Raw genomic sequence first — 72,089 nt, 5'->3', positions numbered from 1 at the left:
CGGTATGCGGAGACACTAAAATCGTCATAGTAGATCAAAGAAGAAACTTCTAAGTTGATGTAATAGCCAGTAAGAAGCAGTAAAATTCAAGTTTTAGCTATCGATTATTGACTTATTATCCGGCTTTGGTGCCTTGGACATGAGATAGGACCTTAAGATTTTGAATGAAAGAAGGACTAGCAGACGCGTTGCACGGGAGAATGTGAAAAGTGTTCATATGTAGTAAAAACCTAAGAAATCCGTCCGTTTTCCTCATTTATTATCGAATAGACTTAAAGCCAGATCGTCACATTGACCGCTATTCTCTCTCAAACAGTTACATTTATCGTCTGCAAAGTTATGTCGCGTGCTACGGTATGCGTAGACGCTATATGCACCATAGTAGAACACAGCAGAAGCTTCCAAGTTTATGTAAAAGCAAGTAATATGCAGTAGAATTCAAGTTTTAGTTATCGATTATTGACTTTTTAGCCGGCTTTGGTGCCTTGGACATGAGCTAGGACCTTAAGATTTTGCATGAAAGGAGGACTAGCAGATGCGTTGCACGGAAGAATGAGAAAATTGTTCATATGTAGAAAAACCTGTGAAACCCGTCCGTTTCCGTCATTTGTTATCGAATCGACATAAAGGGATCGTCACATTGGCCGCTATTCTCTCTGAAACGGTTACATTAATCGTCTGCAAAGCTATGTCACGTGCTGCGGTATGCATAGACACTAAAAGCACCATAGGAGAACACAGAAGAAGCTCTAAGTTGATATAATAGCCAGTAAGAAGCAGTACAATTCAAGTTTTAGTTATCGATTATTGACTTTTTATCTTTATTTGGTGACTTGGACATGAGCTAGGACCTTCAGATTTCACATGAAAGGAGGATTAGCAGGTGCGTTGCACGGGAGAATGTAAAAAGTGTTCATATGTAGAAAAAACCTCAGAAACCCGTCCGTTCTCGTCATTTGTTCTCGAATCGAGTAAAAGCCAGATCGCCTCATTGGCCGCTATTCTCTCTGAAACGGTTACATTCGTCGTCTGCAAATCTATGTCGCGTGCTGCGGTATGCGGAGACACTAAAAGCACCATAGTAGAACACAGAAGAAGCTTCTAAGTTAATGTAATAGCCTTTAAAAAGCAGTACCATTCAAGTTTTAGCTATCGACTATTGACTTTTTACCCTTCTTAGCTGCCTTGGACATGAGCTAGGACCTAAAGATTTTGCATGAAAGGAGGACTAGCAGCCGCGTTGCACGGGAAAATGTGAAAAGTGTTCATTTCTAGTAAAAACCTGAGAAATCCGCCAACTTTCGTCATTCGTTATCGAATAGACTTAAAGCCAGATCGTCACTTTGGACGCTCTTCTCTCTGGAACGGTTACATTTATCGTCTGAAAAGCTATGTCGCGTGCTGCGGTATGCGGAGACACTAAAAGCACCATAGTAGTTGATGTAATAGCCTGTAAGAAGCAGTACAATTCAAGTTTTAGTTATCGATTATTGACTTTTTAGCCTTCCTTGTTGCCTTGGACATGAGCTAGGACCTTAAGATTTTGCGTGAAAAGAGTACTAGCAGCCGCGTTGCACGGGAGAATGTGAAGAGTGTTCATATGTAGTAAAAACCTGAGATATCCGTCCGTTTTCGTCATTCGTTATCGAATGGACTTAAAGCCAGATCGTCACATTGACCGCTATTCTCTCTGAAACGGTTACATTTATCGTCTGCAAAACTATGTCGCGTGCTGCGGTATGCGGAGACACAAAAAGCACCATAGTGTAACACAGAAGAAACTTCTAAGTTGATGTAAAAGCCAGTAAGAAGCAGTACAATTGAAGTTTTAGTTATCGATTATTGACTTTGTAGCCTTCCTTGGTTCCTTGGACATGAGCTAGGACCTTAAGATTTTGCATGAATGGCGGACTAGCAGCCGCGTTGCACGGGAGAATGTGAACTGTGTTCATATGTAGTAAAAACAGAAGAAATCCGTCCTTTTTCGTCTTTCGTTATCGAATCGACTCAAAGCCAGATCGTCACATTGGCCGCTCTTCTCGCTTAAACGGTTACATTTATCGTCTGCAAAATTATGTCACGTGCTGCGGTATGCGAAGACACTAAAAGCACCATAGTAGAACACAGAACAAGCTTCTAAGTTGATGTAATAGCCAGTAAGAAGCAGTACAATTCAAGTTTTACCTATCGATTATTGACTTCTTACCCTTCCTTGGTGCCTTGGACATGAGCTAGGACCTTAAGATTTTGCATGAAAAGAGGACTAGCAGCCGCGGTGCTCGGGAGAATGTGAACTGTGTTTATATACAGTAAAAACCTGAGAAATCCGTCCGTTTTCGTCATTTGTTATAGAATCGACTAAAAGCCAGATCGTTACATTGGCCGCTCTTCTCTCTGCAACGGTTACATTAATCGTCTGCAAACCTATGTCGCGTGCTGCGGTATGCGGAGACACTAAAAGCACCATAGTAGAACACAGATAAACCTTCTAAATTGATGTAATAGCCAGTAAGAAGCAGTACAATTCAAGTTTTAGTTATCGATTATTGACTTTTGAGCCGGCTTTGGTGCCTTGGACATGAGCTAGGACCTTAAGATTGTGCATGAATGGAGGCCTAGCAGACGCATTGCTTGGGAGAATGTGAAAAGTGTTCATTTGTAGTAAAAACCTAAGAAATCCGTCCGTTTTCCTCATTTGTTATCGAATCGACATAAAGCCAGATCGTCAAATGGGCCGCTATTGTCTCTCAAACGGTTACATTTATCGTCTGCGAAGCTATGTCGAGTGCTACGGTATGAGGAGACACTATATGCACCATACTAGAACACAGCAGAAGCTTACAAGTGTATGTAATAGCCAGTAAGAAGCAGTAGAATTCAAGTTTTAGTTATCGATTATTGACTTTTGAGCCGGCTTTGGTGCCTTGGACATGAGCTAGGACCATAAGATTTTGCATGGAAGGAGGACTAGCAGCCGCTTTGCCCGGAAGAATGTGAAAGGTGTTCATATGTAGTAAAAACCTGAGAAATCCGTCCGTTTTCGTCATTTGTTATCAAATCGACTTAAAGCCAGATTGTCACATTGGCCGCTATTCTCTCTGAAACGGTTACATGTATCGTATGCAAAGCTATGTCGCGTGCTGCGGTATGCGGAGACACTAAAAGCACCATAGTAGAACACAGAAGAAACTTCTAAGTTGATGTAAAAGCCAGTAAGAACCAGTACAATTCAAGTTTTAGTTATCGATTATTGACTTTTTTGCCTTCCTTGGTTCCTTGGACATGAGCTAGGACCTCAAGATTTTACATGAATGGCGGTCTAGCAGCCGTGTTGCACGGGAGAATGTGAACTGTGTTCATATGTAGTAAAAACAGGATAAATCCGTCCGTTTTCGTCATTCGTTATCGAATCGACTCAAAGCCAGATCGTCACATTGGCCGCACTTGTCTCTGGAACGGTTACATTTATCGTCTGCAAAGGTATGGCGCGTACTGCGGAATGCCGAGACTCTGAAAGCACCATAGTAGAACACAGAAGAAGCTTCTAAGTTGATGTAAAAGCCAGCAAGAAGCAGTACAATTCAAGTTTCAGTTATTGATTATTGACTTTTTAGCCTTATTTGGTTCCTTGGATATGAGCTAGGACCTTAAGATTTAGCATGAATGGCGGACTAGGAGCCGAATTGCACGGGAGAATGTGAACTGTGTTCATATGTAGTAAAAACCTGAGAAATCCGTCCATTTTCGTCATTTGTTATCGAATCGACTTAAAGCCAGATCGTCACATTGGCCGCTCTTCTCTCTGGAACGGTTACATTTATCGTCTGCAAAGCTATGTCGCGTTCTGCGGTATGCGAAGACACTAAAAGCACCATAGTAGAACACAGAAGAAGCTTCTAAGTTGATGTAATAGCCAGTAAGAAGCAGTACTATTCAAGTTTTAGCTATCGATTATTAACTTTTTACCCTTCTTTGGTGCCTTGGACATGAGCTAGGACCTTAAGATTTTGCATGAAAAGCGGACTAGCAGCCGCGGTGCACGGGAGGATGTGAAAAGTGTTCATATATACTAAAAACCTGAGAAATCCGTGCGTTTTCGTCACTTGTTATAGAATCGACTTAAAGCCAGATCGTCACTTTGGCCGCTATTCTCTCTGAAACGGTTAAATTTATCGTCTGAAAAGCTATGTCGCGTGCTGCGGTATGCGGAGACACTAAAAGCACCATGGTAGAACACAGAAGAAGCTTCTAAGTTGATGTAATAGCCTGTAAGAAGCAGTACAATTCACATTTTAGCTATCGATTATTGATTTTTTACCATTCTTTGGTGCTTTGGACATGAGCTAGGACCTTAAGATTTTGCACGAAAGGAGGACTAGCAGCTGCGTTGCACGGGAGAATGTGAAAAGTGTTCATATGTAGTAAAAACCTGAGAAACCCGTCCTTTCTCGTCATTTGTTATCGAATCGACTTAAAGAGGTCGTCACATTGGCCGCTATTCTCTCTGAAACGGTTACATTTATCGTCTGCAAAGGTATGTCGCGTGCGGCGGAATGCGGAGATACTAAAAACACCATAGCTGAACACAGAAGATGCTTCTAAGTTGATGTAATAGCCAGTAAGAAGCAGCTGAACTCAAGTTTTAGTTATCGATTATTGACTTTTTTGCTGGCTTTGGTGCCTTGGACATGAGCTAGGACCTTAAGGTTTTGCATGAAAGGAGGACTAGCAGACGCTTTGCTTGGGAGAATGTGAAAAGTGTTCATATGTAGTAAAGACCTGAGAAATCCGTCCGTTTTCGTCTTTTGTCATCGAATCGACTTAAAGACAGATTGTCACATTGGCCGCTATTCTCTCTCAAACGTTTACTTTTATCGTCTGCAAAGCTATTTTGCGTGCTGCGGCATGCGGAAACACAAAAAGCACCATAGTATAACACAGAGGAAACTTCTACGTTGATGTAAAAGCCAGTAAGAAGCAGTACAATTCAAGTTATAGTTATCGATTATTGACTTTTTAGCTATCCTTGGTTCCTTGGAAATGAGCTACGACCTTAAGATTTTGCATGAATGGCGGATTAGCAGCCGCGTTGCACGGGAGAATGTGAACTGTGTTCATCTGTAGTAAAAACAGGAGAAATATGTCCGTTGTCGTCATTCGTTATCGAATCGACTCAAAGCCAGATCGTCACATTGGCCGCTCTTCTCTCTGGAACGGTTACATTTATCGTCTGCAAAGCTATGTCGCGTTCTGCGGTTTGCGAAGACACTAAAAGCACAATAGTAGAACACAGAAAAAGCTTCTAAGTTGATGTAATAGCCAGTAAGATGCAGTACAATTCAAGTTTTAATTATCGATTATTGACTTTTTACCCTTCTTTGGTGCCTTGGGCATGAGGTAAGACCTTAAGATTTTGCATGAGAAGAGGACTAGCAGCCGCGTTGCACGAGAGAATGTAAAAAGTGTTCATATGTAGTAAAAACCTCAAAAATCCGTATATTTTCCTCCTTTGTTACCGAATCGACTTAAAGCCAGATATTCACATTGCCCGCTCTTCTCTCTGAAACGGTTACATTTATCGTCTGCAAAGCTATGTCGCGTGCTGCGGTATGCGGTGACACTAAAAGCACCATAGTAGAACACAGAAGAAACTTCTAAATTGATGTAATAGCTAGTAAGAACCAGTACAATTCAAGTTTTAGCTATGGATTATTGACTTTTTACCATTCTTTGGTGCCTTGGACATGAGGTAGGACCTTAAGAGTTTGCATGAAAGGAGGACTAGCAGCCGCGTTGCACGCGAGAAAGTGAAAAGTGTTCATATGTAGTAAAAACCGGAGACATCTGTCCGTTTTCGTCATTTGTTATCGAATCGACTTAAAGCCAGATCGTCACATACGCCGCTATTTTCTCTGAAACAGTTACATTTATCGCCTGCAAAGTTATGCCGCGTGCTGCGAAATGCGGAGACACTAAAAGCACCATAGTAGAACACAGAAGAAACTCCTAAGTTGATGTAAAAGCCAGTAAGAAGCAGTACATCAAAATTTACTTATCGATTATTAACTTTTTAGCCTTCCTTGGTGCCTTGGACATAAGCTAGGACCTTAAGATTTTGCGTGAAAGGCGTACTAGTAGCCGCGTCGCACTGGAGAATGTGAAAAGTGTTCATATGTAGTAAAAACATGAGATATCCGCCCATTTTTGCCATTCGTTATCGAATAGACTTAAAGCCAGATCGTCACATTGGACGCTCTTCTCTCTGGAACGGTTACATTTATCTTCTGAAAAGCTATGTCGCGTGCTGCGGTATGCGGAGACACTAAAAGCACCATAGTAGTTGATGTAATAGCCAGTAAGGAGCAGTACAATTCAAGTTTTAGTTATCGATTATTGACTTTTTAGCCTTCCTTGGTGCCTTGGACATGAGCTAGGACCTTAAGATTTTGCGTGAAAGGCGTACTAGCAGCCGCGTCGCACGGGAGAATGTGAAAAGTGTTCATATGTAGTAAAAACCTGAGAAATCCGTCCGTTTTCTTCATTTGTTATCGAATCGACTTAAAGCCCGATCGTCACAAAGGCCGCTATTTTCTCTGAAACGGATACATTTATCGTCTGCAAAGCTATGTCGCGTGGTGCGGTATGCGGTGACACTAGAAGCACCATAGTAGAACACAGATGAAGCTTCTAAGTTGATGTAAAAGCCAGCAAGAAGCAGTACAATTCAAGTTTTAGTTATCGATTATTGACTTTTTAGCCTTATTTGGTTCCTTGGACATGAGCTAGGACCTTAAGATTTAGCATGAATGGCGGACTAGCAGCCGCGTTGCACGGGAGAATGTGAACTGTGTTCATATGTGGTAAAAACCTGAGAAATCCGTCCGTTTTCGTCATTTGTTATCGAATCGACTTAAAGCCAGATCGACACATTGGCCACTATTCTCTCTGAAACGGTTACATTTATCGTCTGCAAAGGTATGTCGCGTGCGGCGGCATGCGGAGACACTAAAAAGACCATAGTTGAACACAGAAGAAGCTTCTAAGTTGATGTAATAGCCAGTAAGAGGCAGTTGAACTCAAATTTTAGTTGACGATTATTGACTTTTTAACTGGCTTTGGTGCCTTGGACATGAGCTAGGACCTTAAGATTTTGCATGAATGGCGGATTAGCAGCCGCGTTGCACGGCAGAATGTGAACTGTGTTCATATGTAGAAAAAACAGGAGAAATATGTCCGTTTTCGTCATTCGTTATCGAATCGACTCAAAGCCAGATCGTCACATTATCCGCTCTTTTCTCTGGGACGGTTACATTTATCGTCTGCAAAGCTATGTCGCGTTCTGCGGTATGCGAAGACACTAAAAGCACAATAGTAGAACACAGAAAAAACTTCTAAGTTGATGTAATAGCCAGTAAGAAGCAGTACTACTCAAGTTTTAGTTATCGATTATTGACTTCTTATCCGGCTTTGGTGACTTGGACATGAGCTAGTACCTTAAGATTTTGCATGAAAGGAGAACTAGCAGACGCGTCGCTTGGGAGAATGTGAAAAGTGTTCATATGTAGTGAAAACCTGAGAAATCCGCCGGTTTTCGTCATTTGTCAACGAATCGACTTAAAGCCAGATCGTCACATTGGCCACTATTCTATGTGAAACGGTTACATTTGTCGTCTGCAAATCTATGTAGCGTGCTGCGGTATGCGGTGACACTAAAAGCACCATAGTAGATTACAGATGAAAAATTCTACGTTGATTTAATAGCCAGTAAGATGCAGTACAATTCAAGTTTTAATTATCGATTATTGACGTTTTAGCCGGCCTTTGTGCCTAGGAGAAGAGCTAGGACCTTAAGATTTTGCATGAAAGGAGGACTAGCAGCAGTGTTGCATGGGAGAATGTGAAAAGTGTTCATATGTGGTAAAAACTTGAGAAATCCATCCGTTTTTGTCATTTGCTATCGAATCGACTTATAGCCAGATCGTCACATTGGCCGCTCTTCTCTCTGAAACGGTTACATTTATCGTCTGCAAAGCTATGTCGCGTGCTGCGGTATGCGGAGACACTAAAAGCAACATAGTAGAACACAGAAGAATCTTCTAAGTTGGTGTATTAAACAGTAAGAAGCAGTACAATTCAAGTTTTACTTATCGATTATTCACCTTTTACCCTTCTTTGTTGCCTTGGGCATGAGCTAGGACCTTACGATTTTGGATGAAACGAGGACAAGCAGCCGCGTTGCACGGGAGAATGTGAAAAGAGTTTATATGTAGTAAGAACCAGAGAAATCCGTCCGTTTTCGTCATTTGTTATCGTTACGACTTAAAGCCAGATCGTCACATTGGCCGCTCTTCTGTCTGAAACGGTTACATTTATCGTCTGCAAAGCTATGTAGCGTGATGCGGTATGCGGGGACACTTAAAGCACCATTGCAGAACACAGAAGAAGCTTCTCAGTTGATGTAATAGCCAGTAAGAAGCAGTACAATTCAAGTACTAGTTATCGATTATTCACTTTTTACCCTTCTTTGGTGTCTTGTAGATGTGCTAGGACCTTAAGATTTTGCATGGAAGGACCACTAGCAGCCGCGATGCACGGAAGAATGTAAAAAGTGTTCATATGTTGTAAAAACCTGAGAAATCCGTCCGTTTTCGTCATTTGTTAGCGAATCGACTTAAGGCCAAATCGTCACATTGGCCGCTTTTCTCTCTGAAACGGTTACATTTATCGTCTGCAAAGGTATGTCGCGTGCTGCGGTATGCGGAGACACTAAAAGCACCATAGTATACCACAGATGAAGCTTCTAAGTTGATGTAATAGCCAGTAAGAAGTAGTACAATTCAAGTTTTAGTTATCGATTATTAATTTTTTACCCATCTTTGGTGCCTTGGACATGAGCTTGTAAGTAGGCTGTTTAGGTCTTCTTATTGGTAACGCCACATAGCGCTCGGTATGAAAAAATCACTGGCTGTGCCGTGTGCAGTCTGTGTTTAGTTTGCATTGTTGTCTGCCATTGTAGTGTTGGGCAGCGGCAGCTGAATGCTAACAGCGCGTAGCGTTGCGCAGTTGGAGGTGAGCCGCCAGCAGTGGTGGACGTGGGGAGAGAGATGGCGGAGTTTTGAAATTTGTAAGAATTGGTGTCATGAACTGATATATATATTATGACTATTAAAGTAAATACATTGTTTGTTCTCTATCAAAATCTTTCATTTGCTAACTGTACCTATCAGTAGTTAGTGCCTTCCGCAGTTTGATTATTTTAGTTAGCTGGCAGTAGTGGCGCTCGCTGTATTGCAGTAGTTCGAGTAACGAAGATTTTTGTGAGGTAAGTGATTTGTGAAACATATAGGTTAACGTTAGTCAGGGCCATTCTTTTGTAGGGATTATTGAAAGTCAGATTGCGTTGCGCTAAAAACTATTGTGTGTCAATTTAAGCACAGTCTTGTATAATTTTTCTAAGGGGACGTTTCATATGTCGACCCTTAGCCGAGGATACCTCACTGGAATCTTCTGATTTTTTCCTTGTAGTTTGTGTAATTAGTGTAGCTTTTGTTTATTGCTAGCGCCTAATCTTAGAGTGAATTTCCTTTGTAGTTGTAGTCTTTCATTGTTGTACAGTACAACAGTTGTGGCATGCATGTAGAGTTGCACCAAGTATTTCGCAGCTGCGCTTGCAATTAACTAGATATTATTTTCAGTGCTATGTTAATGTGTTCTGTTATTTTTGCTCTTCAAATTGTGCTTTTCTGTTTTATCGTGTGAAATATTGTGACAATAATGGCGTGTGAAAAACGTAATACTAGGCTACAAAGTAAACTGGGAAATGACAGTGAAGACGGAAGCAATGTGTTAGCGCCACCATGTAATGAATTCACAAATGTTCAAAGTAGTAATTTGGTAATAGTGCATAGGAAAATGGAGCGGGCTGCAAATAATGGTGTAGGAAGTGAAACAGTTAGTGAACAGGGAAGCATTATCGATCGATTGGTCGGCAACAGCTCGCGTCAGGAATCCGATATGACAGGACACAATCTTGCAAATACTGTACATTCAGGTTTGCGTCCTCACCGTTTTCTCAAATAAGCCGAGACACATTTTCTGCTTGTCAAACTGTGAATGTTGCCGGTGCAAATGCACTGATGAAATGCATAGATGATCAAATTCCAGACACTAATACATTATTATTGCAATTAATGCAACAAATGAAACAAAACAAGAGACAAACACAGCAACAGTTAGACACAATGGAACAAAATCTTCAAAAGTTAGACACAATGGAACATAATCTTCAAAAGTTAGACACAATGGAACAAAATCTTCAAAAGTTAGACACAATGGAACAAAATCAGAGACAAACACAGCAACAGTTGGACACAATGGAACATAATCTTCGGAAGTTAGACACCACACTTGAACAAACACGTGAAGATTTAACTACTGAGTTACATAACATTGAATCGAAATGTCAAAAAATCTGTAATGACGTAAAAACACAAATTTGTGAGCATTTTCAACCTATTTTTTCGCGGCATGAAAACTCATTACAGAATCACGAAGCAGCCATAAAAGAATTGCAAACTGTTGTTCGTTAAAATCACGACACCTTGCAAGCTAAAATGGACTCAGTTGCATCCACCGATTCGGTTATGCAACTTGCAAGAACTCAGGAAAACTTAAAGGACACAGTAGATTCGATTTCAACACAAATGGACATTCTGAAATTTGGTTCAGAAAATCACACTGAGGAAATGTGTTCACTATCGGAGAAAGTAGCCGAACTTTCGGATCAGTTCACTAATTTATCTACGAAGGTAGATGATAATTTGAATGACACAAAACCGGTAGTCTTTAATGACACAGAAGAGTGCGAACAAATTAGGAAATTCAAACAAAGTCTGAATCAAATTAGTACGCAACACCAAAGAGAAATCCGGGAAGTACAGGATCAGCTGACACAGGTAATACAACAATTACGTATTTCAGAGGACACTCGCGCTCCAACACGGAAAGAGCGACATAGAAATACGGAACAGCCACAAAATAATATCACAGGGCACTTCGGAAATTATGAAAGAAATTGGCAAGGTACACCGAATTCTGAGATGGAACCGCCGACACGACGTAACAATGACCGATATGCTACCCGCCGAGACGATGATTTTGACTATAAGCTGTTCATTACTGCACGTAAATTCAAAACATTTAAGAATTCTGGCAACGACATTCATCCACAAGCGTGGCTCCATCAATTCTCTCATTGTTTTCCTCCCAACTGGTCACTAGAGCACAGATTAGAATTTATGTATGGCTGCTTAGAGAATGAACCAGCTGTAAGAATGCGATCGGTCATTCACGATTGCCACAGTGAAGGAGAATTTTACCATGCCTTCCTCTCAGCATATTGGCCGCAAGCCACACAAGACCGAGTAAAACATGGCATCATGATGATGAAACATTTCGAACAATCTGAATTTTCCAGTCTTGTGAAATATTTTGAAGACATGTTGCACAAGAATCAGTACCTGTCAAACCCATACAGCCTGTCAGAACTCATCCGCATTTGCTTAATCAAATTGCCTGAACATTTACGGCATATTATTTTGGCAGGCCGTTGCAAAGACGACATTGAAGCTTTTCAGGGACTCTTACAAGAATTAGAAATTGACACTGACAATCGCGGAACGCGAAAACAGGAACACAACAATTACAGGTCACATCCGTCGCAATTCCGCGATGAAAGAAATAATAACTGGACACGACAAGGCTATTCTCACAATACAAATCGTGACCAAAACAGACACCACCCGTATGACAACCGTTGGCAGAGTAGTAATAATTACAGGGAAAGGTCACCTCTCCGCGGTAATGACTATCACAGAGACAATCAGAGAAACAGACAATATGGGAACCAAAATAATTACTATCAAGGGAGACAGAATAACTTTAGACGCAACGGTCCAGCGCGCAGTTACGATTCAGAGAGAAATTCTCCACCACGTGACCGACAAGAAAGAAACTATGGAATCTACCGACATGACGACAGACGATATGATCGTAACGACAGACCTGAATTGCAGCAGAACTGGCGGGAATCAAACAGAGCAGGGCCCTCTCGACAAGGTGAATTTGTAGAAGTTAGGTCTCCAAATCCCAATAACGACGCGCGCCAACAAAGACACAGTAGGCAATGACTCATACCGCTGGCAGCCTCAAAACGTAGTTATCAAACTGACGACGCAGCTGCCGTAGCTAGTAATTACGTTAAAATGGAAGAAATTAGGGACATATTACTCCAGGAACACGACGTAAAACACAACAACATTGCATATCCTGTGATTCACATTACTGTAAATGACGTAAAATTTACGGCAGTACTTGACTCAGGCAGTCCCATTTCAGTAATTAGTGAAACAGCTTTTAGCAAATGCAATAAATCGAACGATTGCCCCACACTTCCGTTACGCAAGATTAAATTACAAAGTGCAGTCATTGGAAAAAGTGTAGATGTACACCAACAAACCAACTTAGAATTCTTTTGTCAGAGCCACAGCTTCTCTATGAACTTTCTTATTGTTCCATTGTTGTCGACGGAAATTATACTGGGAGTAGACTTTTTGAATGAATACAAAGCAATCTTAAACTTTCACGATGCTGAAATAAGTTTAGAGAAAGAAGGTAAGTCAATAGCTTTGAAATTTGAAGATTGGCTCTCAAACCATGACGAGGAAATTAATCGGATTTTCCTTCTGTTAGACAACAGTTCGGAATTTTCTACGGAACTAGACACTAACAGTCGCTCTGCAAGTACTGACAGGGATGATATCGACGGCACAATTGAAACTAATGAGTTAATTCAGAATAAAATTCAAACAATTGAGAATTGTAATTACACTGATAGGCAGGACCTTTCTGAGATTTTACAAGCACATTCCACAGTTTTTACTCACAAAACAGGAACAATCAAGGGATTTCAATACCAATTTCGTGTTCATGAGCATACTAAATTTTGTGTTAGACCATACGTAATTCCAGCACATTATAGGGACCGTGTTAGAACAGAAATACAATCCATGCTTGACGACGGCATTATTGAGCCTGCAGTAAGCTCATACAACAATCCATTACATGTTGTTGAGAAGAAAAATGGATCGATCAGGCTTGTCTTAGATTCGAGACAAATCAATACTATCATTATTCCTGAAACAGACAGGCCGCAAACGTTGGAAGAACTTCTTCAAAATTTTAATGGTGTAAAAGTGTTGTCTTCCATTGATCTCAGATCCAGCTTTTATCAGATCGAACTTCATCCAGAATGTAGAAAATATACAGCTTTTCTTTGTTTTGGCGTTTGTTATCAGTTTCGGAAACTTCCTTTTGGTTTGAACATTTCCTCGGCAGCATTCATTCGCGGGCTAAATTCCATATTACCTGAGCTCTTAAAACGTCACATCACCTTATATGTGGACGATATTCTGATAGCAGAAGCCTCATGGGAACAACATAATCGCATCCTCAACAGCGTGTTACATATTTTTGCAGAATCTGGAATTACAGTTAACTTGGAAAAGTCTGAATTCGGTAGGACAAAAGTGAAGTTTTTGGGACATATTATTTCTTCTGAAGGCATCCAGCCGGTTCCTGAAAAGTTAGAAGCAATCAGAGCCATTCCAATTCCATCCACAAAAAAACAAGTCCGCAGTTTTCTAGGTCTCGTAAATTTTTACCGTCGTTTTCTGAATATGCAAATTCTAGTTACACCAAAACTTTGTTCTCTCACTGGAAAAAATACTATTTGGAACTGGGACGAACAAGCACAGTTGGAATTCAATTCTTTGAAAGAATCGCTCCTTAACGCGCCAATACTAGCTCATCCAGATCTTTCACAAGACTTTTGCCTAAGCACGGATTCTTCTAAAGTCGGTCTTGGTGCCCATTTATTTCAAGAAGACACAGAAAATGACATTACTGTTCAGAAAACCATTGCTTTTGCTAGCCGAGTGCTAACAAAATCTGAAAAAAATTATTCCGTTACTGAATTAGAAGCTTTAGCTATCGTTTGGGCATTTAACAAATTCCGTTTCTTTCTTTATGGTAAGCACGTAAAAGTATACAGTGACCACCGTGCATTACAATTTCTTATGTCTTCAAAATTAAATCATGACAGGTTAAAACGTTGGGCATTGTTTCTGCAAGAATTCCACTTCACAATAGTCTACATTCCCGGCAAGGAGAACATTGTTGCGGACGCACTGTCACGCGCACCGGCTGGGGTTGAGAAAAGTAACACAGAAAGCAACCTCGAGAGAAATTTCAGTATTCTTTACATCCAGAAAGTCGCCTTTGAAAACTTCATCACCACATCTTTAAAGGACATTGCTCATGAACAAGACAAAGATCCGATTTGGAAAGACATCAAAAGTAAATGGCATGAAAAGACACACACACAGATTCGGCTTTATTATCTGGTTAGAAACAACATACTGTTCAAACGATGCACTGTTGATGACAAGCTATGGGTACTTTGCATTCCAGACGATTTTGTTAATAAGCTCATTTGGTACATTCATTTCAGCTATGCACATTTTGGTCCACGAAAATGTTATCATATTCTTCGAACGACTTGTTATTTTAACAATATGGAAAAGAGAATTCGAAGAGTCTTGTCTATTTGTAAACTTTGTCAAAAGGCGAAACCATCTACTGTCACTCATCGTGCTCCATTGTTTCCTATCATTCCTTCTAAATTAAAAGAATTTGCTGCTGTTGATCTCTTGGGACCGCTTGTCAGAACATCTAATGGATTTTCGTACGTTCTAGTCGCTGTTGAACTTACTTCAAAATTCGTTTCTTTCACTCCGTTACGTAAAGCCACTGGACGGTCTGTATCCAACGCCTTTGTTAGAAATTTCTTACGTGAAGTTGGACACGTTAGTAAAGTAATTTCAGATAACGGACCGCAATTCAGATCTGCTGTTTGGTCACGCATGCTTCGTAACCATAAAATCAAATCTGTTTTTATTTCATTGTACTCACCACATTGTAACCCGTCTGAACGGATTATGAAAGAAATCAATAAGCTTTGCAGACTTTATTGTCACAGAAAGCATCAGCATTGGGACAGATATTTACACTTATTTCAAAACGTGCTGAATGAAATGCCTCATGACTCCACTGCTTTACCACCTGTTCTTGTACTGAAGAATAAAGAACCACCAAACAGAATCAGAGAGCTTGTACCTTTTCCGAATACACGTAAACTTCGACACAAAGACATAATTGATTTGGCTATTAAAAATATAAATTCTGCTGCAGACAAAAGGAAAAAATTACACGGTAAAGCAAATGCAAAGAAATTATATATTGGTCAGAAAGTTCTCATTAAAGCTCATCCATTGTCACATAAGAAGAAACACTTGAGTCACAAATTCTTTCTAGTTTACAATGGACCTTACAGAATCCGACGTATACCACATGATAATTGCGTTGAAGTTGAAACTCTGCGTACTAGGAAGAGTAAAGGTTTACACCACATTTCACATGTAAAACCGTTTATTGAAAGATAATCTGCTTTTTAACTTTGTCTTTGCCATAAAACATTTCACTTCACATTTCTAGTATGCTTTGTCACACTGAGAAACTGTTAACATGCAACAATGTTTGAAGTTTACTATCCAGTTTAGAACCTACGGAACATATTTAAACAGAAATTACGAATGCATTGTTATAGTGAACAGACGTCACAGTGTTATTGTGCGTGTACATTCTTGCTTGTTAGTTGCACGATTACGTAACGACCATAAGGTTCACATACTTAGAACATTTACCAGTATTGCTAATGGGATTTTAATGCAACATTTTGGTTTACTTGAAAATACATTCTGGATTTAAAGTACTTTCTGTGAGATACCAGATGATACAGTGGTTAGTTTATGTGACAGCTACACGATTTTATCACGACGCTACTGATGAGTGACAATTTACAACGTTGCTTTTGCAGTTTATCTGTTTTATATCTACACAGTTTTTCTGAATTTTTCTGGAAAGTAAAACATGTTTTAGTAGTAACGTTTGTGGTATAGCTACAATGAGACAGCCTTTTCTGTAGCACAACAATACGTACAGTACAGTACTTACTTCATCACGGCAATAAGTGTAATAACTATGATATCTATACGCATAGCATTTCAATTTCGTTTATCATGAGGTAAGTACATTGACTTCTGCAGAACTTAGCCTTCGGAGGACAACAACTACGACACTTCCACAGAGATTGTCTTACAGCAAGACGCACATTTAGCGCTACAGGACACGCATTAAACTATTTATTTTTCAACATATTTTAATTACAAAGAAAGTTTTCCGTAATACATTTCATTCCATTGCTGTAATCTGTAACACTTGAGGATATAATTACATTATCCTCAGGGGGGTACACGCATGCTTTGTGTACCATGTGTTTGGCAAGCACAAGGAGCCCTAGCTAATATGGTATTTGCTTATACAACTTTACACATCGGTACCATATTTCTCTAACACATAAATTACACAGCTATCTGATCATTTAACTGAGAGAGACAAACATTTACTTTACTACATCAGCGACAGATGTTTACGTAATTACACCATTGGATAACTTCACACTTACGAAGTTGTATTTTGTCTGTACTTTGTGAACTGTTCATATTTTTTCGGAACCATTGTGATACTATGAGAGCTTTGAATGACATATTTGGTATGGGATCACGATTTTTAAAGTACGTTTGAGGCAGATGACACTTTTGACATGAGCAGAGAATTTTTTTTTTAGGTTTTGAAATTATTGGAGGAAGTTACGGAGATTTTGAGAGTTGACTGAGGTGTTATGATGTTATTATTACGATTACTATGTGTATTATGCTCTTGCGGTATGTTTATGATCAATAAGCCGATGCTATATGAGTCATTTGATTATGCTATGTATCTGTTATGATGAAATATTGAAGAAGTGTCGACGAATAAGGTAAGAAATAATGAGAAGAGGTTAGGGACTCTGGTTTGTGAAAAAAGTTGTTGGAAACCAAGAATCGTACTTTAAGAGTTATGAGATGTATGTAAATGCGTGAACGTATTACAATGCCGACGAAAATTTTTTGGACACTGTTATATCAATAGTATTTTGTTTCTACAGATGTGTAACGCAAATTCTTGACCTGTGAATTTTTTTATATGAGCCTGCCACTGTAGCGGAAACTGGTGTCGTAAATATTTCGATAAGACAGTTAAGTGACCAACTGCATGTAATGCGTCATGGGCACCCAGCTGCGCGACAACCACCTGACAAAAAGAAAGCCATTAGTGTGTGACTTTCAGAGACACAGGTAAAAAAAAAGAGGCCATTATCCTCGCTATTGACATTCATTCCTTTGTAGAAAGCATCGCAAATACGCCACGCCCAAACCTGAAAACATATGATTACACTGTGAAGCTCTTAATTTATGATATTTACTGAAATGAAATGATGAGAAATATTTTATATCTATTGTCTTTATAGCTGAGAGATTGCTCATTTTCTTTAATATCCAGTTTCTATCTGCACTGCAGCATTGGCTAAAACAAAATTTAATAGATGTACTAATATCACTATTTTCTGTCTACAGACCCAGTAAAGAATCATTTTATGATACTTTCTTAGAAAAGAGAACACAAATAGACATTTCCCTTCACAGGAATTGCAAAAATAATCTTTTTACGATTTGGTAACTTATCTGCTAGCGTATGTTTTCGTGATGCATCACTCTAATGTTAAGATGTGACATAGGTATTAAACATTTATACTGTAATATTTTTTCTGCTTCAGCTTTGTCATGTTTAGGTATAAGTTATAGCATTTGCTGCGGCTGCTTGCCATTCATAGTGCTACTGAATGTCACTTTGTATTACTAGGTTAAGCTAATTTTATTACTGATTTATTTTTCTTGTTTGCCTTATATTAGTTGTAATATTGCTGCCTTTTTTTGCCAATTTCCATTTTTTTATCATTGCTGTTTGTGTTAATTGTTTTGTGCTGCTGCATTGCCTCGTCCCTTAGTTTCGTATCTGAGCTCAGTAGATTTAAGTTAGCTTAAGAGGGGGTAGACTATATAAGAAACTAACTATGATGAATTGGAAGAAAAGCATTGAGAAGCTTTAAGAAACTGGTTTGGCCAAAAAAGTAGTGTACAGTGGAGAAAAACTATTTTTGAAAGAGGATGTGAACCGAATACAGAAAGCAGGTTTAGATAGGACTTTTTGGAAAAATGATGAACTAAGGGAGATCTCTATGCAAAATACTGCAGTAAAACAAACCCTGTCCTTTCCTTTCGTATTATCCCTCTATGTGTTTATGTACCCTTGTGTATTTGTCTTTTTCCTGTCTTTATGTGTTTAGCTAATAAGATTTATGTTGTAGAATTTTTCAAATACTATGTCATTTTCTTTGTAAATATGTTCAGACATTATTTATAGTGTTTTGTTTTAATGCTCATGTGTGAAGTTGATGTTTCAAAAGTTATTCTGAACCTTATGTATGTACTTTTGTTGTAATTTTTGTAACACTGATATATTTGCTATTTCGATTCTTTTGTAAAGCCTGTACTACTGCAAATGTTATCTGTATTGTTATGTTCTTTAAAGATGTATTTTGTACCTTTGTTATTGCATTCTTATGTTATAAAATTGTAATTGACACCAGTTCATCAAATTAAGTAACTTGTAAATTACATTTCACGTCACACGTTTCTGTTGGTCATAGTATATGGACAATATGTGAGAAGTAGGGACTGATAGTGTTTGCACGTGTGTTAATAACTCAGTAAGGGAATGGATAACAGCATTGCTGGTTCTAAGGACAATTCAAAAACAATTTTTCTGAGTGCACAAGTGGTGGTTATGGACTTGTTATATTATCCGCAAGACTCTTCAATGGTGATTGTGCGCCTGCACAGTCAAACAGATAGCTGCTGGCCATCTCTACAAGGACTACAGTGGGTCTACACCTTTGATGACTCACCAATACCATTATTTCTACAAGGACTGCAATGGGTCTGCACCTCTGGTGGCCCACCAATACCGTAATCTCTACCAGGACTACAATGGGCCTATTCTGTGACGACCTACCTACCAATATTCTTCAAAACTTGGGCTGACTCTGCTGTGGGTTTGCTATGTGGTGGCCCATTACCTGTCAGCATCTGAAGAGCCAGCACTGTCTTTCTGTTGGAAGGAAAACACTACTTCTTCAAGACTGCATGGAAATCCACTACTTCAGTGTGCACTTTCTTTTACTCCATAGACATTGATCAAAAACACTGCTATTTTACTATGATGAACGATCAGGACTGTCTTTATGGACTGTGAGCTATATCGCGTGTTGCGATACGTGTAGACGCTAAAAGAACCACAGTAGAACACAGAGGAAGCTTCGAAGTTGATGTAATAGGCAGTTAGAAGCAACACAATTCAAATTTTAGTTATCGATTATTGATTTTAGCTGGCTTTGGTGCCTTGAACATGAGCTAAGACCTTAAGATTTTGTATGAAGGGAGGTCAGGGTGCCGCGTTGCACGGAAGAATGAGAAAAGTGTTCATATGTAGTTAAAACCTGAGAAATACGGCCGATTTCGTCATTTGCTATCGATTCGACTTCATTCCACACCGCCACATTGGTCGCTCTTCTGTCTGAAACCGTTACATTTGTTGTGTGTAAAGCTATGTCGCATGCTGTGGTATGCGGAGACACTAAACGCACCATAGTAGAACTCAGAAGAGGCTTCTAAGTTGATGTAATAGCCAGTAAGATGCAGTACAATTCAAGTTTTAGTTATCGATTATTGAATTTTTACCATTCTTTGGTGCCTTGGACATGAGCCGGGACCTTAAGATTTTGCATGAAAGGAGGACTAGCAGCCGCGTTGCACGGGAGAATGTGAAAAGTGTTCATATGTATTAAAAAAATAAGAAATCCATCCGTCTTCGTCATTTGTTATCGAATCGACTTAAAGCCAGACCGTCAGATTGGCCGCTCTTCTCCCAGAAACGGTTAAATTTATCGTCTGCAAAGTTATGTCGCGTGCTGCGGTATGCGGAGACACTAAAAGCACCATAGTAGAACACAGAAGAAGCTTCTAAGTTGAAGTAATAGCCTTTAAGAAGCAGTACAATTCAAGTTTTAGTTATCGATTATTGACTTTTTAACCGGCTTTGGTGCCTTGGACATGAGCTAGTATCTTACGATTTTGCATGAATCGAGGTCTAGCAGCCACGTTGCACGGGAGAATGTGAAAGGTGTTCATATGTAGTAAAAACAAGAGATATCCGTCCGTTTTCGTAATTTAGTATCGAATCGACTTAAGGCCAGATCGTCACATTGCCTGCTCTGTTCTCTGAAAGGGTTACATTTAACGTCTGCAAAGCTATATCGCGTGCTGCGGTACGTGGAGACACAAAAAGAACCACAGTACAACACAGAAGAAGCTTCGAAATTGATGTAATCGCCAGTTAGAAGCAGTAAAATTAAAGTTTTTGTTATCGATTATTGACTTTTTAGCTGGCTTTGGTGCCTTGGACATGAGGTAAGACCTTAAGATTTTGCATGAAGGGAGGTGAGGGAGCCGCATTGTACGAAAGAATGTGAAAAGTGTTTAAATCTAGTAAAAACCTGAAAAATACGACCGTTTTCGTAATTTGCTATCGAATCGACTTCATTCCATATCGCCACATTGGCCGCTCTTCTCTCTGAAACGGTTATATCCTTCGTGTGTAAAGCTATGTCGCGTGCTGCGGTATGCGGAGACACTAAAACCACCATAGTAGAACACAGAAGAAGCTTCTAAGTTGATACAATAGCCAGTAAGAAGCAGTACAATTCAAATTTTAGTTAACGATTATTGACTTTTTAGCCGCCTTTGGTGTCTTGGACATAAGCTAGGACCTTACGATTTTCGATGAAGGGAGGTCTAGCACACACGTTGCACGGGAGAATATGAAATGTGTTCATATATAGTAAAAACCTGCGAAATCCGTCCTTTTCGCCATTTGTTATCGAATCGACTTAAAGCCAGATCGTCACATTGGCCGCTCTTCTCTCTGAAACGGTTAAATTTATCGTCTGCAAAGCCATATCGCGTGCTGCGGTACGTGGAGACACTAAAAGAACCACAGTAGAACACAGTAGAATCTTCAAAGTTGATGTAATAGCCAGTTAGAAGCAGTAAAATTCAAGTTTTAGTTATCGATTATTGACTTTTTAGCTGGCTGTGGTGTCTTGGACATGAGCTAAGACCTAAAGATTTTGCATGAAGGGAAGTCAGGGAGCCGCGTTGCACGGACGAATGTGAAAAGTGTTCACATGTAGTGAAAACCTGGAAAATCCGTCCGTTTTCGTTATTTATTATCGAATCGACTTAAAGCCAGGTCGTCACATTGGCCGCCCTTCTCTCTGAAATGGTTACATTTATCGTCTGCAAAGCTATGTCGCGTGCTGCAGTATGCGGAGACACTAAAAGCACCATAGTAGAATACAGAAGAAGCTTCTAAGTTGATGTAACAGCCACTAAGAAGCAGTACAATTCCAGTTTTAGTTATCGATTATTGACTTTTTAACCGGCTTTGATACCATGGACATGAGCTAGTACCTTAAGATTTTGCATGAAAGGAGGACTAGCAGCCACGCTGCATGAGAGAATGTGAAAATTGTTCAGATGTAGTAAAAACCTGATAAATCCGTCCGTTTTCGTCATTTGTTATCGAATCGACTTAAAGCCAGATCTTCACATTGGCGCTCTTCTTTCTGAGATGGTTACATTTATCGTCTGCAAAGCAATGTCGCGTGCTGCGGTATGCCGAGACACTAAAGGCACCATAGTACAACACAAAAGAGGCTTCTAAGTTGATGTAATAGCCAGTAGGAAGCAGTACAATTGAAGTTTTAGTTATGGATTCTTGACTTTTTACCCCTCTTTGGTGCCTTGGACATGAGCTAGGCATTAAAGATTTTTGCATTAAAGGAGGACTAGCAGCCGCGTTGCACGGGAGAATGTGAAAAGTGTTAATATGTAGTAAAAACCTGAGAAATCCGCCCGTTTTCGTCATTTGTTATAGAATCGACCTAAAACCAGAACGTCACATTGGCCGCTATTCTCTCTGAAACGGTTACATTTATCGTGTGCAAAGCTATGGCGCGTGCTGCGGTATGCAGAGACACTAAAAGCACGATAGTATAAAACAGATAAAGCTTCTAAGTTGATGTAATAGCCAGTAAGAAGCAGTACAACTGAAGTTTTAGTTATCGATTATTGACTTTTTACCCTTCTTTGGTGCCTTGGACAAGAGCTAGGCCCTTAAGATTTTTGCATTAAAGGAGGACTAGCAGCCGCGTGGCACGGGAGAATGTGAAAAGTGTTCATTTGTAGTAAAAACCTGAGAAATCCGCCCGTTTTCGTCATTTGTTATCGAATCGACTTAATGCCAGATCGTCACATTGGCCACTTTTCTCCCTGAAACGGTTAAATTTATCGTGTGCAAAGCTATAACGAGTGCTGCGGTATGTGGAGACACCTGGTAAGGATCCCACACTGCGCATGAATATTCTAACAGAGGACGAACGAGTGTAGTGTAAGCTGTCTCTTTAGTGGAGTTGTTGCATTTTCTAAGTGTCCTGCCAATGAACCGCAACCTTTGGCTCGCCTTCCCGACATTATTATCTATGTGGTCCTTCCAACTGAAGTTGTTCGTAATTTTAACACCCAGGTACTTAGTTGAATTGACAGCCTTGAGAATTATACTATTTATCGAGTAATGGAATTTCAGCGGATTTCTTTTGGAACTCATGCATATCATCTCACACTTAATACCAGATCGTCACATTGGCCGCTCTTCTCTATGAAACGGTTACACGTTTCGTCTGTAAAGCTATGTCGCGTGCTGCGGTATGCGGAGACACTAAAAGCACCGTAGTAGAACACAGAAGAAGTTTCTAAGTTGATGTAATAGGCAGTAAGGAGCAGTACAATTCAAGTTTTAGTTATCGATTATCGACTTTTTAGCCGACTTTGGTGATATGGACATGAGCTAGTACCTTATGATTTTGCCTTAAGCGAGGTCTAGCAGCCATGTTGTACGCGGGAATGTGAAATGATTTCATATCTAGTAAAAACCTTAAAAAAAGCTCGTTTTCGTCATTTGCTATCGAATCGACTTAATTACTAGATCGTCACATTGGCCGATCTTCTCTATGAAACGGTTACACTTTTCGTCTGCAAAGCTATGTCACGTGCTGCGGTATGCGGAAACACTAAAAGCACCATAGTAGAACGCAGAAGAAGCTTCTAAGTTGATGTGATAGCCAGTAAGAAGCAGTACAAATCGAGTTTTAGTCGTCGATTATTGTCTTTTTAGCCGGCTTTGATGCCTTGGGCATGAGCTGGAACCTTAAGATTTTGCCTGAAGAGAGGTCTATTATCTAAGTTGCACGGGAGAATGTGAAAAGTGTTCATATGTAGTAAAAACCTGTAAAATCCGCCCGTTTTCGTCCTTTGGTATCGAAACGACTGAAAGCCAGATCGTCACATTGCCCGCTCTTCTCTATGAAACGGTTACACTTTTCGTCTGCAAAGCTATGTCGCGTGCTGTGGTATGCGAAGACACTAAAAGCACCATAGTAAAACGCAGAAGAAGCTTGTAAGTTGACGTGATAGCCAGTAAGAAGCAATACAAATCAAGTTTAAGTTTTCTATTATTGTCTATTTAGCTGGCTATAGTGCCTTGGATACGAGCTAGGACCTTAAGATGTTGCATGAAGGGAGGTCTATCAGCCCGCGTTGCACCGTAGAATGTGAAAAGTGTTCACATGTAGTAAAAACCTGTAAAATCCGCCCGTTTTCGTAATTTGCTATCGAATCGACTTCATGCCAGATCGTCACAATGTCCGCTCCTCTCTATGAAACGGTTATATTTATCGTCAGCAAAGCTATGTCGCTTGCTGCTGTATGCGGAGACACTAAAAGCACCAAGTAGAACATAAAATAAGCTCCGAAGTTGATGTAATAGCCAGTAAGAAGCAGTACAATTCAAGTTTTAGTTATCGGTTATTGACTTTGTAGCCGGCTTTGGTGCCTTGGACAATGGCTAGGACCTTAAGAGTATGCATGAAGAGAGGTCTAGCGGCCACGTATCACGGGAGAATGTAAAAAGTGTTCATATGTAGTAAAAACCTGTAATATCCGCCCGGTTTCGTCATTTCCTGTCGAATCGACTTAATGCCAGATCGCCAAATTGGCCGCTCTTCTCTAAGAAACGGTTACACTTTCCGTCTGCAAAGCTATGTCGCGTGCTGTGGTATGCGAAGACACTAAAAGGACCATAGTAGAACGCAGAAGAAGCTTCTAAGTTGATGTGATAGATAGTAAGATGCAGTAGAAATCAAATTTAGTTTTCAATTATTGTCGTTTTAGCCGGCTTTGGTGCCTTGGACATGAGATAGGACCTTAAAATATTGCATGAAGAGAGGTCAGGCAGCCACGTTGAACGGTAGAATGTGAAAGGTGTTCGTATGTAGTAAAAACCTGTAATATCCGCCCGTTTTCGTCCTTTGCTATCGAATCGACTCTAAGCCAGATCGTCACACTGGCCGCTCTTCTCTATGAAACTGTTACACGTTTCGTCTGCAAAGCTATTTCACTTGCTGTGGTATGCGGAGACACTAAAAGCACCATAGTAGAACATAAAACAAGCTTCTAAGTTGATGTAATAGCCAGTAAGAAGAAGTAAAATTCAAGTTCGAGTTATCGATTATGGTTCTTTTTGCCGGCTTTGGTGCCTTGGACATGAGCTACTACCTTAAGATTTTGCCTGAAGTGAGATCTATCAGCCATGTTGTACGCGGGAATGTGAAATGTGTTCATATGTAGTAAAAACCTTAAAAACTGCTCCTTTTCGTCATTTGCTGTCGAATAGACTTAGTGCCAGATTGTCACATTGGCCGATCTTCTCTATGAAACGGTTACTCTTTCCGTCTGCAAAGCTATGTCACGTGCTGCGGTATGCGGAGACAATAAAAGCAACATAGTAGAACGCAGAAGAAGCTTCTAAGTTGATGTGATAGTCAGAAAGAAGCACTACAAATCAAGTTTTAGTTATCGATTATTGACTTTGTAGCCGGCTTTGGTATCTTGGACATGAGCTAGGAACTTACGATTTTGCATGAAGAGAGGTCTAGTAGCCACATTGCACGGGAGAATGTGAAAAGTGTTCATATGTAGCAGAAACCTGTAAAATCGCCAGTTTTCTTCATTTGCTATCGAATCGACTTCATGCCAGATCGTCACATTGGCGGTTCTTCTCACTGAAACGGTTACATTTTTCGTCTGCAAAGCTATGACACGTGCTGCGGTAAGCGGAGACACTAAAAGCACCAAGTAGAACATAAAATAAGCTTCGAAGTTGATGTAATAGCCAGTAAGAAGCAGTACAATTCAAGTTTTAGTTATCGGTTATTGACTTTGTAGACGGCTTTGGTGCCTTAGACAATGGCTAGGACCTTAAGAGTATGCATGAAGAGAGGTCTAGCGGCCACGTATCACGGGAGAATGTAAAAAGTGTTCATATGTAGTAAAAAACCTGTAAAACCCGCCCGGTTTCGTCATTTCCTATCGAATCGACTTAATGCCAGATCGCCACATTGGCCGCTCTTGTCTAAGAAACGGTTACACTTTCCGGCTGCAAAGCTATGTCGCGTGCCGTGGTATGCGAAGACACTAAAAGGACCATAGTAGAACGCAGAAGAAGCTTCTAAGATGATGTGATAGATAGTAAGAAGCAGTAGAAATCAAATTTAGTTTTCAATTATTGTCTTTTTAGCCGGCTTTGGTGCCTTGGACATGAGATAGGACCTTAAAATATTGCATGAAGAGAGGTCTAGCAGCCACGTTGAACGGTAGAATATGAAAGGTGTTCGTATGTAGTAAAAACCTGTAAAATCCGCCCGTTTTCGTCCTTTGCTATCGAATCGACTCTAAGCCAGATCGTCACACTGGCCGCTCTTCTCTATGAAACTGTTACACGTTTCGTCTGCAAAGCTATTTCACTTGCTGCGGTATGCGGAGACACTAAAAGCACCATAGTAGAACATAAAACAAGCTTCTAAGTTGATGTAATAGCCAGTAAGAAGAAGTAAAATTCAAGTTCGAGTTATCGATTATGGTTTTTTTTGCCGGCTTTGGTGCCTTGGACATGAGCTACTACCTTAAGATTTTGCCTGAAGTGATGTCTATCAGCCATGTTGTACGCTTGAATGTGAAATGTGTTCATATGTAGTAAAAACCTTAAAAACTGCTCCTTTTCGTCATTTGCTATCGAATCGACTTAATGCCAGATTGTCACATTGGCCGATCTTCTCTATGAAACGGTTACTCTTTCCGTCTGCAAAGCTATGTCACGTGCTGCGGTATGCGGAGACAATAAAAGCAACATAGTAGAACGCAGAAGAAGCTTCTAAGTTGATGTGATAGTCAGAAAGAAGCACTATAAATCAAGTTTTAGTTATCGATTATTGACTTTGTAGCCGGCTTTGGTATTTTGGACATGAGCTAGGAACTTACGATTTTGCATGAAAAGAGGTCCAGTAGCCACATTGCACGGGAGAATGTGAAAAGTGTTCATATGTAGTAGAAACCTGTAAAATCGCCAGTTTTCTTCATTTGCTATCGAATCGACTTAAAGCCAGATCGTCACATTGGCCGCTCTTCTCACTGAAACGGTTACATTTTTTGTCTGCAAAGCTATGACACGTGCTGCGGTATGCGGAGACACTAAAAGCACTATAGTAGAACACAAAACAAGCTTCTAACTTGATGTAATAGCCAGTAAGAAGAAGTAAAATTCAAGTTTGAGTTATCGATTATTGTCTTTTTAGCCGGCTTTGGTGCCTTGGACATGAACTAGGACCTTAAGTGTATGCATGAAGAGAGGTCTAGCAGCCACGCTTCACGGGAGAATGTAAAAAGTGTTCATATGTAGTAAAAACCTGTAAAATCCAACTCTTTTCGTCATTTATTATCGAATCGATTTAATGCCAGATCGTCACATTGGCCGCTCTTCTCTAAGAAACGGTTACATTTATCGTCTGCAAAGCTGCGTCGCGTGCTGTGGTATGCGAAGACACTAAAAGGACCATTGTAGAACGCAGAAGAAACTTCTAAGTTGATGTGATAGCCAGTAAGAAGCTATACAAATCAAGTTTTAGTTGTCGATTATTGACTTTTCAGCCGGCTTTAGTGCCTTGGACAAGAGCTAGTACCTTAAGATTTTGCCTGAAGAGAGGTCTATTACCACGTTGCGCGGGAGAATGTGAAAAGTGTTCGTATGTAGTAAAAATCTGTAAAATCCGCCTGTTTTCGTCATTTGCTGTCGAATCGACTCAATGCCAGATCGTCACATTGGCCGCTCTTCTCTAAGAAACGGATACACTTTCCGTCTGCAAAGCTATGTCGCGTGCAGCGGTATGCGAAGACACTAAAAGGACCATAGTAGAACGCAGAAGAAACTTCTAAGTTGATGTGATAGATAGTAAGAAGCAGTAGAAATCAAATTTAGTTTCCGATTATTGTCTTTTTAGCCGGCTTTGGTCCGTTGGACATGAGCTAGGACCTTAAAATATTGCATGAAGTGAGGTCTAGCAGCTACGTTGCACGGAAGGGTGTGAAAGGTGTTCGAATGTAGTAAAAACCCCTAAAATCCGCCCGTTTTCGTCCTTTGCTATCGAATCGACTCAAAGCCAGATCGTCACACTGGCCGCTCTTCTCTATGAAACTCTTACACGTTTCGTCTGTAAAGCTATGTCGCGTCCTGCTGTATGCGGATACACTAAAAGCACAATCGTAGATCACACAAGAAGTTTCTAAGTTGGTGTAATAGCCAGTAAGAAGCAGTACAATTCAAGTTTTAGTTTTCGATTATTGACATTTTTGCCACCTTTGGTCCATGGACATGAGCTCGAACCTTAAGATTTTGCATGAAGGGAGGTCTAGCAGACCGTGTTGCACGGTAGAATGTGAAAGTTGTTTGTAGGTAGTAAAAACCTGTAAAATCCAAGCGTTTTCGTCATTTTCTATCGAATCGACTTAATGCCAGATCGTCACATTGGCCGCTCTTCTCTATGAAACAGTTACACGTTTCGTCTGTAATGCTATGTCGCGTGCTGCGGAATGCGGAGACACTAAAATCACCATAGTAGAACACAAAAGAAGGTTCTAAGTTGATGTAATTGCCGGTAAGAAGCAGTACAATTCAAGTTTTAGTTATCGATTATTGACATTTTTGCCACCTTTGGTCCATGGACATGAGCTCGAACCTTAAGATTTTGCATGAAGGAGGTCTAGCAGACCGCGTTGCACGGTAGAATGAGAAAGTTGTTTGTAGGTAGTAAAAACCTGTAAAATCCGAGCGTTTTCGTCATTTGCTATCGAATCGACTTAATGCCAGATCGTCACATTGACCGCTCTTCTCTATGAAACAGTTACACGTTTCGTCTGTAATGCTATGTCGCGTGCTGCGGTATGCGAAGACACTAAAAGGACCATAGTAGAACGCAGAAGAAGCTTCTAAGTTGATGTGATAGCCAGTAAGAAGCTTTACAAATCAAGTTTTAGTTGTCGATTATTGACTTTTTAGCCGGCTTTGGTGCCTTGGACAACAGCTAGGACATTAAGGTTTTGCATGAAGTGAGGTCTAGCAGCCACGTTGCACGGAAGGGTGTGAAAGGTGTTCGAATGTTGTAAAAACCTCTAAAATCCGCCCGTTTTCGTCACTTGCTGTCGAATCGACTCAATGCCAGATCGTCACATTGGCCGCTCTTCTCTAAGAAACGGATACACTTTCCGTCTGCAAAGCTATGTCGCGTGCTGCGGTATGCGGAGACACGAAAAGCACAATCGTAGATCACACAAGAAGCTTCTAAGTTGGTGTAATAGCCAGTAAGAAGCAGTACAATTCAAGTTTTAGTCATCGATTATTGACATTTTTGCCATCTTTGGTCCATGGACATGAGCTCGAACCTTAAGATTTTGCATGAAGGGAGGTCTAGCAGCAAGCGTTGCACGGTAGAATGTGAAAGGTGTTCGTAGGTAGTAAAAACCTGTAAAATCCGAGCGTTTTCGTCATTTGCTATCGAATCGACTTAATGACATATCGTCACATTGGTCGCTCTTCTCTATGAAACGGTTACACGTTTCGTCTGTAATGCTATGTCGCGTGCTACGGTATGCGAAGACACTAAAATCACAATAGTAGAACACAGAAGAAGCTTCTAAGTTGATGTATTAGCCAGTGAGAAGCACTACAATTTTAGTTTTAGTTATCGATTATTGTCTCTTTAGCCGGCTTTGGTGCCTTCGACATGAGCTAGTACCTTAAGATTTTGCCTGAAGAGAGGTCTATTACCACGTTGCGCGTGAGAATGTGAAAAGTGTTCATATGTATTAAAAACCTGTAAAATCTGCCCGTTTTCGTTATTTGCTATCGAATCGACTTAATGCCAGATCGTCACATTGGCCGATCTTCTCTATGGAACGGTTACACTTTTCGTCTGCAAAGCTATTTCACTTGCTGTGGTATGCGGAGACACTAAAAGCACCATAGTAGAACAAAAACAAGCTTCTTAGTTGATGTAATGGCCAGTAAGAAGAAGTAAAATTCAAGTTCGAGTTATCGATTATTGTTTTTTTAGCCGGCTTTGGCGCCGTTTACATGAGCTAGTTCCTTGAGATTTTGCCTGAAGGGAGGTCTAGCAGCCACGTTGCACGGGAGAATGTGAAAGGTGTTCATATGTAGTGAAAACCTGTAAAATCTGCCCGTTTTCGTCATTTGCTATATAATCGACTTTATGCCAGATCGTCACATTGGTCGCTCCTCTCTAAGAAACGGTTACATTTTCCGTCTGCAAAGCTACGTCGCGTGCTGTGGTATGCGAAGACACTAAAAGGACCATAGTAGAACGCAGAAGAAGCTTCTAAGTTGATGTGATAGCCAGTAAGAAGCTATACAAATCAAGTTTTAGTTGTCGATTATCGACTTTTTAGCCGGCTTTGGTGCCTTGGACAAGAGCTAGGAACTTAAGATTTTGCATGAAGTGAGGTCTAGCAGCCACGTTGCACGGAAGGGTGTGAAAGGTGTTCGAATGTAGTAAAAACACCTAAAATCCGCCCGTTTTCGTCCTTTGCTATCGAATCGACTCAAAGCCAGATCGTCACACTGGCCGCTCTTCTCTATGAAACTCTCACACGTTTCGTCTGTAAAGCTATGTCGCGTCCTGCTGTATGCGGATACACTAAAAGCACAATCGTAGATCACACAAGAAGTTTCTAAGTTGGTGTAATAGCCAGTAAGAAGCAGTACAATTCAAGTTTTAGTTTTCGATTATTGACATTTTTGCCACCTTTGGTCCATGGACATGAGCTCGAACCTTAAGATTTTGCATGAAGGGAGGTCTAGCAGACCGCGTTGCACGGTAGAATGTGAAAGTTGTTTGTAGGTAGTAAAAACCTGTAACATCCAAGCGTTTTCGTCATTTGCTATCGAATCGACTTAATGCCAGATCGTCACATTGGCCGCTCTTCTCTATGAAACAGTTACACGTTTCGTCTGTAATGCTATGTCGCGTGCTGCGGTATGCGGATACACAAAATCACCATAGTAGAACACAAAAGAAGCTTCTAAGTTGATGTAATTGCCAGTAAGAAGCAGTACAATTCAAGTTTTAGTTATCGATTATTGACATTTTTGCCACCTTTGGTCCATGGACATGAGCTCGAACCTTAAGATTTTGCATGAAGGGAGGTCTAGCAGACCGCGTTGCACGGTAGAATGAGAAAGTTGTTTGTAGGTAGTAAAAACCTGTAAAATCCGAGCGTTTTCGTCATTTGCTATCGAATCGACTTAATGCCAGATCGCCACATTGGCCGCTCTTCTCTGTGAAATTGTTACACTTTTCGTCTGCAAAGCTATGTCTGCTGCTACGGTATGCGGAGACAGTAAAAGCAACATAGTAGAACACAAAAGAAGCTTCTAAGTTGATGTAATTGCCAGCGAGAAGGAGTACAATTAAAATTTTAGTTATCGATTATTGAATTTTTAGTCGGCTTTGGTGCCGTGGACATGAGCTAGTTCCTTGAGATTTTGCCTGAAGGGAGGTCTAGCAGCCACGTTGCACGGGAGAATGTGAAAAGTGTACATTTGTAGTAAAAACCTGTAAAATCCGCCCGTTTTCGTCATTTGCTGTCGAATCGACTCTAAGCCAGATCGTCACACTGGCCGCTCTTCTCTATGAAACTGTTACACGTTTCGTCTGCAAAGCTATTTCACTTGCTGCGGTATGCGGAGACACTAAAAGCACCATAGTAGAACATAAAACAAGCTTCTAAGTTGATGTAATAGCCAGTAAGAAGAAGTAAAATTCAAGTTCGAGTTATCGATTATGGTTTTTTTTGCCGGCTTTGGTGCCTTGGACATGAGCTACTACCTTAAGATTTTGCCTGAAGTGATGTCTATCAGCCATGTTGTACGCTTGAATGTGAAATGTGTTCATATGTAGTAAAAACCTTAAAAACTGCTCCTTTTCGTCATTTGCTATCGAATCGACTTAATGCCAGATTGTCACATTGGCCGATCTTCTCTATGAAACGGTTAGTCTTTCCGTCTGCAAAGCTATGTCACGTGCTGCGGTATGCGGAGACAATAAAAGCAACATAGTAGAACGCAGAAGAAGCTTCTAAGTTGATGTGATAGTCAGAAAGAAGCACTACAAATCAAGTTTTAGTTATCGATTATTGACTTTGTAGCCGGCTTTGGTATTTTGGACATGAGCTAGGAACTTACGATTTTGCATGAAAAGAGGTCCAGTAGCCACATTGCACGGGAGAATGTGAAAAGTGTTCATATGTAGCAGAAACCTGTAAAATCGGCCAGTTTTCTTCATTTGCTATCGAATCGACTTAAAGCCAGATCGTCACATTGGCCGCTCTTCTCACTGAAACGGTTACATTTTTCGTCTGCAAAGCTATGACACGTGCTGCGGTATGCGGAGACACTAAAAGTACCATAGTAGAACAAAAACAAGCTTCTTAGTTGATGTAATAGCGAGTAAGAAGAAGTAAAATTCAAGTTCGAGTTATCGATTATTGTTTTTTTAGCTGGCTTTCGCGCCGTGGACATGAGCTACTGAAGGGAGGTCTAGCAGCCACGTTGCACGGGAGAATGTGAAAAGTGTTCATATGTAGTAAAAACCTGTAAAATCTGCCCGTTTTCGTCTTTTTCTATGGAATCGACTTAATGCCAGATCGTCACATTGGCCGCTCTTCTCTGTGAAATTGTTACACTTTTTGTCTGCAAAGCTATGTCTGCTGCTACGGTATGCGGAGACAGTAAAAGCAACATAGTAGAACACAAAAGAAGCTTCTAAGTTGATGTAATTGCCAGTGAGAAGGAGTACAATTAAAATTTTAGTTATCGATTATTGAATTTTTAGTCGGCTTAGGTGCCGTGGACATGAGCTAGTTCCTTGAGATTTTGCCTGAAGGGAGGTCTAGCAGCCACGTTGCACGGGAGAATGTGAAAAGTGTACATTTGTAGTAAAAATCTGTAAAATCCGCCTGTTTTCGTCATTTGCTGTCGAATCGACTCAATGCCAGATCGTCACATTGGCCGCTCTTCTCTAAGAAACGGATACACTTTCCGTCTGCAAAGCTATGTCGCGTGCAGCGGTATGCGAAGACACTAAAAGGACCATAGTAGAACGCAGAAGAAACTTCTAAGTTGATGTGATAGATAGTAAGAAGCAGTAGAAATCAAATTTAGTTTCCGATTATTGTCTTTTTAGCCGGCTTTGGTCCGTTGGACATGAGCTAGGACCTTAAAATATTGCATGAAGTGAGGTCTAGCAGCTACGTTGCACGGAAGGGTGTGAAAGGTGTTCGAATGTAGTAAAAACCCCTAAAATCCGCCCGTTTTCGTCCTTTGCTATCGAATCGACTCAAAGCCAGATCGTCACACTGGCCGCTCTTCTCTATGAAACTCTTACACGTTTCGTCTGTAAAGCTATGTCGCGTCCTGCTGTATGCGGATACACTAAAAGCACAATCGTAGATCACACAAGAAGTTTCTAAGTTGGTGTAATAGCCAGTAAGAAGCAGTACAATTCAAGTTTTAGTTTTCGATTATTGACATTTTTGCCACCTTTGGTCCATGGACATGAGCTCGAACCTTAAGATTTTGCATGAAGGGAGGTCTAGCAGACCGTGTTGCACGGTAGAATGTGAAAGTTGTTTGTAGGTAGTAAAAACCTGTAAAATCCAAGCGTTTTCGTCATTTTCTATCGAATCGACTTAATGCCAGATCGTCACATTGGCCGCTCTTCTCTATGAAACAGTTACACGTTTCGTCTGTAATGCTATGTCGCGTGCTGCGGAATGCGGAGACACTAAAATCACCATAGTAGAACACAAAAGAAGGTTCTAAGTTGATGTAATTGCCGGTAAGAAGCAGTACAATTCAAGTTTTAGTTATCGATTATTGACATTTTTGCCACCTTTGGTCCATGGACATGAGCTCGAACCTTAAGATTTTGCATGAAGGAGGTCTAGCAGACCGCGTTGCACGGTAGAATGAGAAAGTTGTTTGTAGGTAGTAAAAACCTGTAAAATCCGAGCGTTTTCGTCATTTGCTATCGAATCGACTTAATGCCAGATCGTCACATTGACCGCTCTTCTCTATGAAACAGTTACACGTTTCGTCTGTAATGCTATGTCGCGTGCTGCGGTATGCGAAGACACTAAAAGGACCATAGTAGAACGCAGAAGAAGCTTCTAAGTTGATGTGATAGCCAGTAAGAAGCTTTACAAATCAAGTTTTAGTTGTCGATTATTGACTTTTTAGCCGGCTTTGGTGCCTTGGACTACAGCTAGGACATTAAGGTTTTGCATGAAGTGAGGTCTAGCAGCCACGTTGCACGGAAGGGTGTGAAAGGTGTTCGAATGTTGTAAAAACCTCTAAAATCCGCCCGTTTTCGTCACTTGCTGTCGAATCGACTCAATGCCAGATCGTCACATTGGCCGCTCTTCTCTAAGAAACGGATACACTTTCCGTCTGCAAAGCTATGTCGCGTGCTGCGGTATGCGGAGACACGAAAAGCACAATCGTAGATCACACAAGAAGCTTCTAAGTTGGTGTAATAGCCAGTAAGAAGCAGTATAATTCAAGTTTTAGTCATCGATTATTGACATTTTTGCCATCTTTGGTCCATGGACATGAGCTCGAACCTTAAGATTTTGCATGAAGGGAGGTCTAGCAGCAAGCGTTGCACGGTAGAATGTGAAAGTTGTTCGTAGGTAGTAAAAACCTGTAAAATCCGAGCGTTTTCGTCATTTGCTATCGAATCGACTTAATGACATATCGTCACATTGGTCGCTCTTCTCTATGAAACGGTTACACGTTTCGTCTGTAATGCTATGTCGCGTGCTACGGTATGCGAAGACACTAAAATCACAATAGTAGAACACAGAAGAAGCTTCTAAGTTGATGTATTAGCCAGTGAGAAGCACTACAATTTTAGTTTTAGTTATCGATTATTGTCTCTTTAGCCGGCTTTGGTGCCTTCGACATGAGCTAGTACCTTAAGATTTTGCCTGAAGAGAGGTCTATTACCACGTTGCGCGTGAGAATGTGAAAAGTGTTCATATGTATTAAAAACCTGTAAAATCTGCCCGTTTTCGTTATTTGCTATCGAATCGACTTAATGCCAGATCGTCACATTGGCCGATCTTCTCTATGGAACGGTTACACTTTTCGTCTGCAAAGCTATTTCACTTGCTGTGGTATGCGGAGACACTAAAAGCACCATAGTAGAACAAAAACAAGCTTCTTAGTTGATGTAATAGCCAGTAAGAAGAAGTAAAATTCAAGTTCGAGTTATCGATTATTGTTTTTTTAGCCGGCTTTGGCGCCGTTTACATGAGCTAGTTCCTTGAGATTTTGCCTGAAGGGAGGTCTAGCAGCCACGTTGCACGGGAGAATGTGAAAGGTGTTCATATGTAGTAAAAACCTGTAAAATCTGCCCGTTTTCGTCATTTGCTATGGAATCGACTTCATGCCAGATCGTCACATTGGTCGCTCCTCTCTAAGAAACGGTTACATTTTCCGTCTGCAAAGCTACGTCGCGTGCTGTGGTATGCGAGGACACTAAAAGGACCATAGTAGAACGCAGAAGAAGCTTCTAAGTTGATGTGATAGCCAGTAAGAAGCTATACAAATCAAGTTTTAGTTGTCGATTATCGACTTTTTAGCCGGCTTTGGTGCCTTGGACAAGAGCTAGGAACTTAAGATTTTGCATGAAGTGAGGTCTAGCAGCCACGTTGCACGGAAGGGTGTGAAAGGTGTTCGAATGTAGTAAAAACACCTAAAATCCGCCCGTTTTCGTCCTTTGCTATCGAATCGACTCAAAGCCAGATCGTCACACTGGCCGCTCTTCTCTATGAAACTCTCACACGTTTCGTCTGTAAAGCTATGTCGCGTCCTGCTGTATGCGGATACACTAAAAGCACAATCGTAGATCACACAAGAAGTTTCTAAGTTGGTGTAATAGCCAGTAAGAAGCAGTACAATTCAAGTTTTAGTTTTCGATTATTGACATTTTTGCCACCTTTGGTCCATGGACATGAGCTCGAACCTTAAGATTTTGCATGAAGGGAGGTCTAGCAGACCGCGTTGCACGGTAGAATGTGAAAGTTGTTTGTAGGTAGTAAAAACCTGTAACATCCAAGCGTTTTCGTCATTTGCTATCGAATCGACTTAATGCCAGATCGTCACATTGGCCGCTCTTCTCTATGAAACAGTTACACGTTTCGTCTGTAATGCTATGTCGCGTGCTGCGGTATGCGGATACACAAAATCACCATAGTAGAACACAAAAGAAGCTTCTAAGTTGATGTAATTGCCAGTAAGAAGCAGTACAATTCAAGTTTTAGTTATCGATTATTGACATTTTTGCCACCTTTGGTCCATGGACATGAGCTCGAACCTTAAGATTTTGCATGAAGGGAGGTCTAGCAGACCGTGTTGCTCGGTAGAATGTGAAAGTTGTTTGTAGGTAGTAAAAACCTGTAAAATCCAAGCGTTTTCGTCATTTTCTATCGAATCGACTTAATGCCAGATCGTCACATTGGCCGCTCTTCTCTATGAAACAGTTACACGTTTCGTCTGTAATGCTATGTCGCGTGCTGCGGAATGCGGAGACACTAAAATCACCATAGTAGAACACAAAAGAAGGTTCTAAGTTGATGTAATTGCCGGTAAGAAGCAGTACAATTCAAGTTTTAGTTATCGATTATTGACATTTTTGCCACCTTTGGTCCATGGACATGAGCTCGAACCTTAAGATTTTGCATGAAGGAGGTCTAGCAGACCGCGTTGCACGGTAGAATGAGAAAGTTGTTTGTAGGTAGTAAAAACCTGTAAAATCCGAGCGTTTTCGTCATTTGCTATCGAATCGACTTAATGCCAGATCGTCACATTGACCGCTCTTCTCTATGAAACAGTTACACGTTTCGTCTGTAATGCTATGTCGCGTGCTGCGGTATGCGAAGACACTAAAAGGACCATAGTAGAACGCAGAAGAAGCTTCTAAGTTGATGTGATAGCCAGTAAGAAGCTTTACAAATCAAGTTTTAGTTGTCGATTATTGACTTTTTAGCCGGCTTTGGTGCCTTGGACAACAGCTAGGACATTAAGGTTTTGCATGAAGTGATGTCTAGCAGCCACGTTGCACGGAAGGGTGTGAAAGGTGTTCGAATGTTGTAAAAACCTCTAAAATCCGCCCGTTTTCGTCACTTGCTGTCGAATCGACTCAATGCCAGATCGTCACATTGGCCGCTCTTCTCTAAGAAACGGATACACTTTCCGTCTGCAAAGCTATGTCGCGTGCTGCGGTATGCGGAGACACGAAAAGCACAATCGTAGATCACACAAGAAGCTTCTAAGTTGGTGTAATAGCCAGTAAGAAGCAGTATAATTCAAGTTTTAGTCATCGATTATTGACATTTTTGCCATCTTTGGTCCATGGACATGAGCTCGAACCTTAAGATTTTGCATGAAGGGAGGTCTAGCAGCAAGCGTTGCACGGTAGAATGTGAAAGTTGTTCGTAGGTAGTAAAAACCTGTAAAATCCGAGCGTTTTCGTCATTTGCTATCGAATCGACTTAATGACATATCGTCACATTAGTCGCTCTTCTCTATGAAACGGTTACACGTTTCGTCTGTAATGCTATGTCGCGTGCTACGGTATGCGAAGACACTAAAATCACAATAGTAGAACACAGAAGAAGCTTCTAAGTTGATGTATTAGCCAGTGAGAAGCACTACAATTTTAGTTTTAGTTATCGATTATTGTCTCTTTAGCCGGCTTTGGTGCCTTCGACATGAGCTAGTACCTTAAGATTTTGCCTGAAGAGAGGTCTATTACCACGTTGCGCGTGAGAATGTGAAAAGTGTTCATATGTATTAAAAACCTGTAAAATCTGCCCGTTTTCGTTATTTGCTATCGAATCGACTTAATGCCAGATCGTCACATTGGCCGATCTTCTCTATGGAACGGTTACACTTTTCGTCTGCAAAGCTATTTCACTTGCTGTGGTATGCGGAGACACTAAAAGCACCATAGTAGAACAAAAACAAGCTTCTTAGTTGATGTAATAGCCAGTAAGAAGAAGTAAAATTCAAGTTCGAGTTATCGATTATTGTTTTTTTAGCCGGCTTTGGCGCCGTTTACATGAGCTAGTTCCTTGAGATTTTGCCTGAAGGGAGGTCTAGCAGCCACGTTGCACGGGAGAATGTGAAAGGTGTTCATATGTAGTAAAAACCTGTAAAATCTGCCCGTTTTCGTCATTTGCTATGGAATCGACTTCATGCCAGATCGTCACATTGGTCGCTCCTCTCTAAGAAACGGTTACATTTTCCGTCTGCAAAGCTACGTCGCGTGCTGTGGTATGCGAAGACACTAAAAGGACCATAGTAGAACGCAGAAGAAGCTTCTAAGTTGATGTGATAGCCAGTAAGAAGCTATACAAATCAAGTTTTAGTTGATGTAATAGCCAGTAAGAAGAAGTAAAATTCAAGTTCGAGTTATCGATTATTGTTTTTTTAGCCGGCTTTGGCGCCGTTTACATGAGCTAGTTCCTTGAGATTTTGCCTGAAGGGAGGTCTAGCAGCCACGTTGCACGGGAGAATGTGAAAGGTGTTCATATGTAGTAAAAACCTGTAAAATCTGCCCGTTTTCGTCATTTGCTATGGAATCGACTTCATGTCAGATCGTCACATTGGTCGCTCCTCTCTAAGAAACGGTTACATTTTCCGTCTGCAAAGCTACGTCGCGTGCTGTGGTATGCGAAGACACTAAAAGGACCATAGTAGAACGCAGAAGAAGCTTCTAAGTTGATGTGATAGCCAGTAAGAAGCTATACAAATCAAGTTTTAGTTGTCGATTATCGACTTTTTAGCCGGCTTTGGTGCCTTGGACAAGAGCTAGGAACTTAAGATTTTGCATGAAGTGAGGTCTAGCAGCCACGTTGCACGGAAGGGTGTGAAAGGTGTTCGAATGTAGTAAAAACACCTAAAATCCGCCCGTTTTCGTCCTTTGCTATCGAATCGACTCAAAGCCAGATCGTCACACTGGCCGCTCTTCTCTATGAAACTCTCACACGTTTCGTCTGTAAAGCTATGTCGCGTCCTGCTGTATGCGGATACACGAAAAGCACAATCGTAGATCACACAAGAAGCTTCTAAGTTGGTGTATTAGCCAGTAAGAAGCACTACAATTCTAGTTTTAGTTATCGATTATTGTCTCTTTAGCCGGCTTTGGTGCCTTCGACATGAGCTAGTACCTTAAGATTTTGCCTGAAGAGAGGTCTATTACCACGTTGCGCGGGAGAATGTGAAAAGTGTTCATATGTAGTAAAAACCTGTAAAATCTACCCGTTTTCGGCATTTGCTACCGAATCGACTTAATGACAGATCATCACATTGGCCGCTCTTCTCTACGAAACGGTTACACTTTTCGTCTGCAAAGCTATGTCTGCTGCTGCGGTATGCGGAGACACTAAAAGCACCATAGTAGAACACTGAAGAAGCTCCTAAGTTGATTTAATAGCCAGTAAGAAGCAGTACAATTCAAGTTTTAGTTATCGAATATTGACCTTGTAGCCGGCTTTGGTGCTTTGGACTTGAGCTAGGACCTTAAAATTTTGCATGAAGGGAGGTCTAGCAGCCCGCGTTGCACGGTAGAATGTGAAAAATATTCATATGTTGTAAAGTCCTGTAAAATCCGCCCGATTTTAAATTTGCTATCGAATCGACTTAATGCCAGACCGTCACATCGGCTGCTCTTCTCTATGAGACGGTTACACTTTTCGTCTGCAAACCTATGTCGTGTGCTCCGGTATGCGGAGACACTAAAAGCACCATAGTAAAACACTGAAGAAGCTTTTAAGTTGATGTAATAGCAAGTAAGAAGCAGTACAAATCAAGTTTTATTTATTGATTATTGACTTTTTAGCCGGCTTTGGTGCCTTGGACATGAGCTAAGACGTTACGATTTTGCATGAAGGGAGGTCTAGCAGCCGCGTTGCAAGGGAGAATGTGCAAAGTGTTCATATGTAGTAGAAACCAGAAAAATCCGCCCGTTTTCTTCATTTGCTATGGAATCGACTTAATGCCAGATCGTCACATTGGCCGCTATCATCTATGAAACGGTTACATTTTTCTTCTGCAAAGCTATGTCGGGTGCTGCGGAATGCGGAGATACGTAAAGCAACATAATAAAACACAGAAGAAGGTTTTAAGTTGATGTAATAGCCAGTAAGAAGAAGTACAATTCAAGTTATAGTTATCGATTATTGACTTTTTAGCCGGCTTTGGTGCCTTGGACTTGAGCTAGGACCTTAAGATTTTGCACGAAGGGAGGTCTAGCAGCCACGTTGCACGGTAGAATGAGTAAAATGTCCATATGTAGTAAAAACCTGTAACATCCGCACGTTTTCTTAATTTGCTATCGAATCCACTTAATGCCAGATCGTCACATCGGCCGCTCTTCTCTATGAAACGGTTACATATGTCGTCTGCAAAGCTATGTCGCGTGCTGCGGTATGCGGAGACACTAATAGCACCATAGTAGAACAGTGAAGAAGCTTCTAAGTTCATGAAACAGACAGTATGAAGTAGTACAATTCAAGTTTTAGTTATTGATTATTGACTTTGTAGCCTTCTTTGGTGCCTAGGACATGAGCTTGGACCTTGAGGTTTTGCCTGAAGGGAGGCCTAGCAACCACGTTGCACGGGAGAATGTGAAAACTGTTCATATGTGGTAAACACCTGAAAAATCTGCCGGTTTTCGTCATTTACTATTGAATCGACTTAATGCCAGATCGACACATTGGCCGCTCTTCTCTATGCAAAGCTATGTCGCGTGCTGTGGTATGCGGAGACACTAAAAGCACCATAGTAGAACACAGAGGAAGCTTCTAAGTTGATGTAATAGCCAGTAAGAAGCAGTATAATTCAAGTTTTAGTGAATTATTATTGACTTATTAGCCGTCTTTGGTGCCTTAGACATGAGCTAGACCTTACGATTTTGCATGAAGGGAGGTCTAGCAGCCACGTTGCATGGGAGAATGTTGAAAGTGCTCATATGTAGTAAAAACCTGAGAAATCCGCCCGTTTTTGTCTTTTGCTATCGAATCGACTTAATGACAGTCCGTCACATTGGCCGCTCTTCTCTATGAAACGGTTACAATTATCGTCTGGAAAGCTATGTTGCGTGCTGCGGTATCCCTAGACACTGAAAGCACCATAGTAGAACACAGAAGAAACTTCTAAGTTGATGTAATACACAGCAAGAAGCAGTACAATTCAAGTTTTAGTTATCGATTATTGACTTTTAATCCGTTTTTTGTGCCTTGGACATGAGCTAAGACCTTACGATTTTGCATGAAAGGGGGTCTACCAGCCACGTTGCACGGGATAGTTCGAAAAGTGTTAATATGTAGTAAAAACCTGAGGATTCCGCCTGTTTTGGTCATTTGATATCGAAACGACTTAATGCCAGATCGTCTGTTTGGCCACTTTTCTCTATGAAACGGTTACACTTATCGTCTGTAAAGCTATGTTGCGTGGTGCGCTATGCCGAGACACTAAAAACACCATAGTAGAACACAGAAGAAGCTTCTAAGTTGATGTAATACACAGCAAGAAGCAGTACAATTCAAGTTTTACTTATCGATTATTGACTTTCAATCCGGCTTTTGTGCCTTGGACATGTGCTAAGACCTTACGATTTTGCATGAAAGGGGGTCTACCAGCCACGTTGCACGGGATAGATTGAAAAGTGTTAATATGTAGTAAAAATCAGTGAAATCCGCCCGTTTTTGTCATTTGCTATCGAATCGACTTAATGCCAGATCGTCACTTTTGCCGATCTTCTCTATGAAACGGTTACACTTATCGTCTGCAAAGCTATGTTGCGCACTACGGTATCCGGAGAGACTGAAAGCACCATAGTAGAACACAGACGAAGCTTCTGAGTTGATGTAATAGCCAGTAAGAAGCAGTACAATTCAAGTTTTAGTTACCCATTACTGATTTTGAAGCCGGCTTTGCTGCCTTGGACATGAGCTAAGACCTTACGATTCTGCATGAAGGGAGGCCTACCAGCCACATTGCACGGAAGAATGTGAAAAGTGTTCATATGTAGTAAAAACCTGAGAAATCCGCCCGTTGTTGTCATTTGCTATCGAATCGACTAAATGCCAGATCGTCAGTTTTGCCGATCTTGTCTATGAAACGGTTACACTTATCGTCTGCAAAGCTATGTTGCGCGCTGCGGTATCCGGAGACACTGAAAGCACCATAGTACAATACAGACGAAGCTTCTAAGCTGATGTAATAGCCAGTAAGAAGCAGTACAATTCAAGTTTTAGTTAACGATTATTGACTTTTAAGCCGACTTTGGAACTTTGGACATGAGCTAAGAACTTACGATTTTGCATGAAGGGAGGTCTAGCAGCCACGTTGCACGGGAAAATGTGAAAAGTGTTCATATTTAGTAAAAACCTGAGAAATCCGACCGTTTTCCACATTTGCTATCGAATCGACTTAATGCCAGAACGTCACTTTGGCCGATCTTCTCTATGAAACGGTTACACTTATCGTCTGCAAAGCTATGTTGCGTGCTGCGGTATCGAGTGACGCTGCAAGCGCCATAGTAGAACACAGACGAAGTTTCCAAGTTGATGTAATAGCCAGTAAGAAGCAGCACAATTCCAGTTTTAGTTTTCGATTATTGACTTTTTAGCCGGCTTTGGTGCCTTGGATATGAGCTAAGACCTTACGATTTTGCATGAAGGGAGGTCTACCAGCCACGTTGCACGGGAGAGTGTGTAAAGTGTTCATACGTAGTAAAAACCTGAGAGAACCACCCGTTTTTGTCATTTGCTATGGAATCGACTTAATGCCAGATCGTCACTTTGGACGCTCTTCTCTATGAAACATTTACACTTATCGTCTGGAAAGCTATTTTGCGTGCTGCGGTATCCGGAGACACTGAAAGCACCATAGTAGAACACACAAGAAGCTTCTAAGTTGATGTAATAGATCGTATGAAGCAGTACAATTCAAGTTTCAGTTATCGAATATTGACTTTGTAGCCGGCTTTGGTGCTTTGGACTTGAGCTAGGACCTTAAAATTTTGCATGAAGGGAGGTCTAGCAGCCCGCGTTACACGGTAGAATGTGAAAAATATTCATATGTTGTGAAGTCCTGTAGAATCCGCCCGATTTTAAATTTGCTATCGAATCGACTTAATGCCAGATCGTCACATCGGCTGCTCTTCTCTATGAGACGGTTACACTTTTCGTCTGCAAACCTATGTCGTGTGCTCCGGTATGCGGAGACACTAAAAGCACCATAGTAAAACACTGAAGAAGCTTTTAAGTTGATGTAATAGCAAGTAAGAAGCAGTACAAATCAAGTTTTATTTATTGATTATTGACTTTTTAGCCGGCTTTGGTGCCTTGGACATGAGCTAAGACGTTACGATTTTGCATGAAGGGAGGTCTAGCAGCCGCGTTGCAAGGGAGAATGTGCAAAGTGTTCATATGTAGTAGAAACCAGAAAAATCCGCCCGTTTTCTTCATTTGCTATGGAATCGACTTAATGCCAGATCGTCACATTGGCCGCTATCATCTATGAAACGGTTACATTTTTCTTCTGCAAAGCTATGTCGGGTGCTGCGGAATGCGGAGATACGTAAAGCAACATAATAAAACACAGAAGAAGGTTTTAAGTTGATGTAATAGCCAGTAAGAAGAAGTACAATTCAAGTTATAGTTATCGATTATTGACTTTTTAGCCGGCTTTGGTGCCTTGGACTTGAGCTAGGACCTTAAGATTTTGCACGAAGGGAGGTCTAGCAGCCACGTTGCACGGTAGAATGAGTAAAATGTCCATATGTAGTAAAAACCTGTAACATCCGCACGTTTTCTTAATTTGCTATCGAATCCACTTAATGCCAGATCGTCACATCGGCCGCTCTTCTCTATGAAACGGTTACATATGTCGTCTGCAAAGCTATGTCGCGTGCTGCGGTATGCGGAGACACTAATAGCACCATAGTAGAACACTGAAGAAGCTTCTAAGTTCATGAAACAGACAGTATGAAGTAGTACAATTCAAGTTTTAGTTATTGATTATTGACTTTGTAGCCTTCTTTGGTGCCTAGGACATGAGCTTGGACCATGAGATTTTGCCTGAAGCGAGGCCTAGCAACCACGTTGCACGGGAGAATGTGAAAACTGTTCATATGTGGTAAACACCTGAAAAATCTGCCGGTTTTCGTCATTTGCTATTGAATCGACTTAATGCCAGATCGACACATTGGCCGCTCTTCTCTATGCAAAGCTATGTCGCGTGCTGTGGTATGCGGAGACACTAAAAGCACCATAGTAGAACACAGAGGAACCTTCTAAGTTGATGTAATAGCCAGTAAGAAGCAGTATAATTCAAGTTTTAGTGAATTATTATTGACTTATTAGCCGTCTTTGGTGCCTTAGACATGGGCTAGACCTTACGATTTTGCAAGAAGGGAGGTCTAGCAGCCACGTTGCATGGGAGAATGTTGAAAGTGCTCATATGTAGTAAAAACCTGAGAAATCCGCCCGTTTTTGTCTTTTGCTATCGAATCGACTTAATGACAGTCCGTCACATTGGCCGCTCTTCTCTATGAAACGGTCACAATTATCGTCTGGAAAGCTATGTTGCGTGCTGCGGTATCCCTAGACACTGAAAGCACCATAGTAGAACACAGAAGAAACTTCTAAGTTGATGTAATACACAGCAAGAAGCAGTACAATTCAAGTTTTAGTTATCGATTATTGACTTTTAATCCGTTTTTTGTGCCTTGGACATGAGCTAAGACCTTACGATTTTGCATGAAAGGGGGTCTACCAGCCACGTTGCACGGGATAGATCGAAAAGTGTTAATATGTAGTAAAAACCTGAGGATTCCGCCTGTTTTGGTCATTTGATATCGAAACGACTTAATGCCAGATCGTCTGTTTGGCCACTTTTCTCTATGAAACGGTTACATTTATCGTCTGTAAAGCTATGTTGCGTGGTGCGCTATGCCGAGACACTAAAAACACCATAGTAGAACACAGACGAAGCTTCTGAGTTGATGTAATAGCCAGTAAGAAGCAGTACAATTCAAGTTTTAGTTACCCATTACTGATTTTGAAGCCGGCTTTGCTGCCTTGGACATGAGCGAAGACCTTACGATTCTGCATGAAGGGAGGCCTACCAGCCACATTGCACGGAAGAATGTGAAAAGTGTTCATATGTAGTAAAAACCTGAGAAATCCGCCCGTTGTTGTCATTTGCTATCGAATCGACTAAATGCCATATCGTCAGTTTTGCCGATCTTGTCTATGAAACGGTTACACTTATCGTCTGCAAAGCTATGTTGCGCGCTGCGGTATCCGGAGACACTGAAAGCACCATAGTAGAACACAGAAGAAGCTTCTATGTTGATGTATGGACAGTAAGAAACAGTAAAATTCAAATTTAAGTTATCGATTATTGACTTTTTAGACGGCTTTGGTGCCTTGGACTTGAGCTAAGACCTTATGATTTTGCATTAAAGGAGGTCTAGCAGCCACGTTGCACGGGAGAATGTGAAAAGTGTTCATATGTAGTAAAAACCTGCGAAATCCGCCAGTTTTTGTCATTTGCTATCGAATCGACTTAATGCCAGATCGTCACTTTGGAAGCTCTTATCTATGAAACGGTTACACTTTTCGTTCTCAAAGCTATGTTGCCTGCTGCGGTATCCGGAGAGACTGAAAGCACCATAGTACAATACAGACGAAGCTTCTAAGCTGATGTAATAGCCAGTAAGAAGCAGTACAATTCAAGTTTTAGTTAACGATTATTGACTTTTAAGCCGACTTTGGAACTTTGGACATGAGCTAAGAACTTACGATTTTGCATGAAGGGAGGTCTAGCAGCCACGTTGCACGGGAGAATGTGAAAAGTAAAAACCTGAGAAATCCGACCGTTTTCCACATTTGCTATCGAATCGACTTAATGCCAGAACGTCACTTTGGCCGATCTTCTCTATGAAACGGTTACACTTATCGTCTGCAAAGCTATGTTGCGTGCTGCGGTATCCGGAGACACTGAAAGCACCATAGTAGAACACACAAGAAGCTTCTAAGTTGATGTAATAGATCGTATGAAGCAGTACAATTCAAGTTTTATTTCTCGATTATTGACTTCTAAGACGGCTTTGCATCCTTGGACATGAACCAAGACCTTACGATTTTGCATTAAGGTAGGTCAACCAGCCACGTTGCAGGGGAGAGTGTGAAATGTGTTCATATGTGGTTAAAACCTGAGAAAACCGCCCGTTTTTGTCATTTGCAATGGAATCGACTGAATGTCAGATCGTCACTTTGGCCTCTCTTCTCTATGAAACGGTTACACTTATCGACTGGAAAGCTATGTTGCGTGCTGCAGTATGCGGAACCACTAAAATCACAATAGTAGAACACAGAAGAAGCTTCTAAGTTGATGTAATAGCCAGTAAGAAGCAGTACAATTCAAGTTTTAGCTATAGATTCTTGACTATTAAGCAGGGTTTGATGCCTTGGAAATGATCTAAGACCTAATGATTTGGATGAATTGAGGTCCACCACCCACGTTGCACGGGAGTATGTGAAAAGTGTTCATATGTATTAAAAACCTCAGATATCCGCCCGTTTTTGTCATTTACTATCGAATCGACTTAATGCCAGATCGTCACATTGGCTGCTCTTCTCTATGAAACGGTTAGACTTATCGTCGGCAAAGCTATGTTGCGTGCTGCGGTATCCGGAGACACTGAAAGCACCATAGTAGAACACAGAAGAAGCTTCTATGTTGATGTAATAACCAGTAAGAAGCAGTAGAATTCAAGTTTTACTTATCGTTTATTGACTTCTTAGGCGGCTTTGGTGCCTTGGACATGAGCTAAGACGTTACGATTTTGCATGAAGGGAGGTCTACCATCCACGTTGCACGGGAGAGTGTGAAAAGTGTTCATATGTAGTAAAAACCTGAAAAAACCGAACGTTTTTGTCATTTGCTATGTAATCGACTTAATGCCAAATCGTCACTTTGGCAGCTCTTCTCTATGAAACGGTTACACTTATTGTCTGCAAAGCTATGTTGCGTGCTGCGGTATCGGGAGACACTGAAAGCACCATAGTAGAACACAGATGAAACTTCTAAGTTGGTGGAATAGCCAGTAAGAAGAAGTACAATTCAAGTTTTACTTATCGATTACTGACTTTTTAGACGGCTTTGGTGTCTTGGACATGATCTAAGATCTTACGATTTTGCATGAAGTGACGACTACCAGCCACGTTGCATGGGAGAATGTGAAAAGTGTTACAATGCAGTAAAAACCTGAGAAATCTGCCCGTTTAGCTCATTTGCCATCAAATCGACTTAATGCCAGATCGTCACTTTGGCCGCTCTTCTGTATGAAACGGTTACACTTATCGACTGGAAAGCTATGTTGCGTGCTGCAGTATGCGGAACCACTAAAATCACAATAGTAGAACACAGAAGAAGCTTCTAAGTTGATGTAATAGCCAGTAAGAAGCAGTATAATTCAAGTTTTAGTTATCGATTATCGAGTTTCAAGCCAGCTTTTGTGTCTTGGACATGAGCTAAGACGTTACGATTTTGCAGGAAGGGCGGTCTAACAGCCACATTGCATGGGAGAGTGTGAAACGTGTTCATATGTAGTAAAAACCTGAGAAATCCGCCCGATTTTGTAATTTGCTATCGAATCCACTTAATGCCAAATCGTCACTTTGGCGGCTCTACTCTATGGAACGGTTACAGTTATCGTCTGCAAAGCTATTTTGCGTGCTGCGGTATCCGGAGACACTGAAAGCACCATAGTGGAACATTGATGAAGCTTCTATATTGATGTAATAGACAGTAAGAAGCAGTACAATTCAAGTATTAGTTATCGATTATTGACTTTTAAGCCGGCTTTGGTGCCTTGGACATGAGCTAAGACCCTACGATTTTGCATGAAGGGAAGTATAGCAGCCACGTTGCAAGGGAGAGTGTGTAAAGTGTTCATACGTAGTAAAAACATGAGAGAAACGCCGGTTTTTGTCATTTGCTATGGAATCGACTTCATGCCAGATCGTCACTTTGGCTTCTCTTCTCTATGAAACGTTTACACTTATCGTCTGGAAAGCTATATTGCGTGCTGCGGTATCCGGAGACACTGAAAGTACCATAGTAGAACACAAGCTTCTAAGTTGATGTAGTGGATAGTAAGAAGCAGTATAATTAAAGTTTTAGTTCTCGATTAGTGACGGCTTGGTGCCTTGGACATGAGCTAAGACCTTACGATTTTGCATGAAGGGAGATCTAGCACCCACGTTGCACGTGAGTGTGAAAAGTGTTCATATGTAGTAAAAACGTAAGAAATCCGCCCGTTTTTGTCATTTGCTACCGAATCGACTTAATGCCACATCGTCACTTTGTTGCTCTTCTCTATGAAACGGTTACACTTATCGTCGGCAAAGCTATTTTGCGTGCTGCGGTAACCGGAGACACTGAGAACACTATAGTAGAACACAGAAGAAGCTTCTAAGTTGATGTAATAGCCAGTAAGAAGCAGTACAATTCAAATTTTGGTTAAAGATTATTGACTTTTTGGCCGGCTTTGGTGCCTTGGACATGAGCTAAGACCTTACGATTTTGCATGAAGGCAGGTCTACCAGTCACGTTGCACGGGAGAGTGTGAAAAGTGTTCATTTGTAGTAAAAACCTGAGAATTCCGCGCTTTTTTGCCATTGGCTATCGAATCGACTTAGTGCCAGATCGTCACAATGGCAGCTTTTCTCCCTGCAACGGATACATTTATCGTCTGCAAAGCTATGTCGTGTGCTGCGGCAATGCGGATACACTAAAAGCACAATATTAAAACACAGAAGAAGCTTCTAAGTTGATGTAATCGGCCAGTAAGAAGCAGTACAAATCATGTTTTAGCTATCAATGATTGATTTATTAGCTGGCTTTGGTGCGTTGGATACGACCGAGGCCTTTAAGATTTGGCATCGAACGAAGTCTGTCAGCCACGTTGCACAGTAGAATGTGAAAACTGTTCATATGTAGTAAAAACCTGAGAAATCCGCTCGTTTTCGTCATTTTCTATCGAATCGACCTAATGCCAGATCGTCACATTGGGAGCTCTTCTCTCTGAAACGGTTACTTTTATCGTTTGCAGAGCTATGTCACATACTGCTGTTTGCGAAGACACTAAGAGCACCACAGTAAAAGACAGAAGATGCTTCTAAGTAGATGTAATCGGACAGCAAGTGCCACTACAACTAAAGTTTTAGTTATCGATTATTTACTCATTACACGGCTTTGGTACTTTGGACATGAGCTAGGACCTTAAGATTTTGCATGAAACGAGGTCTGTCGACCACGTTGCACGGGAGAATGTGAAAGGTGTTCATATGTAGTAAAAACTCGAGAAATCCGCCCGTTTTAGTCATTTGCTATCGAGTCGAATTAATGCCAGATCGTCACAATGGCCGCTTTTCTCCCTACAACGGATACATTTATCGTCTGCAAAGCTATGTCGTGTGCTTCGGTAATGCGGATACACTAAAAGCACCATATTAAAACACAGAAGAAGCTTCTAAGTTGATGTAATCGGACAGTAAGGAGCAGTACAAATCAAGCTTTAGCTATCAATTATTGATTTATTAGCTGGCTTTGGTGCGTTGGATATGACCGAGGCCCTTAAGATTTGGCATCGAACGAGGTCTGGCAGCCACATTACACGAGAGAATCTGAAAGGTGTTCATATGTAGTAAAATTCTAAGAAAACCTTTCGTTTTCGTCATTTGCTTTTGAATCGACGTAATGCCAGATCGTCACATTCGCCGCTTTTTTCTCTGAAACTGTTACATTTATCGTCTGCAAGCTTATGTCGTGTGTTGCGGTATGCGGAGACACTAAAAGCAACAAAGTATAAAACAGATGAAGCTTCTAATTTGATGTAATCGGCCAGAAAGAACCAGTACAATTCAAGTTTTGGTTATCGATTATTGACATATTAGCCGGATTTGGTGCCTTGGACATGATCGTGGACCTTAAGCTTTTGCATCAATCGAGGTCTGGCCGCCACGTTGCACGGAGAAATGTGAAATGTGTTAATATGTAGTAAAAACCTGAGAAAACCTTTCGCATTTATTTAAGTTCCGTCAGTACAAAAAGAAACTGGCTACAATAATCATAATCTTGCTCTACAAATCAAGTAGCTACTATTATTAACAGTATTTATCAACAGCAAATATAACAAAAGACAAAACAGAAAGATAATCAAACGTCTAATGACACAGTAACGAAACTGAAAACAGTTCGCGAAAATTTCGTTTGAAATTATTTCACCAGATGACAATAAGAACACCGGACGAAGACTCTTAAAGTTCCAAAATAAGCCACTATACACAAACAAGTAATTAGTACTTAGCTTTGGATGCGCCGCTACAGCTGTACCTGGTCAGCGCGGAATGTAAACACAGGTAAGAAGTTAAGGTGCTCGATACGAAACACTCACAAAGATCGGGTCACAACTCAAGAAAGGCGGAGGTGACTGAAGAAACCATTAATAAGTAACTTATATAGTAAATATTATCACAAAAACCGTTAAAATATGTATCTGAAACCTAAAAATGTATGAAAACTTAGAGAGCGATTTCACACGCACTCACGCGCTTAATCGTAATGCCAGATCGTCGCAGTGGCAGCTTTGCTCACGGAAATGTTTACATATACATCTGGATACTTACGTCATGTGCTGAGGTATGCGGTGGGACCACAACCAACAAAATATGAGCTTCTAAGTCGATGCAATAGGTAGGTAAGAAGTAGTTCTACTCAAGTTTTAGGTATCGAAAATTAAACTGTAGGCCGGTTTTGGTGCCTTGCATTTGACCGAGGACCTTATGATTTCGCATGAACCGAGGTCTGGCACCCACATTACACGAGAAAATGCGAAAAGTGATAATATGTAGTAAAAAACTGAGAAAACCTCACGATTTCGTCTTTTTCTTTCGTAATGACGTAATGACATCTCGTCACATTGATCTCTTTTTTTCCGGAAAGGTTTACATTTATCATCTGAAAACTTCTCTCGCCTGCTGATGTATGTGATGACTCCACAAGAAACAAAATAGAAACTTCTAAGTTGATGTAATAGGCAAGTAAGACATATTATAAGTCTAGTTTTAGTAATAGAAAATTCAGTTATTTGTCGGTTTTGGTGTTTCGCAGTTGATAGAGTACCTTGGAACATATCTGTCTATCTACCACCCCCCCTCGTAAGATGACAGCCTACGTACACCACCCCCCATCGTAAGATGTCTGTCTACCTACTTCCCCCTGAGATGTCTCTTTACTTATCCCCTCAACCGGAAAACGTGTTCTCAAACCCGCCATCAGAAGATGACTTTCTTCGTACACACCCTTGGAAGATACCTGTCTACCTACCTCCCCCCCCCCCCCAGAAGATGTCTGCCCATCTACCTAGGTACCGCCATTTAGAAGGTGTCTGCCTACCTACCCCCACTTCGAAAGATGTTTAACTGCCTACCCCACCTCTGAAGATCTCTGTCAAACCCTCCCCCATCCCTGGAGGATGTCTGTGTACATACCCCCCTTTTGGAAGTCATTTGACAACCGAAAAAACCGCTTTGGAAGATGTATGACTTCCTATCACTACCCTCGTAAGGTGTATGTCTACCTAGGACCCCTCTGGAAGATGTCTGTCTAACTAACGAACCTCGGTATATGCCAGTCTCACCCCCTAGAATATGTCTGTCTACGTACCCCACATGGAAGATGTCTGTCTACCTGCCCCCCCCATAAGATGTTTGGCTATCTACCCCTCCTTGGAACATGTCTGTCTAACAACCACCCCCCCCCCCCAGTTGTCTGTCTACCTACCCCCTTGAAGATGTCTGTCAACCTACCCCCCGCAAAATGTCTGTGTACCCATCTTACCCTGAGAAAATGATAGTCTACCTACCCCTGTATGTAAGATGTCTCACTACCTACCCCCCTCCCCCCCCCCCCCATTCGGGAAATGTCTGTCTATCTACCCAATCCACTCTTGAAAGATGCTTATCTAACCACCTTCGAAGATGCCTTTCTACCCCAGCTCAGAAATTGTCTATCTACTCCCTCGTCAGAAGATGTCGGCCAACATACCCGTCCCCTCAGAAAATGTATATCTATCACCCTTGGTAGATGTATGTCTGTCTACCCCCTCAAAGAATATATGTCTATCTGCCCAACTCAGAAAATGTCTGTCAACATGCCCCCTTCGGAAAATGTCTAACATCACCAAGCTCAGTAGATGTGTGTCTATCTGTCCCGCCCCCTCGGAAAATGTCTATTTCCAGCCCCCCTCGGAAGAAGTATGTTTACCAACCCTCCATCAGGAGAAGTCTGTCAAACTACGCCCCAGGAAGGTCTCTCTCTACCTACCCCCCTCCCCCCCATCGAATATATCTGTCCACTGAACCCATCCTTGGAAGATGATTGGCTACCTCCCCCATGGAAGATGTCAGGCAACCTGCCCCCTCACTTAGGAAGATGCCTACTTCCCCCTTGTAAGTTGTCTATTTTCCACCACTCGGAAGATGTCTAACTACCCCATCCCAATATATATGTCTATCAAATCCACACAAATGATGTCTGTTTACCTACTCCCATAAGATGTCTATCATCCCCTTCAGAAGGTATCTTCCTATATACCCCCTCCCCTTGGAAGATGCCTGTCTACATACCCAAACTAAGATGATGTCTATCAACCTTCCACCGCACATATGATGTCTGTCTACCTACCACCCTTGGAATATCTATGTCTTTCTACCCCCCGGAAGATGTCTGTCAGCCTGCCCAACTTGGAAAATATCTGTCCATGTGCCCTCCTTCGGAAGATTTCTATTATCCCCAGCCTCAGAAGAATTGTGTCTATCTGTCCTGCACCAACAGTAGATGTCTGTGTACCTACCCCTCTTCAGAAGAAGTCTGTTTACCAACCCCCCATCAGGAGATGTCTCTCAAACTACCACCAAGGAAGTCTCTGTCTACCTACCCCCCTTTGGAAGATATCTGTCTACCTATAACACAACTCAGAAAATGTCTGTCTACCTACCCCTCAGAAGATGTCTGTTTATCCACACCTCCACAGATAATGTCTATCTACCTACCCCCCCCCCTATCCTCTGAGGATGTCTGTCTACCTACCCCCCCCCCTCTTGGAAGATGTTGGTCTACTTACCCCTCTAGAAGATGTCTGTCTAAGTACGCCCCTCGGAAGTTGGCTGTCTACCAACCCACCAATGGGAGATGTCTGTCTACCTACCCCCCTCGGAAGGTGCCTTACTGCCTACTCCCTCAGAAGATTGTCTACCTACATACACTCAGAAAATGTATGTATACCCACGCCCCCCCCCCCCCCCGGAAGAAGTCTGTCTAAATTATCCCCACCCCTTGGTAATTTCTGTCTACATATCACTCCCTTGCAAGATGTCTGTCTACCTACTCCCTCTCGAAAGATATCTGTTTACCTACATCTTCTGTGGGGAGGTAGGAAGACACACATCTTCTGCGAGGGGTAAGTAGACGGACATATTCCGAAGCAGGGTATGTGGTCAGACATCTTCTGAGGGGGTGGTAGGTAGACAGACATCTTCCAAGGGGGGAGGGAGTAGACATCTTCTGTGGTGATAATGGTAGACAAACAATTCCGAGGAGGGGTAGATAGACAGACATCTTCTGAGTGGTTGTTTCTTAGACAGACGTCTTCCAGGAGGGAGCTTGGTAGACAGACATTTTCCAAGGGGGAGACATTTTTCGATTCGGGCCGGATAGGTAAACAGATATCCTTCGAGAGAGAGGGTTGACATTTTTCTGGGGGGGGGGGGAGGTAGATATTTTCGAGAGGTAGATTGACATCTTCTGGGAGGGGGGGAGATAGTATTCTTCCATGGGGGGAGGTGAGTAGTCAGGCATCTTCAAAGGGGGAGGGGGGTAGACAGACATCTTCCAAGAATGGTCGGTAAGTAGACAGACATGTTCTGTGGGGAGTGATGGTATGTACACTTACATCTTCCAATGGGTTCTGGTAGATAAACAGGCATCTTCCGTGAAGGGGTGATAGAGCTCCTCGAAGATGGGGTGTAGATATCTTCGGCAAGGAGGGTAGGTATACATCTTCCGAGAGAGGGTTAGATAGATTTCTTCCATAGGGGGGATAGATAGCCTTTTCCCGAGTTTGTGAGGAAGACAGACATACAGACATGTTCCTAGAATTTGGAGGTAGACAGACATCTTCAGAATAGGCGGTAGACACATTCCAAATGAAGGAAGGCTGTAGAAATCTTTTGAGTGTAGGATAAACGTCCTCTGAGGGGAGGGGCTAGATGGAAATCTTACAGGGGTGGGGTAGGTAGACAGACATATTCCAAGAGGAGGGGGTTGGTAGACAGGCATCTTTCATGAGGTGGGTTATATACATCCTCCTGGGGGATATACATCTTCTGAGGTGGGGATAGGTATCTTCCAGAGGGTGTAGATGTCATCTGAGGGTGGGGTAGATAGACATCTTCCAAGCTGTTGGTTGATTTTCACCATCCGAGTGGAGGGATACATAGATATTTTCCGCCTGGGCTGGGTAGATAGACATCTTCAGAAGGGGGTAGACATCTTCCATGGGGGTAGGGAGACAGCTTCTAAGGGGGGTAGATAGACATTTTCCAAGATTAGTGGTAGATACACATCTTCTGAGGGGTGTAGATAGACCTCTTCCGAGGAGGGAGATTGGCATCTTTGGAGGGAATGGATAGATAATCTTATGAGGTGGGTGTGGGTAGGCATCAACCTAAGGGGCGAGATTGGCATCTTCCGATGTGGAAGGGGTTAGGTAGGCATTTTTAGAGGGAGGGATATCTTCCTAGGGGTTTAGATAGGCATCTTCCAAGGGGATGTAGGAAGACATCTCAGAGGGGGGGTAGACAAAATCCTCCGAGAGGTGGTAGGTAGACAGATATCTTTGGATGGGAGAGTAGGTAAGCAGACATCTTTTGAGTGGGGTTGGTAAACTGACATATTCCAAAGGGGCAAGGTAGACAGACAGTTTCTGAGGGTGGGGCATAAGTAGACTGACACTTTCCGAGATGTGGTAAGTAGAATTACATCTTCTGAGGTGATGGGGTAGGTAGACAGACATTTTCCGAAAGGGTGTAGGTATAAAAAAAATGGTTCAAATGGCTCTGAGCACTATGGGACTCAACTGCTGTGGTCATCAGTCCCCTAGAACTTAGAACTACTTAAACCTAACTAAACTAAGGACATCACACACATCTATGCCCGAGGCAGGATTCGAACCTGCGACCATAGCAGTCGCACGGTTTCGGACTGTGCGCCTAGAACCGCGAGACCACCACGGCCGTCTGTAGGTATACAGACATATGCCTAGGTGGGAAGGTAGACAGACATGTCCCGATTGGGGGTAGGTAGACAGCCATCTTCCAGGTGGGTAGGTACACAGACATCATCCGAAGGGGTTAGAAGGACAGACACTTTCCATGTGGGCATTGGTAGACATACATCATCTGAGGGGGAAGAGACATCTTTCGAGGGGAGGGTACATAGACAGATATCTTCAGAGAGGAGGTAGTCATCCTCCGAGAGGGAGGTAGTTGTCCATCATCCACTGGTCTTAGGTAGGCAGACATCTTCTGAGGGAGGGTATGTAGACAGACATCTTCTGAAGGCGATAACGTCGACAGTCATCTTATGATGGGGGTGGGTAGGTAGACAGACATCTTCTGAGTGGTGGTAGGTATGGAGACATCTTCTGAGGCTGGGTTTGGTAGACAGACATCTTCCATGGGGGGATGGGGGTGTTGGAAGACAGATATCTTCCAAGGGGTGGGAAACAGCTTCTAAAGGATGTAGTTTGGTAGACAGACATCCTCCGAGAGGGGTGTAGACATTCTCAGATGGGGAGTGTATAACTTCTGAGAGGAGTGGTAGACTGACATCTTCCGAGAGGGGAGAGATACTTTTCTTCCATGGTGGCAATAGATAGATATCTTTCGAGAGGAGGTACATAGATAGACATCTTCAAATGTGTGGTGAATGTAGAGAGACAACTTTTGAGAAGGGGGGTAGGTATACAGACACCCTCAGAGGGGGTGGGTAGGGAGACAGACATCTTCCGAGATAGGGATAAGATAGACACAAATCATTCGACGTTGGGTAGGTAAATATACAGATTCTGAGGGGTTTAGGTACACATTCATATTATGAGGGGTTGTGGGTGTAAGTAGACAGAAACCATCTGAGGAGGGGTATTTAGGCAGATAACGTCTGAGAGAGGGTTAGGTAGACTGACATCTTCTGAGGGGTTGTAGGAGGACAGACATCTTCCAAGTGGAGGGTTGGTAGACAGACATCTTCAGAGGTGGGGTGGGGTAGGTAGACAGACATCTTCCAATAGGGGGTTGGTTGGCAGACATCTTCTGTGAGGGGATGGTAGTAGACAGCCTTCTTCTGATGGGTGGGTGGGTAGACAGACATCTTCCATGATGGGGCATAGGTAGAGAGACATTGTCCGAGGTAGGGTGACTATAGACATTTTTCGAGAGGGGGGGTAGGTAGACAGACTTCTTCTGGGGGGTTGTAGGTAAACTGACCTCTTCAGAGGGTTGGTGTAGAATGACATTTGCCAAGAGGGGATAGGTAGAGAGACATATTCCGATGGTGGTAAGTAGACAACATCTTCTGATGGGTGTAGGTAGACAGACATCTTCCAAGCGGGAGCTACAGGTAGACAGACATCTTCAGAGGGCGATTGTAGGTTGATGGACATCTTTTGTGCTGGTAATAATAGATAAACATATTCCAAGGGGTGGTAGTTTAACAGATATCTTTCCAGGGGGGCTGAGTAGATAGACAGACATCATCCAACATGGGTAGACAGACATTTTCCAGGGGGAGTAGACATCCTCCAAGGGGGTAGACATCTTCGAATGGTGATGAGGGCTGGAAGACACCTTCTGAAGTTTGGGGGTCTCTAGACATCTTCCATGATAGGGGTAAACAACTTCTGAGCGGGGGGCTGGATGGGGGTTGGGATAGGTAGACAGACATATTCCGAGAGGGCAGGTAGGTAGATAGACATCTGCGTAGCGAGTGGGGGGGGGGGGGGTGGAGGGTTGAGAGACATCTTCCAGAGTGATAGACATCTTACGAGGTGGGGAGAAAGTTTTTCTGGGGGATGTAGATAGACATCTTCAGAGGGTGAGGTAGGTGGACAAACATCTTCCTTAGGGGGTTGAGGTAGGCAGACATCTGCCGAGGGGGTTAAGTAGATAGACGTATTTCACGGGGCAGGTAGACAGACATCGCCTGTGGGGGGTTATGTAGACTGATATTTTCTAAGGAGGCAAGTAGGTAGAATGACATATTAGGTGGTGGGGCGATGAGAGACAGACAGTTTTCAATGAGGAGAGGTAGAATGACATCTTCCGATGTGGGAGGTGTAGGTAGATATCTTCCGAGGGGTGGGGTAGGTAGACATACATATTCCGAGGGGAGTGGTAGGTAGTCATACATATTCTGAGGGGGGGGGGGGTTAGGTAGACAGACATCTTCCAAGGGTGTGGGTAGGTACACAGACATCATTTGAGGGGGTGGGGAGGTAGGTGCAGGTTGACATAGATCTTCCGAGGAGGGGTAGGTAGACAGATATCTTCCGAGGGGGGGGGGGTAGCTAGGCAGATATCTTCTGAGGGGGATAGATAGGCATATTTCGAGTGTGGGGTAGATAGGCACCATCCCAGGGGGGGGGGGGGGGGGCAGATGGTCATGGGTGTGACGTCAAGTGAGCTGCACTGCTGTTGAAATAGGTTGTTAATGTTTTATAACTTTTAGGCTTCATTTACGTATTTTATAGTTTGTTTGTGTTATTATTTTAGCCGTAAAAGCAACTTATTAGTGGATATTCATTTACCTCCGTCTTTCTTCCTGTTGCATTGACTCGAGTGGTCTATTATTTGTGAGTGTGCTTTCGTGGTTCGTCTAAGCCTCGCGCCTCATCAGTGTGTTTACATTTTGCGGCGTGCACTGCATCTGTAGCGGTTATAAGCTAAGTACTGACGAACTTGTTTGTGCTCTGTAATACAGTTATTAAATTGAATGGATTACAGTGGTGTTGCTTGCCGTTTGTGGTGAAATAATGACTTAATAAACTTTTGTAATCGTTCGCTCGCTGTGTTTTATAGAGTTTTCAGTAAATTTCGTGCTTTAGTTTTGAACTGGCGTTTAGTTTTAATTTTTTGGTTTTAGCCAATAATTTTGTGAAGTTTTGCTGGTATTGGTATCGGCTGTGTTGTAGTAGTATTAATACAAGTAGCTGCTTTCTTAGTAGTTAGAGAATTTCGAGACCATAGTTGTTAGTTCTTAAACAGTGCTGCTTTTGTAACTGAACTTTGGTAACGTAGACGTATAGTTTTTTTTAGTAACTGTAAAATTTTATCATGAGTGAGAAGTGTGGGTTCTGTCGTAGGTTTGTGAGTAGTGGATTACACTGTGGGATTTGTTCAAAGTGTTTTCATTGCGGGAAATGCATTGGGGAAGCCAGTGGTAATTTTAGGGTGATCCTGTCCTGGGAATGTAGAATCTGTAGTAGAAACAAGTTAATAGAGGAGCAGGAGTGTAAGATCTGTGCCCTTCAGGTGCAGTTACAATGCGCAAAGAAGGAACTAGATAAGTTGAGGAGGGTGAAGGGTGCTAGGGAATGGGAACTGGCAGTTGGCAGGAAGATAGCTAGGAAAAGGAGGTAGTCAGACAGTTTTACTTTGCATACATGCAATAGATACGACAAACTGTCAGAGTAGAGCGGAGAGGAGCCTCGTGAAGCTGTATATGTAGGTAACTTGCAGCAGTCCTCAGCAATTAGGAGGCCTAGGTTCTGCTGCTAGGTAGTTCCCACGGTAGAGGTGTGGGCCAGCATTTGCAGGAAGTTTTGTGGAGTCAGTACCAGGTCACAAGCATTGTGAAGCCTAGTGCAGGGTTGGCTCAGGTGGCTGAAAGCGTAGGGGAGTTATGTAAGAATTTTACAAAGGAGGATAAGGTAGTGATAGTGGATGGAGCTGGGAGCAGTCGCAATAGGGACAGGGGGTATGATGTCAGTGGTGACTTGGTTAAGATAGCTACTCAAACTGGTGGCACTAATGTGCTTTTCGTGAAACTGTTTCAGCATCATGATCGGCCACACCTTAATGCGGCTGTTAGGCGCGTTAATGTGGGGCTGGAGGGTGCACTGATGACAGAGGGCATGGATCACATCTCAGTGGTACCAGTTGGGTCTATCAGTAAATTGGGTTTCACTAGGATGGCCTGCACCTCAATAGGTATGCGAAGGGGAGGCTACCTAAGCTTATAGGTGACAGTGTAGTGGGTGGTGGTGGCGGTAGTGGTGTCACTCATGGAAAAGTTCCTGTAGTAGTTGCTGTTAGAGCTGCACCTTTTTAATACTGAAGTCAGCTGATAGGTATACCTGCTTAAAGGAAGTGCCTTTAAGGGCTCTCCTCCAGAGGATGTAATGTTTCCAAGTAAAGAAGGAATTAGCATATTTCATCAAAATATAAGATTTATTAGAGATAAAGATAGTGAACTGCTAATAGATGTTAATGCTGAAATTATTGGTACATCAGAGCACCACTTCAATAAATTGATAATTTATAGGCTTGCTTTACCAGGCTACAGATTAGCTGGCTGTTTCTCAAGGAGTTCCTTGCGGGGTGGGGAAGTGTCTCTGTACACAAAAAAACAGTATGTTATTTGAGTCCATAGACTTGTTGCGACACTGCACTGAACAGATATTTGAAAGTTGTGCAGCATTTGTTGAATTTAGTGAAATTAAACTTCTAATTGCTGTTGTTTATAGGGCCTCTAACTCCAACTTCAGAGCATTTTTGCTTAAGCTAGAGAGGGTTCTTGATTCACTTGTGTAGGAAGTACCAGAAAGTAGTTATATGTGGGGACTTCAATATTAATTTTGTATATGATTGTGCAAGAAAAAGGGGGGTTGGGTTGTTTGGGGAAGGAGACCAGACATCGAGGTCATTGGTCTCGTCGGGTTAGGGAAGGATGGGGAAGGAAGTCGGCCATGCCCTTTGAGAGGAACTAACCCGGCATTTGCCTGAAGTGATTTAGGGAAATCACAGAAAACCTAAATCAGGATGGCTGAATGCGGGACTGAACCGTCGTCCTCCCGGATGTGAGTCCAGTGTCTTAACCACTGCGCCACCTCGCTCGGTCCCAAGAAAAATGATGTTAGAAGATCTCCTAAATTCATATGATCTGATGCAAACTGTGTTTTTTTCCAACTAGGGTGCAGGGGAACAGTAGCACAGTCATAGACCATATTTTTATTCGTTCTTCATTACTAGATGGGCATTCTGTTAGTAAAAGAGTGAATGGCCTTTCAGACCATAATGCACAAATTTTAACACTAAAAGGTTTTTTTACTCCAACCAATGTCATATTTAGTTACATAGAACATAGGAAAGTCAATCCAACAGCAATAGAGAGTTTTTTAAAACTTGTCAAGGAACAAGAGTGGCAAGATGTTTATAGTGCCAATAATACAGAGGATAAATGCAATGCTTTCCATAACACATTTCTCATGCTCTTTGAGAGTTGTTTTCCATTAGAACATTCTAAATGGGGTACTAGCAGTCATGGACAGCCCGGTTGGCTGACTAGTGGGATAAGGATATCATGTAGAACATAGTGGGAATTACATCAAAATGTTAGAAGTAGTCACAATCGAGCTACCATAGCCCCTTACAAACAGGATTATAAGGTGCCTAAAAATGTTATTAGCAAGGCAAAAAGTATGTGATATGCAAATAGAATAGCTTATTCACAGGATAAAATTAAAGACATTTGGTTAGTTGTGAAGGGAGTGACTGGTCATCAGCACAAGGTCGATGATATAAAGTTAGTTCTAAGTAATAATATTTTCGTTAGTGATAAATCAGATATATGTACGGTATTTAACAATCACTTTCTGAGCATTGCTGGCGAGCTAAATAAAAATTTAGTTTCAACAGGAAATCATACAAATTTCTTAGCAAATACCTTTCTGAGATTGATGTCTGAAATACTCCTCTGTGATACAGACAAGGGGGAGATTGAGTCAATAATTAAATCACTGAATACTAAGGACTCTCATGGTTATGATGGAGTGTCTTGCATAATATTAAAGTACTGTGCTGCACATGTTAGTCCTGTATTCAGCCAAATTTGTAATTTTTCTTTAGGAACGGTCAGTTTCCTGAGCGATTAAAGTAATCAGCTGTAAAGCCGCTTTATGAAAAGAAAGGGATAATGTAGAAAATTTTAGACCTATTTCTATGCCATCAGTGTTTGCAAAAGTTACCGAAAAGGCTGTGCATGTAAGGTTAGTTGATCATTTTATATCACACGATTTGTATCAAATGCACAGTTCGGTTTTAGAAGTCGTTTGGCAACTGAAAATGGTATATTCTCTTTTCTCTGTGAAGTACTGGATGGGCTAAACAAAAAGGTAGTCAGAACCTTACGAGGGGAGGTAGGCAGACAGACATCTTCAAAGTATAGGGTAGGTAGACAGACATCTTCCCAGGGGGGGGGGGGGAGGGGTAGGTAGACAGACCTGTTCCGAGGGGTGGGTAGGGAGACATACTTCTTCATAGAGAGTGAGTATGTAGACAGATATCTTCCAAGTGGGGTAGGTAGACAGACATCTTCCAAGGGTGCGGGTAGGTAGACAGACATCTTCAGATGGGAGGTAGGTGGACAGATATCCTCTGAAGGGGTAGGTAGACAGACATTTTCCGAGGGTAGGTAGACATCTTCCGAGTGGTGGTAGACATCTTCCGAGGGGGTTAGATACTTTCTGAGAGGGTGGTAGATAGACATATTCCGAGAGGGGGGAGACATCTTCCGACAGTTGGTTAGATAGCCTTCTTCCTAGGGGTGGTAGGTAGAGTGAAATCCTCCAAGACGGGAGGGGGGAGGGCGTAGATAGACACACATCTTCCAAAGCAGTGTGTATGGTAGAAAGACATCTTCCGAGTGAGGGATAAGGTCGACAGACATCTTCTGTGGGGAGGGTTGGCAGACAGACATCTTCCGAGGGGGAGTAGGAAGACATGTTCCAAGAGGGGGTAGACAGACATCTTCCAAGGAGGGGGGGATAGACACATCCTGGCATGGGGTAGGTAGACAGACATCTTCCAAGGGGGTAGGAAGACAAACATCTTCCGATTGCGTGGGTGGGTAATCAGACATCTCTGGAAAGGGGGAGGTCGACAGACATCTTCTGATGGGAGGAAGGTAGAGTGACATATTCCATGGAGGGGAGTAGGTAGACAAATGGGTGAGGTAGGTAGAGAGAGATCTTCCAAGGGGTGGTAGGTAGGCAGACCTAATACGAGAGTAGCGGTAGCGGAAGAGCGATAGGTAGACAGAAATCTACCGGACGGGAGGGGAGGGGGGAGCGTAAGTAGACAGATAAGTTCCCAGGTCCTCAATCTACTGCAAGACACCAAAACTGGCCAATAATTGACATTCCGTAACCGAAACTAGTCTTGTACTACTTCTTACTAGTCAATTGCAACAACTTAGAAGCTTCTATTTTGTTCCTTGTGTTACTACTGGATACCTCAGTACGTGACATAGGTTTCCAGACCATAAATGTAAACGTTTCCAAGAGAAAAGATACCTATGTGACTATCTAGCAATACGTGATAAGGCAAGTGACGCAAACGGGTGCTCTTCTACAGTTTTTAAATACATATTAAAAGTTTTCGCATTTTTGCGTGTAACGTGGCTGCCTGACCTCGGCTCATGCTAAAGCATAGGGTCCTCGTTCACATGCAAGGCAATAAAAGCCGGCCAATAATTCATCAATCAGTAACAAAAATCTCACTTATACTACTTCTTACTGGCCGATTGCATCAACTAAGAAGCTCCTATTTTGTTGCTTGTAGTGTCACCCCACACCGCAGCAAGCGAAATAAGTTTTCAGACGATAAATGTAAACGTTTCAGAGAGAATAGGGGACAATGTGACGATATGGCATTACGTCGATTCGAAAGCAAAAGGTGAAACAGGGTGGATTTCTCAAGTCTTACCATATATAAACACTTTTCACATTATCCCGTGCAACGTGGCGTCCAGACGTCGTTTCATGCAAAATCGCAAGGTCCAAGCTCATGTCCAAGGCACTAAAGCAGCGAAATAAGTCAATAACCGATAAATAAAAATGAATTGTACTGCTTGTTACTGGCCGATTACATCTTCTTTGAAGCTTCTTCTGTGTTCTACTATAGTGCTTTTAGTGTCTCCGCATACCGCAGCACGCGACATAACTTTGCAGACGATAAATGTAAACGTTTCAGTGAGTAAAAAGCGACCGATGTGACGATCTGGCATTAAGTAAATTCGATAGCATATGACGAAAAGGGGCGGATTTCTCAAGTTTCTATTACATATGAACACTTTTCACATTCTCCCGTGCAACGTGGCGTCCAGATGTCGTTTCATGCAAAATCGCAAGGTCCTAGCTCATGATCAAGGCGCCAAAGCCGGCTAATAAGTCAATAATCGACGACTAAAACTTAAACTGTACTGCTTTTTACTCGCCGATTACATCGACTTAGAAGTTTCTGTGCTCTACTGTGGTGTTTTAGTGTCTCCACATACCGCAGCACGCCACACAAATTTGCAGACGATAAATGTAACCGTTTGAAAGAGGAAAGCGGCCAAAGAGACGATCTGGCATTAAGTCGATACGATAGCAAATGACGAAAACGGTGCGATTTCTCTGGTTTTTACTGCATATGGACACTTTTCATATTCCCTCGTGTAACGTGGCTGCCAGTCGCTGTTTCATGCAAAATCTTAAGGTCGTCGGTCATGTCCAAGTCACTAAATCCGGCTAATAAGCCAATAACCGATAACTAAAACTTCTTACTGGCCGATTACATCAACTTGGAAGCTTCTTCTGTCTTCTATTGTGGTCTTTTAGTGTCTCCGAATACCATAGCACGCGACATAAGTTTGCAGTCGATAAATGTAACCGTTTGAGAGAGAAAAGCGGCCCAACTGACGATCTGGCATTATTCCCCCGCCGGAGAAACAATGCACTTGACAGTTCGCTTTTTGTCTAGCTAGGTTGGCTATACTGTAATAGCGATGTTGTAACAGCAGCCTCTATACACACAGCAGACGATACAGTTTTCCGTCCCGTCTCGTAAATGCAAGCGATTGAGCAATTGCAATGTATATAAAAACTCGTTTTTAGTTGTACTACAATGACAGGAAGTAAACAACCGTATAATAATGCATGTAAAAGCATAACAATGCGCACCCTTTCGATAACGGAGCATAGAAATACAAAAAACAAGCAACTGACGACTGGTACTTTAAAATCAATAATGTACGTAGTTTACAAAATAAATAATAACCGAGATTGCAATAAATAACCAATATTAGAATTTTTTCACTCACCAATTTACAGCGATAATGGCGCAATTCCATCCAGCTCGCCATCGTCACTGTTGTCCGATTCATCGCTAAAACCGTCTTCATCGTCGTCATCGGCAAGACAAATCATTAATTGTTCAGGCCACTGATAATGCCTTCTATTGTCTGTGCTGCTCGTATAAGCTTCTCGACGTGCTCTACTTTTTTTCTCCGTGAGGCTGCATCCACAGTCACAAGAGCTTCACGCAACAGCTTTTCCACCTCTGCTATTGTAAAGGACTTGTTGTTGTTCCTTACATACATTTTTACGTCACTCCATACTAACTCAATAGGGTTGAAATGGCAGTGATATGGTGGCAGCCTTATTACAGTATGACCCTGCTCCTTGGCAATTTCGTCTACTACGTATGTAGGTGTCGTAGGCTTATTTTCTTTAACGAGAGAATATAACAGAACCTTTGTCATACCCATATCCGCTGCAATATTTCGAGCCTGTAACCACTGCACCATAATTTCTTTCCGATCATTTGTAGTTGGGGCATTGTTCTCTATCACCGAATGATATGGAGCATTGTCCATTACAATTGTTGTAGGGACAAGAAATTGTTTTAAAAGGTTCCTGAACTACTCAACAAATCGTGCGTGATCCATATCTTCATTGTAATCACCAGTCTTTTTTGATCTAAAAACTGAAAGTGCGTCAGGGACAAAACAACTGGAGGAGCCTGCATGGACCACAATTAATCTAGCTCCTCTTCCCTTCGGCTGATGGCCGGTACTGCTGGGTGTGTTATCCCTCCAACATTTACTGACAGCTTCCCCGGCATTAACCCACGTTTCGTCTAGCCAAATTATGGAATGAATGTCTCTGCCCACAATTTTGTGCAAGAAAATGCTACGAGCGGTAACAATATGTGCCCTCTCTAACAGTACTTTGCGTCCGTCTAGCGTTTTGTAACGGAAACCCATATTTTTTAGCACAAATTTTAGTGATGTTTTACCACCCCTGAAGAGTTCACTTTCTTTTAAAGAGATTAATAACTTAGCTACAGTCGGATACTCTTTTCTGCTGTAGTAAGCATAAACATGCCTACGAACTGCATCAGTCTGGAAAGAATCTAAATCTGTGATAGGACTACGCCGCTTTTTCTTCTTTCCCGGGGTTGATAAAAATGTATTATTTGATCCAGACAGCTCGGAGTCGTTACGGCTCACTTCAGTATCTTCAAAGTTTTGTAGTAATACTCCCTTACTTACTACCGTTCTTGCACTAATACCAAGAGTTTTCGACGTACGTTCCACCACTTTGTCGGCAGGAATTGATGGCTGTCCATGAATTCTTACGTAGCTTTTCTCCTGCTCGTAAAACTCACGAGTTCTGCGTAGCAACTCCAGTGCCTGGCTGTTTAGCGGCACCCCTCGACGCAAAGGATTGTCACTAGGTGAACGAAGTCTTTTCGGTGGCATTTTCCAAGTACGTAAACTCACAACGTAACAAAAGTCACAACGATATAGCACACAGTACAACGAAAATACGCGGTAAACAACACACAACTCACGTTGTATACACATTCACTAAACAAAGCCGGCAACGCGGTAACTTTAACGTCACAGCACGTGAGTAACAGCAGTGCTCACTGCGCTGTGATTGGCTGGCGCCCCACGCTGAACGCCTAGTGCCTATCGTTCTTCACTTGTTACTCTGTTACACTGCCAACTTCATACGCAAACGTCAAGTGCAATGTTTCAACGGCCCGGGTATAAGTCGATTCGATACCACATGACGAAAACGGTGCGATTTCTCAGGTTTTCACTACATGTGGATATTTTTTTCATTCTCTCCTGTAAAGTTTCTCCCAGTCGTTGTTTCCAGCAAAATCGAAAGATCGTCGGTCATGTCCAAGGCACCAAAGCCGGCTAATAAGTCAATAATCAATTACTAGCACATGAATTGTACTGCTTCTTACTGGCCGATTACATCAACTTAGAAGCTTCTTCTGTGTTCTACTGTGGAGCGTTTAGTGTCTCCGCATATCGCGGAACGCGATATAAGTTTGCAGAAGTTAAATGTAACCGTTCTAGTGAGAAACGCGGCCAAAGTGACGAACTGGCATTACGTCGATACGATAGCAAATGACGAAAACGGTGCGAATTCTCAGGTTTTTACAACATTTGGACACTTTTCACATTCTCTCGTTTAACGTGGCTGCCAGTCGTTGTTTCATGCAAAATCTTAGGGTCGTTGGTCATGTCCACGTCACCAAAGCCAGCTAATAAGTCAATAATCGATAACTAAAACTTGAATTGTACTGCTTCTTACTGTTTGATAACATCAACTTAGAAGCTTTTTGTGTGTTCAACTGTTATGCTTTTAGTGCCTCCACATACCGCAGCACGCCACATAGGTTTGTAGTCGATATATGTAACCGTTTGAGAGAGAAAAGCTTCCAATGCGACGATCTGGCATTCCGTCAATACGATTGCACATGACGAAAACGGTCTGATTCCTCAGACTTTTACTATTTATGGACTCTTTTCACATTCTCTCTTGTAACGTGGCTGCCAGCCGTTGTTACATGCAAAATTTTATGGTCCTCGATCATGTCCAAGACACCAAAGCCGGCTAATAAATCAATAATTTATGAATAAAACTTGATTTGTACTGCTTCTTACTGTTTGATAACATCAACTTAGAAGCTTTTTGTGTGTTCTGCTGTTATTCTTTTAGCGTCTCCACATACCACAGCACGCCACTTAAATTTGCAGGCGATAAATGTAACCGTTTGAGACAGAAAAACTTCCAATGTGACTATCTGGCATTACGTCGATACGATAGCAAATGACGAAAACGGTGCGATTTCTCAGGTTTTTACTACATATGAACACTTTTCACATTCTCCCGTGCAACGCGGCTGCTAGACCTCCCTTCATGCAAAATCTTAAGGTACTGGCTCATGTCCAATGCACCAAAGCCGGCTAAAAGTAAACAATAGATAATTAAAACTTGAATTTCACTGCTTCTTATTGGCTATTACATCAACTTAGAAGCTTCTTCTGTGTTCTACTGTTGTGCTTTTAGTGTCTCCGCGACATAAGTTTGCAGACGATAGAAGTTACCGTTTGAGAGAGAAAAGCGGCCAATGTGACGATCTGGCATTGCGTCGATACGATAGCAAATGACGAAAACGGTGCAATTTCTCAGGTGTTTAGTACTTATGGACACTTTTCACATTCTCTCGCGTAACGTGGCTGCCAGTCGTTGTTTCATGCAAAATCGTAGGGTCGTTGGTCATGTCAAAGGCACCAAACCCGGCTAATAAGTCAATAATTGATAACTAAAACTGGAATTGTACTGCTTCTTACTGGTGGATTACATGAACTTAGGAGCTTCTTCTGTGTCCTACTGGGGTTCGTTTAGTGACTCCGCATACCGCAGTACGCCACACAAGTTTGCAGACGATAAATGTAACCGTTTGAGAGAGAAAAGCGGCCAATGGGACGATGTGGCATTACGTCGATACGATAGCAAATGACGAGAACAGTGCTATTTCTCAGGTTTTTACTACTTATGGACACGGCTAATAAGTCAATAATCGATAACTAAAACTTGATTGTACTGCTTCTTACTGACCGATAACATCAACTTAGAAATTTCTTGCGAGTTCTACTGTGGTGCTTTTAGTGTCTCCGCATACTGCAGCACGCCACATAGGTTTGCAGACGATATATGTAACCGTTTGAGAGAGAAAAGCTTCCAATGTGACGATTTGGCATTCCGACTATAGGATAGCAAATGACGAAAACGGTTCGATTTCTCACGTTTTTACTATTTATGGACACTTTTCACATTCTCTCGCATAACGTGGCTGCCCCCCCCCCCCCCCCCCCCCCCCATTAACCATGGACCTTGCCGTTGGTGTGGTGGCTTGTGTGCCTCAACGATACAGATAGCCGTACCGTAGGTACAACCACAACGGATTGGTATCTGTTGAGAGGCCAGACAAACGTGTGGTTCCTGAAGAGGGGCAGCAGCCTTTTCAGTAGTTGCAGGGGCAACAGTCTGGATGATTGACTGATCTGGCCTTGTAACAATAACCAAAACGGCCTTGCCGTCCTGGTACTGCGAACGGCTGAAAGCAAGGGGAAACTACGGCCATAATCCTTCCCGAGAGCATGCAGCTTTACTGTATGATTAAATGATGATGGCGTCCTCTTGGGTAAAATATTCCGGAGGTAAAATAGCCCCCATTCGGATCTCTGGGCGGGGACTACTCAGGAGGATGTCGTTATCAGGAGAAAGAAAACTGGCGTTCTACGGGTCGGAGCGTGTAATGTCAGATCCCTCAATCGGGCAGGTAGGTTAGAAAATTTAAAAAGGGAAATGGATAGGTTAAAGTTAGATATAGTGGGAATTAGTGAAGTTTGGTGGCAGGAGGAACAAGACTTTTGGTCAGGTGAATACAGGGTTATAAACACAAAATCAAATAAGGGTAATGCAGGAGTAGGTTTAATAATGAATAGGAAAATAGGAATGCGGGTAAGCTACTACAAACAGCATAGTGAACGCATTACTGTGGCCAAGACAGATACGAAGCCCACACGTACTACAGTAGTACAAGTTTATATGCCAACTAGCTCTGCAGATGACGAAGAAATTGAAGAAATGTATGATTAAATAGAAGAAATTATTCAGGTAGTGAAGGGAGACGAAAATTTAATAGTCAAGGACGACTGGAAAACGAGTGTAGGAAAAGGGAGAGAAGGAAACGTAGTAGCTGATTATGGATTGGGGCTAAGAAATGAAAGAGGAAGCCGCCTCGTAGAATTTTGTACAGAGCACAACTTAGTCATAGCTAACACTTGGTTTAAGAACCATGAAAGAAGGTTGTATACATGGAAGAACCCTGGAGATACTAAAAGGTATCAGATAGATTATATAATGGTAAGACAGAGATTTAGGAACCAGGTTTTAAAGACATTTCCAGGAGCAGATTTGGACTCTGACCACAATCTATTGGTTATGACCTGTAGATTAAAACTGAAGAAACTGCAAAAAGGTGGGAATTTAAGGAGATGGGACCTGGACAAACTGAAAGAACCAGTGGTTGTACAGAGTTTCAGGGAGAGCATAAGGGAACAATTGACAGGAATGGGGGAAAGAAATACAGTAGAAGATGAATGGGTAGCTCTGAGGGATGAAGTAGTGAAGCCAGCAGAGGATCAAGTAGGTAACAAGACGAGGGCTGGTAGAAATCCTTGGGTAACAGAAGAAATATTGAATTTAATTGGTGAAAGGAGAAAATATAAAAATGCAGTAAATGAAGCAGGCGAAAAGGAATACAAACGTCTCAAAAATTAGATCGACATGAAGTGCAAAGTGGCCAAGCAGGGATGGCTAGAGGACAAATGTAAGGATGTAGAGGCTTATCTCACTAGGGGTAAGATAGATATTGCCTACAGCAAAATTAAAGAGACATTTGGAGATAAGAGAACCCTTGTATGAACATCAAGAGCCCAGATGGAAACCCAGTTCTAAGCAAAGAGGGGAAAGCAGAAAGGTGGAAGGAGTATATAGAGGGCCTGTACGCAGGCGAAATACTTGAGGGCAATATTATGGAAATTGAAGAGTATGTAGATGAAGATGAAATGGGAGATACGATATTGCGTGAAGAGTTTGACAGAGCACTGAGAGACCTAAGTCGAAACAAGGCTCCAGGAGTAGACAACATTCCATTAGATTTACTGACAGCCTTGGAAGAGCCAGTGCTGACAAAACTCTACCATCTGGTGAGCAAGATGTGTGAGACAGGTGAAATACCCTCAGACTTCAAGAAGAACATAATAATTCCAATCCCAAAGAAAGCAGGTGTTGACAGATGTGAAAATTACCGAACTAATCAGTTTAATAAGTTACAGCTGCAAAATACTAACACGAATACTTTACAGACGAATGGAAAAACTAGTAGAAGCCGATCTCGGGGAAGATCAGTTTGGATTCCATAGAAACACTGGAACACGTGAGGCAATACTGACCTTACGACTTATCTTAGAAGAAAGATTAAGGAAAGGCAAACCTATGTTCCTAGCATTTGTAGACTTAGAGACAGCTTTTGACAATGTTGACTGGAATACTCTCTTTCAAATTCTAAAGGTGGCAGGGGTAAAATACAGGGAGCGAAAGGCTATTTACAATTTGTACTGAAACCAGATGGCAGTTATAAGAATCGAGGGACATGAAAGGGAAGCAGTGGTTGGGAAGGGAGTGAGACAGGGTTGTAGCCTCTCCCCGATGTTATTCAATCTGTATATTGAGCAAGCGGTCAAGGAAACAAAAGAAAAATTCGGAGTAGGTATTAAAATCCATGGAGAAGAAATAAAAATTTTGAGGTTCGCCGATGACATTGTAATTCTGTCAGAGACAGCAAAGGACTTGGAAGAGCAGTTGAATGGAATGGACAGTGCCTTGAAAGGAGGATATAACATGAACATCAACAAAAGCAAATCGAGGATAATGGAATGTAGTCGAATTAAGTCGGGTGATGCTGAGGGAATTAGATTAGGAAATGAGACACTTAAAGTAGTAAAGGAGTTTTGCCATTTGGGGAGCAAAATAACTGATGATGGTCGAAGTAGAGAGGATATAAAATGTAGACTGGCAATGGCAAGGAAAGAGTTTCTGAGGAAGAGAAATTTGTTAACATCGAGTATAGATTTAAGTGTCAGGAAGACATTTCTGAAAGTATTTTTATGGAGTATAGCCATGTATGGAAGTGAAAGGTGGACGATAAATAGTTTGGACAAGAAGAGAATAGAAGCTTTTGAAATGTGGTGCTACAGAAGAATGCTGAAGATTACATGGGTAGATCACATAACTAATGACGAAGTGTTGAACAGTGTTGGGGAGAAGAGAAGTTTGTGGCAAACCTTGACCAGAAGAAGGGATCGGTTGGTAGGAAATGTTCTGAGGCAACAGGGGATCACGTATTTAGTAATGGAGGACAGGATGGAAGGCAAAAATCGTTGAGGGAGACCAAGAGATGAAACACTAAGCATATTCAGAAGGATGTAGGTTGCAGTAGGTACTGGGAGATGAAGAAGCTTGCACAGGATAGAGTAGCATGGAGAGCTGCATCAGACCAGTCTCTGGACTGAAGACCACAACAACAACAACAACAACAACGTGGCTGCCAGCCGTTGTTACATGCAAAATCTTATGGTCCTCGGTCATGTCCAAGACACCAAAGCCACCTAATAAGTCAATAATCGATAACTGAAACTTGAATTGTACTGCTCTTTACTGGCCGATTACATAATTTTAGAAGCTTCTTCTGTGTTCTACTATGGTCTTTTTAGTGTGTCCACCTACCGCAGCACGCCACATAGGTTTGCAGACGATATATGTAACCGTTTGAGAGAGAAAAGCTTCCAATGTGACGATCTTGCAATCCGTCGATACGATAGCAAATGAAGAAAGCGGTGCGATTTCTCAGGGTTTTATTACATATGGACCCTCTTCACATTCTCTCGTGCAACGTGACTGCCAGTCGTTGTTTGATGCAGAATCTTAAGGTCGTCGGTCATGTCCAAGGCACCAAATCCACCTAATAAGTCAATAATCGATAGCTAAAACTTGAATTGTACTGTTTCTAACTGACCGATATATCAAGTTAGAAAGTTTCTTGTGTGTTCTACTGTGGTGCTTTTAGTGTCTCCGCATACCGCAGCATCCCACATAAGTTTTCAGACGATAAATGTAATCGTTTGATAGAGAAAAGCGGCCAATGTGACGATCTGGCATTAAGTCGGTTCGATAGCAAATGAAGAAATCGGGTAGATTTCTCAGGTTCTTA

This window comes from Schistocerca gregaria, unplaced genomic scaffold, assembly GCF_023897955.1.
Source record: "Schistocerca gregaria isolate iqSchGreg1 unplaced genomic scaffold, iqSchGreg1.2 ptg000362l, whole genome shotgun sequence".
Classification (NCBI taxonomy): domain Eukaryota; kingdom Metazoa; phylum Arthropoda; class Insecta; order Orthoptera; family Acrididae; genus Schistocerca; species Schistocerca gregaria.
Note: the sequence above shows the minus strand (reverse complement) of the source record.